This window comes from Myxine glutinosa, chromosome 5 (assembly GCF_964187855.1).
Source record: "Myxine glutinosa chromosome 5, kmMyxGlut1.1, whole genome shotgun sequence".
NCBI classification, from domain to species: domain Eukaryota; kingdom Metazoa; phylum Chordata; class Myxini; order Myxiniformes; family Myxinidae; genus Myxine; species Myxine glutinosa.
The window spans coordinates 79,535,646-79,607,734 of NC_136265.1; the positions used below are offsets into that span (position 1 = coordinate 79,535,646).

At 46.1% G+C, this 72,089-nt stretch overlaps 1 protein-coding gene and 1 long non-coding RNA gene across 2 annotated transcripts; both read right to left on the minus strand.

Annotated features, from left to right (window-relative positions):
• Positions 1–24,228: 24,228 nt before the first annotated feature.
• Positions 24,229–25,957, minus strand: LOC144892314 (uncharacterized). Its single transcript, XR_013623507.1, has 2 exons — positions 25,684–25,957; positions 24,229–25,246 (listed from the first exon to the last, which is right to left on the minus strand). It is a non-coding gene; the product is annotated as an uncharacterized LOC144892314 (long non-coding RNA).
• A 409-nt stretch (positions 25,958–26,366) lies between these two features.
• LOC137427878 (uncharacterized) lies at positions 26,367–39,523 on the minus strand. The gene is made up of 4 exons (XM_078777353.1): positions 39,422–39,523; positions 27,892–28,032; positions 27,292–27,762; positions 26,367–26,452 (listed from the first exon to the last, which is right to left on the minus strand). Exons 2-4 carry the CDS (start codon positions 27,923–27,925, stop codon positions 26,367–26,369), a joined length of 591 nt encoding a protein of 196 aa, XP_078633479.1. The 5' UTR covers positions 27,926–28,032; positions 39,422–39,523.
• Positions 39,524–72,089: the final 32,566 nt, after the last annotated feature.

The following is a 72,089-nucleotide window of genomic DNA, read 5'->3' on the forward strand; positions in this document are numbered from 1 at the left end:
ACATCCTCCACATTTTCATGATGAAAGAGTATCTCATTATAAAAAATATGAGAATACATTAAATACGAAAGATCTAAAGTTTCCGATGGCTTTAAATGATATTCCTAAATTTGAAAAGATAAATAATTTATCAGTTAATGTTTATGGTCTAACAGAAACAAACAGCATTCAGGTTTTAAAGCTTTCTGACAATTGTAAACAAACTCATATTAATCTTCTATATTTTAATTCAGAGGAAAATTCACATTATACATACATTAAAGATATTGCTAAATTAATAAAACCACAAGTATGTAAAAGAACAAATAAAATATATATTTGTTTGCGTTGTCTTAACTTCTTCCATACACAAGAAAGATTAGATAAACATTCAAATTATTGTGGTGAACATAAATCAACGGTAATCAATATGCCTAAAGAAGGCTCAAATATCACATTCAAAGATGAAAAGAAAAAGATCAAACATCCATTTGTTATATATGCTGATTTTGAAAGTATTCTAGAAAAAATAGATACTGCTTCTCCAGATCCAAAAGATTCATACACAAATAAATATCAAAAACATACTCCTTGCGGTTTTTGTTATTATATCAAATCATCCGTTGGTGATAAATATAACAAGTTAGAGGAGTATAGAGGCTCAAATACCCCAGATGAGTTTGTGAAACGACTAGAAAAAGACTGTGTCCGATTAACCAAGATAATGAGAGAAACTAATAAACCAATGTCCTTGACGAGTGAACAGAAAAGGGAATTTAGAAAAAACAATGTTTGTCATATTTGTGAGGAAAAAATTGGTGAAGGTCTAAAGGTTAGAGATCATTGTCATCTCACTGGTAAATATAGAGGTCCAGCTCATCAAAGTTGTAATATTAATTATCAACTCCCCTCTTTCATTCCTGTCTTTCTTCATAACAATGCTCATTATGATACGCATCTATTTATTAATGAACTTTCAAAGACATCTGGACACATTTCAGCAATTCCTAGCACAGATCAGAAATACATTTCATTCACAAAAACAATTCACACATCTCCTATTACTCATATCAGATTTCTTGATACATTTAAATTCATGGCAAGTCCATTGGCTAACTTGGTTCAAAATCTAAAAGAGTTTCCATGTCTTTCAGAGTATTTTTCAGATAAAGATTTTCTAACACAAAAGGGAATTTACCCCTATGACTATATGGACTCATTTGAGAGATTCAATGAAACACAACTTCCTTTAAAAGAAAATTTCGATAACAAATTAAACAACAGTCATATATCTGATAAAGATTATGTACACGCACAAAATGTTTGGGAAAAATATAACATCAAGAATCTTGGTGAGTATCACGATTTGTATCTCAAAACTGATGTGCTTTTATTGGCCGATGTATTTGAAGCCTTTAGATCTGTTTGTCGCACTGGATATGGATTGGATCCTGCTCACTACTACACAGCACCTGGATTGGCTTGGAGCGCGATGTTGAAAATGACAAAACAAGATTTGGATTTGATAACCGATGTCGATATGCTTTTGATGATTGAAAAGGCAAAAAGAGGTGGAATTTCACAAGTATGCTCGAGCAGATACGCAAAAGCAAATAACAAATATCTTCCAAATTATGATTCAACGAAAGAGAGTTCTTACTTGATGTACTATGACGCAAACAACTTGTATGGCTGGGCAATGTCTCAAGCTCTTCCTTATGGGAAACTAAGATGGGTAAAGGAAAAAGACTACACAAAGGTTTTACAAGATGTATGTATCTCTACACAAAAACAATTGGATGATTCAAAGGTTGGTTATTATTTTGAGGTCGATTTAAAATATCCTGAAGAACTTCATATCAAACATAAAGATCTTCCATTTGCTTGTGAGAAAGAAAGTCCAAAGAAAGAATGGTTGAGTGATTATCAACGATCGTTTGATATAGGTGAATCAACAGAAAAATTACTTACTACATTATATAACAAGAAAAATTATGTACTACACCAAAGAAATTTGCGACAATATTTATCAAAAGGTCTAAGAGTAGAGAAGATCCACAGGGTTCTAAAGTTCAATCAAAGTCATTGGTTAAAGGGGTACATTGATTTTAATACACAAAGAAGAACAGAGTCAAAAACAGATTTTGAGAAAGACTTTTATAAATTGATGAATAATGCGGTCTTTGGTAAGACCATGGAGAATGTGAGGAAAAGACAAAATATCAGACTAGCAACATCTTGGGAACAAGCATCAAAATTAATTAATAGACCGAGTTTTACTAGAGCTGAGGTCTTTACTGAGAACTTTTGTGCGATCCATTTGGTTAAAGAGAGTATTGAAATGGACAAACCTATTTACATTGGAACATCAATTCTTGACTTGTCAAAGTCATTAATGTATGATTACTTTTATATTAATCTAAAATCAAAGTATAAGGATAATGTGTCATTGTTGTATATGGATACTGATAGTTTTATTTTGAAAATTAATACTGATGATGTTTATTCAGACATGAAAAAGGACATTAATATCTATGATACAAGTAATTACAGTCCAGAGAGTGAGTTGTTCTCTTCTAAAAATAAAAAGGTGATTGGAAAGTTCAAGGATGAATTGGGAGGAAATGTTATGAGTGAATTTGTGGGATTGAGGTCGAAGGCTTATGCTTATAAATACATTGTGAATAACGTTGAAAAGACTGATAAGAAGTTAAAAGGTATAAAGAAAAATGTCATTAAAGAAACAATAAACTTTAAGGATTATTATAACTGTTTAACAACAAAGAAAGAAGAGTTTAGAAAGATTAATGGAATAAGAAGTTATAAACATCAATTATATTCAGAAGAGGTGAATAAGAAAGCATTGGGGGCTTTTGATGATAAGAGGTTTATTTTAGAAAATGGAATTGATAGTCTCCCTTATGGTTATATAAGTATATAAGTGATAAGATATATAAGTGATAAGATATATAAGTGATAAGATATAAGTGATAAGATATATGTGATAAGATATATAAGTGATAAGATATATATATAAGTGATAAGATATATATATATAAGTGATAAGTTAAAAAGGGGGGTTAGGGATTTTAACGGGCTACCGCCACCTTTTTTACTATTATATAAATGATAGAACCAAGTATCAACCAGACTAAAGAGTGGAGGTGTAATCAACCTTGGTATATAAATGGAAAACATAACGAATGTGAAAAATATCAGATTCAAGAGGTTGAGCGAATCACTGGTCAGAAGGTTCTCAAGACGGATAAACGTATTCATTTGTTAAGTGGGGTAATGGAGGGTGGGAAGAAAAATATATTAGAGTGGAGTGAGAACATTAATGGTTATCAATCGGATAATAAATATTATAATTTTAAAATGGTATGTGGGAGAGGTGGAGGTCAAACAAGAACCCTCCGTGAAACATACCACTTTATACTTTCACAACAAAAGGTTAAGGAACCTGTATACTTTATAAATATACTTGATGGGGATGAGTTCTATAGGAGAATGGAACTCTTAAAAAAGTTAGAAAGAGATAATATATTTATAGGCTCATTAGTAGAGTGGTCTAAGGAACTACATTAAGGGGCTAGTGGGGGGAATAGGGTAAAAATTACATGGAAGTGAGAATGATCATAGGTTCATAAGGCTAGAAGGATTATAGGTTCATAAAGGAAGAAAATCATAGGTTCATAAGGCGAGAAGGATCATAGGTTCATAAGGTGAGAAGGATTATAGGTTCATAGAGGGAGAAAGAGAGGTGTTTATGATTTTTGAAAAAGACAAGGGGTAAATGACATTAGATAGGGATTTCCCATGTTAAACGGAGGTGTCCCAGAAGCAACATTTATCATCTACTGGCATGGCTGCACGACACTGAGCTGGCCATCTGATGATGCACGAAAGAAGAAGAAGGGATCTCAGCAGTCAAAAGGATTGCAAGGTATATGCTAACAATAGGTAATTAATAGACCCCCCCCCCCACCCTCCTCACCTGGGTACTCCTGTTAGTAGGTTATAACAATCAAAATGTATTCCCATGCATAAAGAAAGAGGAAACAAAGAAAGAAGAAGAGAGGGAAAAACCAGATTAGGCCGGCACGAGAGGGAAGGAGTAGTCAGCCAGGGCTGGAGGGTGCTGCTCGTGCAAAGGACCGGGCGACCTGAGGGAACCCCTCGGAATCTGGTCATTCCCAAGGGAGGATCTACAGTCCGGTGGTCCTGAAGATGTCAGAAGAGGAGAGACCCAGATGATGAGGATGTGAGCGGTACTGTATCCTCCCGTATCAACTCAAGGCCAGGTCAGGGATCCAAACTGGAGGAGGTGCAGCGAGAGTTCTAATCAGCACGGCATTCAAGGCAGGCCCCACAATAGGGCCCCAGGCAGCCCCAGCGGTAGGCCCCAATGCAGGTCCAGTGGTAGGCCCCAATGCAGGCCCAGCTGTAGGCCGCAATGCAGGCCCAGTGGTAGGCCCCAATGCAAGCCCAGTGGTAGGCCCAATGCAGAGGTACGGCAGCAAGAGTTCGATCAAAATCAACCTTCAGGTCGAGGCGCCCGCAGAGGTTTAATCAGGCACAACCTTCAGGTGGAGAGATTGCAGATGGAAACTCTACAATACACGAAAAGGCACTCCGCCATGAGCCCATCTCCAAAATGGCCACTGTTCGAAAGTCTCTGATGTTATGCGTACGATATACGTGAACGTTTCCTGCTTTGCTTATGAATGTTTTCTTGCAATATGTTGATGCCATGTTGGTGTAGTGCGAGCCTGTAATTCTTACTTTTTTCCTCTTAATTTGCACCGGAAAGGGAGGAGACTTCCGGCTTCTTGCTGATGGCTCATGTGAGCGAGTTGATTGTCGCCATCTTTGCCTTGTTTTATTTAATGTTGTGCCGAAAGGGAGTTTAGTGTCTCGTCCTGTCCGAACCGTTTGATCACGGCCCTTTTCCTGGATCCACTGTTCTCTATTATCCTCCGTATTAGCTAGACTTTACCGTAGGATTCCCGAGCCGACTTTTCAGCCACTCTCCTCTGAATCAACGTCCTGGTGACCTGGTCCCTCCCTTCCCTTGCCCCACAGCCAATCATCAGCTTTATACCCGTGGGCCGAACCACTTGGTCTAACTCAGAGGCGGTGGGGGGGGGGGGTGGGTGGGGGGGGGGGGGTGGGTGGGGAGGGGGAAGAGGAAGAGGAAGAAGAAGAAGAAGAAAAGGCAGGTCACGGAAGAGGAAGAGGAAGAGGAAGCGGAAGAAGAAAAGACAGGTCGAGGAAGAGGAAGAGGAAGAGGAAGAAGAAAAGACAGGTCACGGACCGTTCCAGCTCTGTGCTTCAGATTCTGGAGATGGATGATTATTATAAAGTTCTTTTTTTATTATTATTCTGATTTGAATATCACAACATTTCCACAATCTGAAATCTTACCATAAATTTGTAGAGCAGAATGCATATACACGACTCACAATAAGTTAGGGATATTGTGGGAGTGTGGCGGACACGAAAGCTCACTGGCGTGAGGGAATCATTCCGCGCACCAAGTGGGCGGCGGCCACGCCCAAGGGGTAGGCGTGGCCGCGGGATATACACCGGGCGCGCAGCCCGGAGCGCTCCAGTGCTACAGTTGAGCTCTTATAATAAAGACTCTTGAACTTACCGCATTGTCCGCTTCCTCCTTGTTATACAAGTAGGCGTGCGTAGCACCGCGCTTCATTGGTGACCCTCCGACGTTCTGGTCAGCCGTCGCTGACCACCCTAACCCGCCACAGCAATGGCAACCAACGCGGTCCAAATCAAACTCCCCGAGTTCTGGGAGACGCAAACCGAAGTTTGGTTCCTGCAGGCAGAAGCCCAGTTCCGACTTCGAGGCATCACGGTGGACGAGACCAGGTACTGCCACGTGGTCGCCTCCCTCGGGCCCGGCACGGCCGCCCGCGTCGTGTCGGTCCTGAGGAACCCACCGGCCGAGGGCAGGTACGAGGCGATCAAGCGTCTCCTCCTCGCCACGTTCGGCCTCACGGTGGATGCACAGGCCAACCGCCTCCTGGACCTCCCCGAGCTCGGTGACACGCGACCGTCGGTCCGCATGGACCATATGCTGTCGTTGATGGGCGACGAAACCCCGAACGCTCTATTCCGGGCGTTATTTCGACGCCAGCTGCCGGCACGAGTCCGCCTCGCGTTGGCCGGTTCTGTGAGGACGAAACCCCGAGCTCTCGCTGCTGAGGCCGACAGGTTCTTCGCGGCTTTGGACGCGCAGGCGAGTTTTGGCGCGGCCGTCGCGCATCCCGAGGCTGATCCTGATGCTGATGCACCACACCTCGTGGATCCCGAGGCTGATGCACGCCACGTGGCCGCCGCCACGCCACACCCACCACCACCGCGAAAACCGCGGCCTCCGCCTTCGCCGCAAACCTGGTGCCATTACCACGCCAGGTTTGGCCACAAGGCGAGGAATTGTTGCCCGCCGTGCTCCTTCGGCAAGTCGGGAAACTACAAAGCCGGCGCTCGGTAGCGGCCCTGAGCGTCGGCCATTCCGGCAGCCTTCTTTTTATAATGGACACCTTGTCCAGGCACCGTTTCCTCTGCGACACGGGGGCACAGGTGAGCGTTATCCCTGCCTCTACGTCCGACAAGCACACCGCGGGCCGGGGCCCCGTGTTGCTTGCCGCGAACGGAACACCCATACGCACATTCGGGAAGCGCTGCCTCTCCCTGCGGTTCGGAAGGCAACGCTTCACGTGGACGTTCGTAACCGCTAGTGTCCCCATGGCACTGCTCGGTGCGGACTTCCTCTGTGCACACGGGTTGTTGGTAGATGTGAAGAACAGACGTCTCGTCCAGGCTGAAACGTTCAGCTCGCTTGCTTGCGCGCTGAGCAGCTCGTTGAGCGGCTCACTGAGCGGCTCATCGAGCGGCTCGCCAAGCGGCTTGCTGAGCGGTTCGGTCCCGGCGAGGTTAGTTTGTACGCTTCCGGCAGCGGACGAATTCACCCGCCTCCTCGCCAGCTTCCCGGCCGTTATGCGGCCCACCTTCTCGGCGGGGGCCGTCAAGCACGGGGTGGAACACCACATCCCCACCGCCGGGCCACCGGTCTACGCCCGGCCACGCCGCCTCGAGCCGACGAAGCTCACGGTAGCTAAAGCGGAGTTCGCTACGCTGGAGCGGCTCAGCATCGTGCGGTGCTCCGAGAGTGCTTGGGCGTCGCCGCTCCACATCGTGCCCAAGCCCGGCGGGGGATGGCGACCATGCGGGGACTACCGGCGCCTCAACGACGCCACCACCCACGACCGCTACCCCGTCCACCACATCCAGGACTTCTCCGCCCGGTTGGCGGGCATGTCCTTCTTTTCAAAGGTGGACCTCATACGCGGCTACCATCAGGTCCCCGTCAGGCCGGAGGACATCCTGAAGACGGCGGTCATCAAGCCATTCGGACTTTTCGAATTTCTTCGGATGCCTTTCGGTTTGAAAAATGCGGCTCAGGCGTTCCAGCGACTAATGGACAGCGTCTTGCGCGACTTGGATTTCGTCTACGTGTACCTGGACGACATCCTCGTCGCCAGCGCCTCCCGCGAAGAGCACCTACACCATCTCCGCACGCTCTTCGAATGTCTGGGCCAGCATGGCCTCATCGTGAACCCCGCCAAGTGCTGGTTCGGCGTCGCCGACATCGACTTTTTGGGGCACCGCGTCACCAGGCACGGGGCCGTCCCCCTACCGGCCAAGGTGGAGGCGGTGAAGGGGTTTCCGTGCCCCCGCATGATCAAGGGGCTCCAGGAGTTCCTGGGCATGGTAAACTTTTACCATCGGTTCCTGCCCCGCATCGCCCAGCTCCTGCGCCCCTTGCACAAGGGAAGCCGGGCAAAGGTGACGTTACCTGGACCGAGCAGATGGACGCGGCGTTCGCAGGCGCGAAGCTCGCCTTGGCTAACGCCACCATGCTCGCGCACCCGGCACCCGATGCACCGATCGCCCTCACCACCGACGCCTCAGACTACGCGGTGGGCGCGGTGCACGAGCAATGGGTGCGTGGTGCCTGGCAACCGCTCGCGTTCTTCAGCCGGCAGCTTCGCCCGCCCAAACGCCGTTATAGTACCTTCGACCGCGAGTTGCTCGGGCTTCACCTGGCGGTCAGGCACTTCCACCATCTGCTCGAGGGCCGTGCGTTCACGGCCTTCGTCGACCACAAGCCACTGGTCTTCGCGATGGGCAAGGTCGCCGAGCCGTGGTCGGCCCGGCAGCAGCGTCACCTCTCAGCCGTGTCCGAGTACACGACGGACATCCGGCACGTCGCGGGGAAGGACAACCCGGTGGCGGATTGCCTTTCCCGGTCCGTCGCCCACGCAGTCCACCTTGGCATCGACTATGCCCGGATGGCGGCGCACCAGGCCGCCGACCCCGGTGTCCAGGCCTTGCGGACCGCCATCACGGGCCTCCACGTCACCGAGGTGCCGTTCGACGGCACGGGCACGGCCCTCATGTGCGACGTCTCCCGCGGGCGGCCTCGCCCCATCGTGCCCGCGGGCTGGCAGCGCCAGGTTTTTGACGCCATCCACGGCCTGTCCCACCCGGGCAGGAAGGCCTCCCGGAGGTTGGTCGCCCACAAGTTTGTCTGGCATGGCCTCCGGAAGGCCGTCCGCGGCTGGCCCAGGATATGCCTCGCGTGCCAGCGCGCGAAGGTGCACTGGCACACCCAGGCCCCATTGGCCAAGTTCACGGTGCCGGAACGAAGGTTCGACCACGTACATACACGTGGACCTGGTGGGACCTCTGCCCCCCTCGCGGGGTTTCACCCTTGTCCTGACAATGGTGGACCGCACTACCCGGTGGCCAGAAGCCGTGCCTTTGGCGGCAACGATGGCGGCGGCGGACGTCGCACAGGCGTTCATCGCCACCTGGGTCGCCCGGTTCGGCGGCCCCTCGGACATCTCATCCGACCGCGGCCCCCAGTTTACCTCGGAGCTCTGGGGGGCGGTCGCGCGGGGGCTCGGGGTCCAGCTACACCGAACCACGGCCTACCACCCCCAGGCCAACGGCCTGTGCGAGCGGTTCCACCACTCGTTAAAGGCCGTGCTCCTGGCCACCCTCCGCGACGGCGGCTGGGTCGACAGGCTCCCCTGGGTCCTGCTGGGCCTCCGGACGGCGCCCAAGGACGACCTGCGTGCATCCGCGGTGGAGTTGGTCTTCGGACAACCGCTGCGGGTGCCGGGCAAGTTCCTCCCAGACCCCACGGCACCATGGTCCGCGGCGCAGGAGCGCTCCGCGCTGCAGGAGACAGCCCGGAGGTTCGCCCCGGTGCCGACGGCGCACCATGGGCACCCGCCTACGCACGTCGCCCCGGAGCTTCGCACCGCGGAGTACGTCTTCATCTGGCACGACGCCCACCGGACACCACTGCGGCCCCTGTACGACGGGCCTTTCCGCGTGCTGGAGACCGGGGTGAAACATTTCACCTTGGACATCGGCGGTACTCCCGACCGCGTCTCGGTGGATCGCCTCAAGCCGGCCCACCTCGACGTGGACCACCCACCGCCGGTGGCTCGGCCCCCGCGTCGGGGCCGCCCCCCTGCGGGCGGACCCCTGGCACCACCCAGGCCCGCCGGCAAGCCGCCCCCCGGTCCTGCACCCATCCCGGGTGCAGCCGGAGGCATCCCTGCACCCCGGCCGCCGCCGGTCGCCAGAGGGCGCTTCGGCCGGGTCATCCGTTTGCCCCGCAAACTGGCCCTCCAGGTGCGTGGGAATACTGGGGGGGCGCGTGTGGCAGACACGAAAGCTCACTGGCGTGAGGGCATCATTCCGCGCACCAAGTGGGCGGCGGCCACGCCCAAGGGGTAGGCGTGGCCGCGGGATATACACCGGGCGCGCAGCCCGGAGCGCTCCAGTGCTACAGTTGAGCTCTTATAATAAAGACTCTTGAACTTACCGCGTTGTCCGCTTCCTCCTTGTTATACAAGTAGGCGCGTGTAGCACGCGTAGCACGCACATAGGAGTGAGTTAATTTTTTTCATCGGGGTTAGGGTTGGGGTATTGAAATCAAGAATGCTGTGATTTTTCACACTCATTAATAACCATAGAATTCGGACCAACAACTTTTTTCAACATAATTAATACGCAAAACCAACCACACCGAAGAACCTGCCAATATTGATGTGCTGTCTTTCCCTCGTGGTCCCCATGTGCTGTCTTTCCCTCGCGGTCCCCATGTGCTGTCTTTCCCTCGCGGTCCCCATGTGCTGTCTTTCCCTCGCGGTCCCCATGTGCTGTCTTTCTCTCACGGTCCCCATGTGCTGTCTTTCCCTCGTGGTCCCCCAGTACTGTCTTTCCCTCGCGGTCCCCATGTGCTGTCTTTCCCTCGCGGTCCCCATGTGCTGTCTTTCCCTCGCGGTCCCCATGTACTGTCTTTCCCTCGCGGTCCCCATGTGCTATCTTTCCCTCGTGGTCCCCCTGTACTGTGTTTCCCTCGCGGTCCCCATGTGCTGTCTTTCCCTCGTGGTCCCCATGTGCTGTCTTTCCCTCGCGGTCCCCATGTACTGTCTTTCCCTCGCGGTCCCCATGTGCTGTCTTTCCCTCATGGTCCCCATGTGCTGTCTTTCCCTCGCGGTCCCCATGTGCTGTCTTTCCCTCGTGGTCCCCCTGTACTGTCTTTCCCTCGCGGTCCCCATGTGCTGTCTTTCCCTCGTGGTCCCCATGTGCTGTCTTTCTCTCGTGGTCCGCATGTGCTGTCTTTCCCTTGCGGTCCCCATGTGCTGTCTTTCCCTCGTGGGCCCCATGTGCTGTCTTTCCCTCGTGGTCCCCATGTGCTGTCTTTCCCTCATGGTCCCCATGTGCTGTCTTTCCCTCGCGGTCCCCATGTGCTGTCTTTCCCTCGCGGTCCTCATGGCTGTCTTTCTCTCGGGGTCCCCATGTGCTGTCTTTCCCTCATGGTCCCCATGTGCTGTCTTTCCCTCGCGGTCCCCATGTGCTGTCTTTCCCTCGCGGTCCCCATGTGCTGTCTTTCTCTCGCGGTCCCCATGTGCTGTCTTTCCCTCGTGGTCCCCCTGTACTGTCTTTCCCTCGCGGTCCCCATGTGCTGTCTTTCCCTCGTGGTCCCCATGTGCTGTCTTTCCCTCGCAGTCCCCATGTACTGTCTTTCCCTCGCGGTCCCATGTGCTGTCTTTCCCTCGTGGTCCCCATGTGCTGTCTTTCCCTCGCGGTCCCCATGTGCTGTCTTTCCCTCGTGGTCCCCCTGTACTGTCTTTCCCTCGTGGTCCCCATGTGCTGTCTTTCCCTCGTGGTCCCCATGTGCTGTCTTTCTCTCACGGTCCCCATGTGCTGTCTTTCCCTCGTGGTCCCCCTGTACTGTCTTTCCCTCGCGGTCCCCATGTGCTGTCTTTCCCTCGCGGTCCCCATGTGCTGTCTTTCCCTCGTGGTCCCCCTGTACTGTCTTTCCCTCGCGGTCTCCATGTGCTGTCTTTCTCTCGCGGTCCGCATGTGCTGTCTTTCCCTCGCGGTCCCCATGTACTGTCTTTCCCTTGCGGTCCCCATGTGCTGTCTTTCCCTCGTGGTTCCCATGTGCTCTCTTTCCCTCGTGGTCCCCATGTGCTGTCTTTCCCTCATGGTCCCCATGTGCTGTCTTTCCCTCGCGGTCCCCATGTGCTGTCTTTCCCTCGCGGTCCTCATGGCTGTCTTTCCCTCGGGGTCCCCATGTGCTGTCTTTCCCTCATGGTCCCCATGTGCTGTCTTTACCTCGCGGTCCCCATGTGCTGTCTTTCCCTCGCGGTCCTCATGTGCTGTCTTTCTCTCGCGGTCCCCATGTGCTGTCTTTCCCTCGTGGTCCCCATGTGCTGTCTTTCCCTCGTGGTCCCCCTGTACTGTCTTTCCCTCGCGGTCCCCATGTGCTGTCTTTCCCTCGTGGTCCCCCTGTACTGTCTTTCCCTCGCGGTCCCCATGTGCTGTCTTTCCCTCGTGGTCCCCATGTGCTGTCTTTCCCTCGCGGTCCCCATGTGCTGTCTTTCCCTCACGGTCCCCATGTGCTGTCTTTCCCTCGCGGTCCCCATGTGCTGTCTTTCCCTCGCGGTCCCCATGTGCTGTCTTTCCCTCGCGGTCCCCATGTGCTGTCTTTCCCTCGCGGTCCCCATGTACTGTCTTTCCCTCGCGGTCCCCATGTGCTGTCTTTCCCTCGTGGTCCCCCTGTACTGTCTTTCCCTCACGGTCCCCATGTGCTGTCTTTCCCTCGCGGTCCCCATGTGCTGTCTTTCCCTCGCGGTCCCCATGTGCTGTCTTTCCCTCGCTGTCCCCATGTACTGTCTTTCCCTCGTGGTCCCCATGTGCTGTCTTTCCCTTGCGGTCCCCATGTGCTGTCTTTCCCTTGTGGTCCCCCTGTACTGTCTTTCCCTCGCGGTCCCCATGTGCTGTCTTTCCCTCGTGGTCCCCCTGTGCTGTCTTTCCCTCGCGGTCCCCATGTGTTGTCTTTCCCTCGCGGTCCCCATGTGCTGTCTTTCCCTCGTGGTCCCCCTGTACTGTCTTTCCCTCGCGGTCCCCAGGTGCTGTCTTTCTCTTGCGGTCCCCATGTGCTGTCTTTCCCTCGTGGTCCCCCTGTACTGTCTTTCCCTCGTGGTCCCCATGTGCTGTCTTTCCCTCGCGGTCCCCATGTGCTGTCTTTCCCTCGTGGTCCCCCTGTACTGTCTTTCCCTCGTGGTCCCCATGTACTGTCTTTCCCTCGCTGTCCCCATGTGCTGTCTTTCCCTCGTGGTCCCCATGTGCTGTCTTTCCCTCGTGGTCCCCATGTGCTGTCTTTCCCTCGTGGTCCCCATGTGCTGTCTTTCCCTCGTGGTCCCCCTGTACTGTCTTTCCCTCGCGGTCCCCATGTGCTGTCTTTCTCTCACGGTCCCCATGTGCTGTCTTTCCCTCGTGGTCCCCCTGTACTGTCTTTCCCTCACGGTCCCCATGTGCTGTCTTTCCCTCGCGGTCCCCATGTGCTGTCTTTCCCTCGTGGTCCCCCTGAACTGTCTTTCCCTCGTGGTCCCCATGTGCTGTCTTTCTCTCGCGGTCCCCATGTGCTGTCTTTCCCTCGTGGTCCCCCTGTACTGTCTTTCCCTTGCGGTCCCCATGTGCTGTCTTTCCCTCGCGGTCCCCATGTGCTGTCTTTCCCTCGCGGTCCCCATGTACTGTCTGTCCCTCGTGGTCCCCCTGTGCTGTCTTTCCCTCGTGGTCCCCATGTGCTGTCTTTCCCTCGCGGTCCCCATGTGCTGTCTTTCCCTCGCGGTCCCCATGTGCTGTCTTTCCCTCGCGGTCCCCATGTGCTGTCTTTCCCTCGCGGCCCCCATGTGCTGTCTTTCCCTCGCGGTCCCCATGTGCTGTCTTTCCCTCGTGGTCCCCATGTGCTGTCTTTCCCTCGTGGTCCCCATGTGCTGTCTTTCCCTCGCGGTCCCCATGTGCTCTCTTTCCCTCGCGGTCCCCATGTGCTGTCTTTCTCTCACGGTCCCCATGTGCTGTCTTTCCCTCACGGTCCCCCTGTACTGTCTTTCCCTCGCGGTCCCCCTGTACTGTCTTTCCCTCGCGGTCCCCATGTGCTGTCTTTCCCTCGCGTTCCCCATGTGCTGTCTTTCCCTCGCGGTCCCCATGTACTGTCTTTCCCTCATGGTCCCCATGTGCTGTCTTTCCCTCGTGGTCCCCCTGTACTGTCTTTCCCTCATGGTCCCCATGTGCTGTCTTTCCCTCGTGGTCCCCCTGTACTGTCTTTCCCTTGCGGTCCCCATGTGCTGTCTTTCCCTCGCGGTCCCCATGTGCTGTCTTTCCCTCGCGGTCCCCATGTGCTGTCTTTCCCTCGCGGTCCCCATGTGCTGTCTTTCCCTCGCGGTCCCCATGTGCTGTCTTTCCCTCGCGGTCCCCATGTACTGTCTTTCCCTCGCGGTCCCCATGTGCTGTCTTTCCCTCGTGGTCCCCATGTGCTGTCTTTCCCTCGCGGTCCCCATGTGCTGTCTTTCCCTCGGGGTCCCCCTGTACTGTCTTTCCCTCGCGGTCCCCATGTGCTGTCTTTCTCTCGCGGTCCCCATGTGCTGTCTTTCCCTCGCGGTCCCCATGTACTGTCTTTCCCTCGTGGTCCCCATGTGCTGTCTTTCCCTCGTGGTCCCCATGTGCTGTCTTTCCCTCGCGGTTGTCAGCTCTTTCACGAGCCTCGATTCGGTATAGAGAAAAAAAAAAAAAAAAAAAAAATCCCTAACTTATTGTGAGTAGTGTAAATTAAATGACAATAGGTATGTCGGGCATTTTATTTTCCCATCAATACGTCGATTTAATACAGAAGAAGAAGAAACAAACCACTTTCAGCTATTTTTCCCCGCAGAGCAGGGGTTGGCCTTTTTGGGGCACCGTTGTCCCCTTTTTGAAGCAATGTTTTATGTCCGGATGCCCTTCCTGCCACCAACCCTGTTATTCACCTCTTGCAACACACAGGGAATTACCATTGAACTTGTTCAATTACCAATAGGGTAAAGGTTCGAAGAGGGTAAAAGTTCGAAGAGGGTAAAGGTTCGAACAGGGTAAAGGTTCGAACAGGGTAAAGGTTCGAAGAGGGTAAAGGTTCGAAGAGGGTAAAGGTTCGAACAGGGTAAAGGTTCGAACAGGGTAAAGGTTCGAACAGGGTAAAGGTTCGAACAGGGTAAAGGTTCGAACAGGGTAAAGGTTCGAAGAGGGTAAAGGTTCGAACAGGGTAAAGGTTCGAACAGGGTAAAGGTTCGAACATGGTAAAGGTTCGAAGAGGGTAAAGGTTCGAACAGGGTAAAGGTTCGAACAGGGTAAAGGTTCGAAGAGGGTAAAGGTTCGAACAGGGTAAAGGTTCGAAGAGGGTAAAGGTTCGAAGAGGGTAAAGGTTCGAAGGGGGTAAAGGTTCGAACGGGGTAAAGGTTCGAAGAGGGTAAAGGTTCGAACAGGATAAAGGTTCGAAGGGGGTAAAGGTTCGAAGAGGGTAAATGTTCGAAGAGGGTAAAGGTTCGAAGAGGGTAAAGGTTCGAAGAGGGTAAAGGTTCGAAGAGGGTAAAAGTTCGAATCGGATAAAGATTTGAAATGAGTGAATGAGTGAGTGCGAGTGAGTCAGTTAGTGAGTGAGTTTAAGTGAGTCGGTAAGTGAGTGAGTGAGAGTGAGTCAGCAAGTGAGTGCGAGTGAGTCAGCAAGTGAGTGAATGCGAGTGAGTCAGTAATTGAGTGAGTCAGCAAGTGAGTGAGTGTGAGTGAGTCAGTAAGTGAGTGAGTGAGTCAGTAAGTGAGCGAGTGAGAGTGAGTCGGTAAGTGAGTGAGAGTGAGTCAGTAAGTGAGTGAGTGCGAGTGAGTCAGCAAGTGAATGAGTGAGTCAGTAAGTGAGTGAGTCAGTAAGTGAGTGAGTGTGAGTTAGTCAGCAAGTGAGTGAGTGCGAGTTAGTCAGCAAGTGAGTGAGTGCGAGTGAGTCAGTGAGTGAGTGACCGCATCAAAATCTGCGCACATTGGGGGCGCCTGCTGGGGGGAGAGGGAGGATTCCCCCGACCCAAAACAGGTATTTACTTTCTGCTACGAAACTACACACTAAATTCCGATGAACAAACCTGACCACAACCTACATCTCCCGTGATGCACCAAAGTTTGATCATGGAATCGAAAAAAATCGGGCCCTGGGGGGTGGGGGGGGGGCACTGGCGTTTGGAGTGGGGGGGGGGGGACTGGCGTAGTGATTGGGGGAGGATGGGCACTGGCGTAGCATGGGGGGGGGGTGGGAGGGGGTGCAAGGGGCGGTCGCCCTGAGCGGCACTTTTGGGGGGCGGCAAATTTGTTATTGTCCCTGGTCGCACCGCGGAGCGAAAGGGGGACTGTGGTTTTTCCCTCCGTCCGTGTGTCCATCCGTCCGTGCGTGCGTGCGTACGTGCGTAAGCAAAGGACCGAATTCTAATTTGGTGTGTGGGTGCAACCCACGTCAAAATTCAAGATGGCCGCCGCCATGTATGTCTGACGCCATTTATGTCTGAACCTTGTGAGCGAAATATCTTGAAAAATAAGCGAAGTACCAACTTCTAATCTGGTGTGTGGGTGTATCTAGGCATAAGGAAGAACCCTATTGAAAATTGGGTCGCCACCTCAAAATCCAAGATGGCCACCGCCATGTATGTCTGAACCTTGTGAGCTGAATATCTTGAAAAACAAGCATTCTGAGTATTGCGCTGCAATACATGTCCCCTACCAAAGTTCAAAGTGCCATAACTTTGTCAAAAATGATCGAATATGCAAATTTATGCACGGTTGATGCTGGTTTTCAAACTTGACCTGCGTTATGCTGAGACACATGTGTGTACAAAATTTTGTTGAAATCAGCCAATGTTTGGTGGAGTTATCGCACGAACTGACTTTTTTGACTGACTTTTTTGTTCGTCATGGGTATGCGATTCTGCCTGCAAAGTTTGGCCTCGATCTGTTCAGCCGTTGCAGAGAAAAAGGGGTTTTCGTGTTTTCACGAAAAACAATATGGCGCCCGAACCACGTGACCTGTGACGTCGTAATTACCATTAAAATATTCTACAGACGGAGTCGATCCTATGGTGAAAATTTGATCTCAATCGGTCCTATTATTGCAGAGAAAATCTTTTTTAAAGGAAATTAAAACTTAAAATGGCACTGAGTTAAGGATCATCAGAATTATCAGAATTCCCAAAGTTCAAAGTGCCATAACTTTGTCAAAAATGATCGAAACGTCGTGAAGTTCGAACCTGATCTGTAACTTATCATGAGGAAACGATGTGCCAAGTTTGAAATCATTAGCATTAAGCGTTTAGAAAAAAGGTCCAGAAAACTGTTATTTGCGTGACGGACTGACGGACTGACGGACTGACAGACTGACGGACGGAGGGACGGCGTGCAAACCTATAGTCCCCTCCGGTGTACACCAGTAGGGGACTAACAAGCATTCTGAGTATTGCGCTGCTATACATGTCCCCTACCAAAGTTCAAAGTGCCACAACTTTGTCAAAAATGATCGAATATGCAAATTTATGCACGGTTGATGCTGGTTTTCAAACTTGATCTGAGGTATGCTGAGACATGTGTTTGTCACGCCTCGCCTCGTTGATAAGCCCGCAAGGTCGCTCATGGAGCGGCCTGCACGTATTGCACTGTGTGAATTATATAAATCATTACCAACTCACGGTCTGAGGTACTGGCGATTCAAGAGTTATCCTTTTTTTTAATTCTAAATATTTTCTTTTAATTAACGATATCTGCCAAACCACGTGCCCTATCGCAAATTCCAAAAGGACATTTTAGTGCTGAACAGATTTGTAAAGTTTCGCCCTCGATTGGATCAAAAATGAGGGAGGAGCTCGGTTTTAAAGGTTCAACTTAAAAACGTCATAACTCTGAAACCATGTGACGAATGACGTCATGCTCGCTGACTTTTTTGTTCGTCATGGGTATGCGATTCTGCCTGCAAAGTTTGGCCTCGATCTGTTCAGCCGTTGCAGAGAAAATGGGGTTTTCGTGTTTTCACGAAAAACAATATGGCGGCCGAACTACGTGACCCGTGACGTCATAATTACCATTAAAATATTCTGCAGACCGAGTCCCTCCTACGGTGAAAATTTTATCTCAATCGGTCCAATTATTGCAGAGAAATTGGTTTTTAAAGGAAATTAAAACTTAAAATGGCACTGAGTTAAGGATCATCAGAATTATCAGAATTCCCAAAGTTCAAAGTGCCATAACTTTGTCACAAATGATCGAAACGTCGTGAAGTTCGAACTTGATCTGTAACTTATCATGAGGAAACCATGTGCCAAGTTTGAAATCATTAGCATTAAGCGTTTCTAAAACAAGTCCGAAAAACTGTTATTTGCGTGACGGACTGACGGACTGACGGACGGCGTGCAAACCTATACTTCCCTCCGGTGTACACCGGTAGGGGACTAATAAGCGAAGTACCAACTTCTAATCTGGCGCATGGGACTGTGGGTGTATCTAGGCATAAGGAAGAGCCCTATTGAAAATTGGGTCACCACCTCAAAATCCAAGATGGCCGCCGCCATGTATGTCTGAACCTTGTGAGCGGAATATCTTGAAAAACAAGCATTCCGAGTATTGCGCTGCAATACATGTCCCCTACCGGCAGTCTGTCGTCCGGAAAACTGTTGGGGAAATTTCCAAGGGTTATTTATCCACAGGTTCTGAATCGTTCCCAATCGCTAATTACCTTAGGATGGGCTCACCTGTGATTCGCACTCGGGACTTCGATTTATACACCTTGCAGACAGGTCAGCAGAAGCACGAGAAAATAAGTTGTTGATAAAGAACCTTTCGAGTCGCTAAATATCAGTAATTTAGTTTATTTTCCGGTTCACGATCAATGATCGATGTGTATATATATGTTGCTCGGCTTGGCCCCGCCCCTCTGGAAAGCGTGCGCTGTGTCGCGCTGTTGACGTTTGCGAGACGAGGTTGAGGATGCGCAGTGCGGCTTGAGGAGAACTCGAGAATAAACAAGAGATATCCATTTCAAAAAATTTTTTTTTCGTTTAATTAACGATATCTGCCAAACCACGTGCCCTATCGCAAATTCCAAAAGGACATTTTAGTAGATTGACATGCTGAATAGATCTGTGAAGTTTCCCCTTGATTGGATCAAAAATGAGGGAGGAGCTCGGTTTTAAAGGTTCAACTTAAAAACGTCATAACTCTGAAACCATGTGACGAATGACGTCATGCTCGCTGACTTTTTTGTTCGTCATGGGTATGCGATTCTGCCTGCAAAGTTTGGCTTCGATCTGTTCAGCCGTTGCAGAGAAAAAGGGGTTTTCATGTTTTCACGAAAAACAATATGGCGGCCGAACCACGTGACCAGTGACGACATAATTACCATTAAAATATTCTACAGACCGAGTCCCTCATATGGTGAAAATTTGATCTCAATCGGTCCAATTATTGCAGAGAAAATCTTTTTAAAAGGAAATTAAAACTTAAAATGGCACTGAGGTAAGTAAGGATCATCAGAATTATCAGAATTCCCAAAGTTCAAAGTGCCATAACTTTGTCAAAAATGATCGAAACGTCGTGAAGTTCGAACTTGATCTTTACCTTATCATGCGGAAACGATGTACCAAGTTTGAAATCATTAGCATTAAGCGTTTAGAAAAAAAGTCCAGAAAACTGTTCTTTGCGTGACGGACTGACGGACTGACAGACTGACGGACGGAGGGACGGCCGGCAAACCTATAGTCTCCTCCGGTGTACACCGGTAGGGGACTAATAAGCGAAGTACCAACTTCTAATCTGGTGTGTGGGTGTATCAAGGCATAAGGAAGAACGCTATTGAAAATTGGGTCGCCACTTCAAAATCCAAGACGGCCACCACCATATATATATATATATGTCTGAACCTTGTGAACGAAATATCTTGAAAAATAAGCGAAGTACCAACTTCTAATCTGGTGTGTGGGTGTATCTCGGCATAAGGAAGAACCCTATTGAAAATTGGGTCGCCACGTCAAAATCCAAGATGGCCACCACCATATACATGTCTGAACCTTGTGAGCGAAATACAGTCGTCCCTCACTATATCGCGGTTCACTTTTCGCGGCTTCGGTACATCGCGGGTTTTTCTCGCTAGTATATGTAAAATTATATCGCGGATTTTTCGCTATATCGCGGGATTTTGCGGTATAAATGTATTTTTATATACTATTATTTTAAATATTTTTGTGGTAAAATAAGCATTTTCTAGCCTAAAAAATTTAAAAAACGTAAAAAAATAAGAAAAATACAGTGATTGAAACATATTACAAGAAATAAAATACTGTACATAGTGTACAGTAGAAGAGTAGACAAAGAGACAAAGAGTCGTGCGTATGGAAAACGCAGATGCGGCAGCTTCCACTTGCGCTAGTTACCCACATAATGGGTAACTGTAATGCTCTTTCTGGCTGTGCAGTACATTCATCATCATCATCATCATCACCTTCATCGTCATCAGTACTGCACAGCTAATTCATCATCATCTTCATCACGCAAGTTGTAGTATTGAAGAGCCGGGGCTCTTGCTTGATACGGACGAAATTACGGGCAAGACACAAACTCGTCCGAGAAGATATTTATTCTCAAAACCAACTCGGGAACACTGAAAAGCCCGTTTATCGGGCTGCATTATAAAGCACAACCAGAAACCGAAACCGAAAGCCACGCCTCTCAAGCGTGGCGTGCTTCGGTGGTCACGTGATCAACAGGTGTAGCTGATTATACCCGCACGCGCGGCACGCTTTGGTGGTCACGTGACCAGCCACTCTTGCGCCGCGGATCCCCGCCGGTGACGTCACCGGCTGGAGGAAGGAGATTCTGATGCTGGTCTTGCTTGGGGGACCCATGGGTCGCTACAGTATCTTCAATGGTGAGTACCCATTAGAATTTTATATGTTGTTAAAATTACGTATGTTTAAGAGTGTAAAAAGTGTTTAAGAGTATAGGAAGTGTTTATAAGAGTATGGGAAAGGTTAATAAGAGTGTGGGAAAGGTTAATAAGAGTGTGGGGAGGGTCATAAAGCTTTAAAATATACATAAATAATAAAATTAAAATATGGTCGCTACTTCGTGGATTTTCGTCTATCGCGGGGGGTTCTGGAACGTAACCCCCGCGATAAACGAGGGATCACTGTATCTTGAAAAATAAACGAACGACTAACTTCTAATCTGGTGTGTGGGTGTACCTACGCATAAGGAAGAATGCTATTGAAAATTGGTTCGCCACGTCAAAATCCAAGATGGCCGCCTCCATGTATGTCTGAACCTTGTGAGCGAAATATCATATCATAGCATGTTTTCTGCGTCTTCCACTTTGTCTACTCACATCACTTCCCCGACGGGGGACCTAGGCGTAACGCTTGTTTTACATTTATCATTATGGACACTTCGTACCATTTTGCCGCAACGCATAAAAGTGCAAGCGAAGGGAGGAGTTAAACTGTGCAAATGGCCCCGCCCTTAGTTTGCTGACCAATGGTTGTGGCCAATGATATCCCGGGGGGAGGAGGCTTGCAAAGGAGCGTGTGGCATGCCGGGAAACTAAGCAGACGAGGTCACGAGGCGTTCATGTTCATTTTTGTTCGCCGTTCACGCCTCATTCGTGTTCTCAGTTCATTTGTTCAGGTGAGAAAAGGATTCCAACAAAAAAGCAGAATTTATTCGCACGATTTTTGAAGGTTGAAAATTAATTAATTTTTTTTTTTAAAACATCCTGTCATAAAACACGATATCATCTATTTATTACGTAAGCAAAAATGGTAGAATTCCCCTTGAGAAGGTCGAGGGGTGGCGGGCTGATGCGACATGGCACTTCATGGAGGGGAGAAGCCACATGACCTCAGGGTCTTGCTGCTGATCGTCATCTCAGCAAAATCTTGAGAAGTCGTACTTGTAAAAGTGCTCTTCACCCCAGTGTCAGGATTATCTTGTGATCGATGTTATCATCATCGCGGAGCTCTCGTTCTCTCTGCTTCCATCTTTGCGGGTTGGCATGATGAGGTTTCTTCTGCAGACGTTTTTGTTCTCTTTTTAGCTCACCTGGAACGAAGTTCATGGGAGTTTATGTGATGGAGCATTGTCCGTCAGTCCATCAGTCAGTCCGTCAGTCCGTTCATTAGTCCGTCAGTCCATCAGTCAGTCGGTAAGTCCATCAGTCAGTCAGTCCATTAGTCCATCAGTCAGTCTGTTAGTCCATCAGTCAGTCAGTCCGTTCGTCCATCAGTCCATCAGTCAGTAAGTTCGTCCATCCTTTAGTCCACCAATCAGTCAGTCCGTTAGTCCATCAGTCAGTCCGTTAGTCCATCAGTCACTCCGTTAGTGCACCAGTCAGTCCATTGTTCCATCAGTCCGTCAGTCAGTCCGTCCCTAAAATAGGTATTTGCTTTCTTCTCAGAACTAACACACGCGGTTTTGATGAAATTTCACCACAACCTTCATCATCCATGATGTACCAATGTTTGTGTTCAAGGTATTGGAAAAATTGGGGTCTGAAGAAGTAGACGGGGACGAGGAGGGGGGCTGCCCCCCAAAATTGGATTTTGTTTGTTTGCTTAAAGTCTTATGATTATGTTGATATCATTCGACATGCTGCCCTTGTCTTCTCGCAACCATTCAAATTGGTTTAGAATACTATCGTGCGGACCCTTCGGTTAAGACCAGGGACCGCGGATGGAACAGAACGGATTTACTTGAGGCGACGACCAAACACGGATTCGGCGATAAAACGCGGGAGGAAGAAGGGAAATGGAAACTGCGGTAAAAATGCGTACCTGTGGAAGGCGAACCGACGGCAGCTTCGATCCTGCAGGGAAATTAATGAACTCACGAACGACAAATCAGAATGCACAAAAATAAAGACGTTTATTCCTGGCACCCGATAACAATGAAATGCGACGGTAATCAAATAAAGTCCTAATTTGGGATCCCACACACCGCACTTCAAATACGCCACACAGGAATGGATTACGAAAGGAAATGTCTCGTCGTGTAATGTTCTGTGGTGCGTTCTTATCTGTCTGTGGTCTGTCGTCCACACTTGTCTCCAAGCTCCGCTGCACCGCGAAGGTCCGAGCCAACGCCAACCCCAGGCTCCTCGTCAACCGCCCACGAGGTCCGTGGACAACTCTCAGCTCCACAACACTGAGCACCACTCCGAGCACCACGAAGATGGTGAGCCAACGACCACGAGAGATATCCCAAGACAAAGAAGGGAAGCGCAGAGAGCACAAGACAGCCAGAAAGCACAAGGGTTCGAGCTGGACGTGCAAGAGGGCCAGAGGGACGTGCTGTGCAAGAGCGCAAATGTCGTTCGGCGCGCCCTGATATAACCTTGCGGCGGTGACGTCAGCCTTGGCGTGCAACCCAATCAGTGCCCTCCACCCAATCAGTGCCCTCCACCAAACCTTCCAGCTTTGCGCCTCCCGCATTCGTTGGCTGGAGGTTCGCGCCCACCGTGCTGATCAATCACAGGCCTGTAGCGTGGTGATAGCTCGTGTCACTCCATGTTCCGAGGCCTGCCAGAGGTGTAGCTGGCTGCGGCCCATGCGGCGGTGACCCGAACTGGCCCCTTGCCTGTTTTCTTCCAAAGTCCTCGTCAGGGAAGGGAATTATTTAATGTTGCACTACAGGGCCTGTCTAAGTGTTTATGTTGGTGTGCATTGCCATAAGGGACAAAGGTTTGATTACCAGGTGTGACACACAGGGGTTTATCTTAATCCTTACACGATCTAACACTCGAACATCCTGGTATGTTCACAAGCAGACATCTTAACCCGACAAACCGGACTAACATAAAACTTATTAAAGGTAGATTCCCTATCGCAACAGTTGAAGCATGTTACCTATTCAGATCCTGACTCTAGATATTGCTTTACCCTACCGACATAACAATACCTTCAGTCAGTTCAGCATACTGTTTATTCTGCCAGCTGAGCAACAGGTGTATTGCACTTATGTTTTTCTTCTGCGAACGCGAGGACGTGGAAGTGACATTGTATGTATGCTTTTGGAATTCGTGGAATTTTGGAATTTGACAATTCCGATGAAACTTGACCATAACGTTCTGTTCATCACCCGTGATGTACCAACGATTGTTCCTGGCATTTAAAAAGTCGGGGTCTAAGGGGGTCCATGGGGGGTTGCCCCGCAGAATAAGTATTTGTTCTTTTCTCAGAAACGACACACAATTTTGATGAAACTTGATCACAACCTTCATCACCCGTGATACACCAAGGTTTGTTCAAGGCATTATAAAAATCGGGTAGGGTGGGGCATGGGAGAGGGGGTTGCCCCCCAAAATAGGTATATTGTTTTTGTTTGTTTGAAGTCTTATGATTGTCAGTGTGATTGTACAAACATGCTGCCCTGTCTTCGAGCAACAATTGAAATTGGGTCAAAATACCGTGATACTGTTTAAAATACGTTTACGTTCTGTGTTCAAAGGTATTCCCTCCATTAACAATGCTTTACCATTGATGTTGAGAAAAATGTGGGAGCAACTAGCTGTGTGGCTTTCCACGTTGGGACCTGTGAAACCGAGCTGCTCGGGATCAATGAGTGATGGGATGAAGTGCAGTCAAGCTATGATGGTAAATGCTATCTCTGCAAGGCTTTCACCTGGTTTGGTGAACAACTCTCGGTTTGATCAGGATTACTCATGGGGATGTGGACAACTCCAAACTCTCCACTGACTGACAATATAAATTGATCATGCACCCATTACATATTCACAATAACACAGACAGGGCATTTGTACTTTGAGGACCTCTCTTTATTGTGACACACTTCATAAATTCAAGTTTCATGAAAAACATGGGCAGGAGTCTTCTTCTGATAAACAATTTTACAACAAGGGTGTTCTCCCCATATCACACATGGCAATGAAACATGGACGACAGCAAAGATCGAGTTAAAATTGATGTCCAAACCACCATGGAAAGATTCCATCTGAGCACAACCAAAAGGGACCAGAAAAACAATTAAATCAGAGAGAAAACAAATTTTCGAGACACTGGTCACGATCAAAAAACTCAAATGGAACTTGGCTGGAAACATGGATAGGACAGAGACAAGAATTACAAATTGACAACCGAAGGAAGGCCCTGGAAGAAGAACAGTGAGAGATATAAGATGATGTTGAGAGATTCAGTTTTGTTACCATTTGAGATTTTGGCTTCAAATTTTCAACAATCCGCTGTGATGAGAATATGGAGAATCAAATTAATAAGTTTTACATTTTCTTAAAAATCTGTCATTTTCTTTAACTGCAGTTTGAGTTGAGTGGACGTGGATGGGCTTCGCATTTTGAGATTCTTGTTGTCTTTTGGCACCAGTGTGCAATCATTGTTGTGGACATTCTGGATACAGGTGATACTCTGAGTTGTGCTCACAAAGTAGGGGGGGGGGGGGGGGGGGACGACGAACAACCTCGTACAGGTAACGCCACGTGAATTTAACAAACCTTTTATCAGCAAATCCATTCCCACAGTCAGAGCACTTTTTTACGCGAGCACTCCAGGTGGGTTGCGCTCTGGAAGTTCAAGCTCCGTTTTGAAATAAAATCCTTATCACAAATAGAACATTTGTAAGGGACGCTCTCGTTGGTTGTTATCTCCACATGCGGGTTTTAGGAGGTGGGAGAAAGTTCTCCCAGAACTCAAAATCTCCACCTCCTTTTTCGGTGAAGGATCATTTTTCATGAACCAGTTTGTGAAACTTCATTCTCATGGTTTTGTTCCAAGGGCTCGTTTTAGAATCCTCACTGAACCTTTGACAGCCTCACCTGTGGCATGTTTGTCGTGATATTCCCCAGAATGCTTTGTTCCAAGGGCTCGTTTTAGAATCGTCACTGAACCTTTGACAGCCTCACCTGCAGCATGTTTGTCGTGATATTCCCCAGAATGCTTTGTTCCAAGGGCTCGTTTTAGAATCCTCACTGAACCTTTGACAGCCTCCACCTGCAGCATGTTTGTCGTGATATTCCCCAGAATGCTTTGTTCCAAGGGGTCGTTTTAGAATCCTCACTGAACCTTTGACAGCCTCACCTGCAGCATGTTTGTCGTGATATTCCCCAGAATGCTTTGTTCCAAGGGCTCGTTTTAGAATCCTCACTGAACCTTTGACAGCCTCCACCTGCAGCATGTTTGTCGTGATATTCCCCAGAATGCTTTGTTCCAAGGGCTCGTTTTAGAATCCTCACTGAACCTTTGACAGCCTCCACCTGTTGCATGTTTGTCGTGATATTCCCCAGAATGCTTTGTTCCAAGGGCTCGTTTTAGAATCCTCACTGAACCTTTGACAGCCTCCACCTGAAGCATGTTTGTCGTGATATTCCCCAGAATGCTTTGTTCCAAGGGCTCGTTTTAGAATCCTCACTGAACCTTTGACAGCCTCCACCTGCAGCATGTTTGTCGTGATATTCCCCAGAATGCTTTGTTCCAAGGGGTCGTTTTAGAATCCTCACTGAACCTTTGACAGCCTCACCTGTTGCATGTTTGTCGTGATATTCCCCAGAATGCTTTGTTCCAAGGGCTCGTTTTAGAATCCTCACTGAACCTTTGACAGCCTCCACCTGCAGCATGTTTGTCGTGATATTCCCCAGAATGCTTTGTTCCAAGGGGTCGTTTTAGAATCCTCACTGAACCTTTGACAGCCTCCACCTGTTGCATGTTTGTCGTGATATTCCCCAGAATGCTTTGTTCCAAGGGCTCGTTTTAGAATCCTCACTGAACTTTTGACAGCCTCCACCTGATGCATGTTTCTCGTGATATTACCCAGAATGCTTTTTAAGTGCTCAGTTGGGTTTTTCTTGAACATCCGGATTTCCTGTTGCTCCGACTATCACTGGTACAATTTCAGGTTTCTTCAATCTTCATATCCTCTTGACGTCATTTTTCAGATCTTGGTATTTCAGATTTCACCTCTGCTGTGTGGATCTTGATGTGACTTTTCAAATTGCTATTTTGAGAGAAACCTTTATCACATATCGAGCAAATGTAAGGTCGCTCTCCTGTATGGATCCTCATATGCTATTTCAAATCGCTGTTTTGAGAGAAACCTTTATCACATATCGAGCATTTGAAAGGTCGCTCTCCTGTATGGACCCTCATATGCAATTTCAAATCGCTGTTTTGAGAGAAACCTTATCACATATCGAACATTTGTAAGGTCGCTCTCCTGTATGGACCCTCATATGCAATTTCAAATGGCTGTTTTGAGAGAAACCTGTATCACATATCGAGCATTTGTAAGGTCGCTCTCCTGTATGGACCCTCATATGTAATTTCAAACTGCTGTTTTGAGAGAAACCTGTATCACATATCGAACATCTGTAAGGTCGCTCTCCTGTATGGACCCTCATATGTAATTTCAAATGGCTGTTTTGAGAGAAACCTGTATCACATATCGAGCATTTGTAAGGTCGCTCTCCTGTATGGACCCTCATATGTAATTTCAAATGGCTGTTTTGAGAGAAACCTGTATCACATATCGAGCATTTGTAAGGTCGCTCTCCTGTATGGACCCTCATATGTAATTTCAAATGGCTGTTTTGAGAGAAACCTGTATCACATATCGAACATCTGTAAGGTCGCTCTCCTGTATGGACCCTCATATGTAATTTCAAACTGCTGTTTACAGAGAAACCTTTATCACATATCGAACATTTGTGTGGTCGCTCTCCTGTATGGACCCTCATATGTAATTTCAAACTGCTGTTTTGAGAGAAACCTTTATCACATATCGAACATCTGTAAGGTCGCTCTCCTGTATGGACCCTCATATGTAATTTCAAATTGTTGTTTTGAGAGAAACCTTTGTCACATATCGAACATTTGTGTGGTCGCTCTCCTGTGTGGACCCTCATATGTAATTTCAAATTGTTGTTTTGAGAGAAACCTTTGTCACATATCGAACATTTGTGTGGTCGCTCTCCTGTGTGGACCCTCATATGTAATTTCAAATGGCTGTTTGCAGAGAAACCTTTATCACATACAGAGCATTTGTGAGGACGTTTTCCAGTGTGGATCCTCATGTGTATTTTGATTTTACTCGTTGAAGCAAAATCCTTTCTGCACACATTACACTGATAACATATTCGCTTTTCTTGAAACTTTCTGTGTTTGTTTAATTTCATATTAATCTTGGTGTTGCGAGGCCCAGACAAGTATTTGTATTTTACAGGAAGCGAGACTTGATCTCGTGATTGTTTCTTCAAAAAAGGCTTCTTCCTCACTGTCAAGCTGCCAATGGACCTTATTTGTCCCATATTACTTCTTGATTGTTCTACAGAAACAAAAAACAAGTTTTCTTTTTTGTCAAAATCAAAATGCAAAATATTTAACACTTTTCTGGAAATTTTTATATTTTCTCCATACAAAAGGCTTTATGTTCTTTTTTTATGTTTCCACTCACCAGTTGCAAAACAGGAAGCACTTCCGTTTGTCATGTCAATATCATCTGAACCTTCCTTTGTAGAAGCACATTTTGAATCTTCTGTGACAGATGAATCGTTGTCATGTTGTTTGCCTTCCACATTTACAGGACAGACATCACCTGTGTATAAATCAGTGTCAGTATTTTGCAGGGAAATGAGTGAGAACCATCTCGGGAGTTCATCGAACACGTTACGCCATGGAATGTATACTTCAATTTAAACATAGTAATGAAGTTAAAGATTGTGAAATCAAAATTCCGGATGTTAAGTCCAATTGAAGCAGTCTTCTGCATCACCCTTATACACCACCCTATTTAACATGTCCAAGTACTGCTAAACTGGAGATTATTGGAAATAAGAAGGCGATTTGTGTTCAAGTATTATACAGAAATACAAGTTTGTGTGGCAAGGGCGCCCAGAAGGCGTGCATGGTGTTAGTGTCCCGATTTCTGAGGAATTTGTCAACAGTGTGGTGAGTGTGACGAGAGTGAGTGAAAGGAAAATGATTGGAAAGCTCTTGGTGAACGTCATCTCGGGATATGCTCCACAGGTCGGTCAGAGTGATGAAGAAAAGTGGACATCTCTCTGACCATTCTCAGAGAGCCTCCTCAGCGTCGACGAGTCTGGCATTTCACTCAGGCCAACTGGCACGGTCTTCAAGCAGCCATCAATCATCTGGACTGGTCTCCCATCTCTACCGCCTCTGACATCAACTCATCCTGGGAATTCTTTCAAAGCAAACTGCTCTCTCTCATGCAGAGATTTATCCCATCTCGTCTTCAGTTGTCATACCCTTCCTCCCGTCCATGGTACACGGAATCTTGTGGTGAGGCTGTTGCCCTGAAACAACTTGCTTTCGTCTCCTGGAAAGCAAATCCAACGGAAGGAAATCTCATTTCCTTTCACAAAGCCCGAAACAAGTGTGTGTCCACCCTCAGGAGAGCCAGGAAACAATATCTCACCGTTCTCAAGAACAAACTCTCTTATCTGTCTCCCTCTTCCAAATCCTGGTGGCATCTGGTCAAATCTGTTTCTGGTGTTTGTTCCCCCTCCATCCCCTCCCTCACCTCAAACGGCTTAACGGCTGACTCCGCACGTGAAAAAGCTGAATGCCTCAACTCTGTGTTTGCCTCTAAATCTTGTGTCCCAAACCCATCCCTCTCTGTACCCACCATACCCAGTCGTACCCAGCTGCTCCTGGACTCTGTGTCCTTTCCTCCTGACAAGGTGGAAAAGTTTCTGTCAACCCTCGACTCTGATTCTGCAACTGGTCCTGACGACATCAGCCCACGGGTCCTAAAATCATGTGCTTCCGCTCTTTCACTCCCTCTTTCTGTTCTCTTCACCCTCTCTTTTGCTCAAGGTCATCTGCTATCTGCTTGGAAATCAGCCAACATCACCGCTTTGCACAAAAAAGGTGCAAAAACAGATCCCAGCAACTACAGACCAATCAGCCAAGTCATGGAATCCATCATTGCTTCAGATATGAAATCTTTCCTCTTCTCCAATGGCTTGATCTCTGATCATCAATTTGGTTTCAGACCTGGTCACTCTACTCTGGACATGCTGCTTCTGCTTTCTCAACAATGGATGGAGGTCCTCAATGCCAAACAGGAAATTAGAGCCGTCTCCCTTGACATTTCACGTGCCTTCGATACAGTCTGGCACCCTGCTCTGCTCACCAAACTCTCCTCCTTTGGTATCCATGGAAATCTCCACGCATGGCTGACGGACTTCCTCTCTGGTCGTAGTCAACGTGTGGCCCTGAATGGGTTTCTCTCATCTCCTCTTCCTGTTCAGGCTGGAGTTCCCCAAGGTAGTGTTCTGGGCCCGGTGCTTTTTCTGGTCTTCATCAATGATCTCTCTGACTCTCTTGAAAATCCTCTCTATCTCTTTGCTGACAACTCTACTCTCTGTCGCTCCATTCCTCATCCCCCAGATCAGCAGTCTGCAGCCTCCTCACTCTCTGCAGACCTGGACAAAATCACAGAGTGGGCAAACAAATGGAACATGTCTTTCAATCCTGATAAATCTCACACTCTTACGATGTCTCTCCGAAAAGACTGACTGGAAAACCCTCCCATCCACTTTCTGAATAATCCTCTCCAAGAAGTTCTGGCACTCAAGCTTTTGGGTCTCACTATTTGCCATGATCTTTCCTGGGAAAACCACATTTCAAATCTGGCCTCCAACACCAGTCGCCGACTGGGCATCCTCCGTCGTGCGAAGTCCTTCCTTGGCACACCTGAGCTCCTCACCACATACAAGGCTTTCATCCGCAGCTCTATGGAATACTGCTCTCCCCTCTGGTGTGGTGCTCCTGCCTCACACCTAGCCCGTCTTCACGCTGTTGAAACCAAAGCGTTCAGAATCATTGGAATCTCCCGCGATGAAGCTAACTCCAAGGGCCTTTCACTCACTCACTGCAGGCAGGTTGGTGGTCTTTCTGTCTTCTACCGACTCCTCTCTGGCCTTGCCCCCCCAGCCCTCTCTGGGCTCTGTCCCCCAAATATTCCTACAGGTCGCACAAGATCTGCCTGCAACCCTCTTATGGTTAAACTGCCAAAATCAAGACTTTCTACTCACCATCACTCCTTCATTCCTCTTTTCTCCCGCCTCTGGAACAAACTCCCTCACTCTCTTCAATCCCACTCCACCCTCCAGGTCTTTAAAACAGCTGTTCACCACCATCTCTTATCCTCCCCCATCCAAAACCTTGATCTTTTCTACCCCTGCTAATTTCGGTCCCCTTGTGTTTTATACTTCTACCACCCCCCCCCCCTTCCCACGCCTCCTGCCCCCAAGCCCTCTCCCTCCCACACTTCTCCCTGCTCTCAAATGTTGTGGTTGTGTGCTTCCCCTTCTCTCCCCATCTTGTCTTCCGCTCCCTCTTTTTGTATATTTTGTTTGTCTGGTTGATTTGTTTGTGAAATAAATGTTAGCTCTTTCACGAGCCTCGATTCAGTATACAAAAAAAAAAGAAGATCTTGTCACATGATAGGGGGACAACAAATCCTCCACTCAGCTGATCCAAGCTCATTTATGCCATTGTTAACATTCCTAGACTATCCGTGTGGTTTTTTTCTGGTGTGCAATGGAGAAGCTGATGGAAAACGTGAAAGATGAGGAAGTTGTTGTGGTCGGAGGAGACCTAAATGGACATGTGGGAAGGAGTATAGACGGTTTTGAGGGTTTTTTGTTTTTTTTTTGCATACAAGATCGAGGCTCGCGAAAAAACTAACATTAATCACACGAAAAGTCAAACCGACACATAAAACACAAAATAAGGGGAGCGGTAGACAAGATGGGGACAGAGGGGGAAGGGCACAAACACAACATTTGAGAGCAGGTACATCGAGAGAAGTGTGGGAGGGAGAGGGTTTGGGGGGAGATGGGAGAGGTATAAAACATATGGACCCTGCAAGGACTTCCAGGAAAGAAGTTGGAATTTCATAAAAGTGTATCTGGGGTGAATTAGTGGGGGTAGAAAAGATCAAGGTTTTGGATGAGGGAAGATAAGAGATGGTGGTGAACAGCTGTTTTAAAGACCTGGAGGGAGGCATGGGATTGAAGGGAGTGGGGGAGTTTGTTCCAGAGGCAGGAGAAAAGAGGAGTGAAGGTGAGCATAGAGCCTAGATTTTGGCAGTTTAACCAAAAGAGTGTTGCTGGCAGATCTTGTGCGACCTGTGGGAATATTTGGGGGACAGAGCACAGAGAAAGCTGGGGGAGCAAGGCGGGAGAGGAGTCGGTAGAAAACAGAAAGAACACCAACCTGCCTGCGGTGAGTGAGTGAAAGGCCCTCGGAGTTAGCTTCATCGCAGGATATTCCAATGATTCTGAAAGCTTTGGTTTCAACCAACCGAGAATAAAGGTGTGGAGGTTGAAAGAGGTGACAGTGAGGGAGGCATTAAAAGAGACGCCGAGTGTGGCAGAGGATGATGTGGTTGAGCTTGAAAGTGGTTGGATGTCAATGAAAGATTGTCTGTTGGGAGCCGTTGGTGAGGTATGTGGATGGACAAAAGGACCACCGAGGCACTCGGAAACATGGTGGTGGGAAGATGAAGTTGGAAAGAGGAGTGACGAGAAGAGGAAGAAGTTCAAGGAGTGGCAGAAGGTGAAGGGTACGGGGGCAGAGCCTGAAAGTTATAAGGCAGCCAAGAAGGCTGCAAAGAAAGAGGCAGCAAAGGCACAGGAGGCATCAAGGGAAATGTTTGGAGAACGCTTGGATTCGGAAGAGGGTCAGAGAGAGGTATTCAGGATTGCGAAGCAGATAGCAAAAGAGAGGTGTGATGTGATTGGGGTGAGTTGCTTGAAGGATGAAGTGGGACAAATTGTTGTGGACCCAGGTGGAATTAAAGGAAGATGGAAGAGATATATGGAAATGCTGTTGAACAGCAAGTAAAGAACAGCACGCCACTCAGTTCCCGAAACTTCTTCCATGCACATCTCACTCTCGCAACCGTTGCCGAGTCTGATCCACCGTCTCCATTCAGCATGTCTCCGAGGTAACAAAATGTTTTCACACCTTCCAGCTTCACGCCATCTCCAAGATCCAACTCAACATTTCCTCCGTCTGCAGCTCCCTCTGTGCACACCTTACACTTGAATGTAGCTGCCACACTGGTTAATGACCATCTCAAACAACTACATTTTTGATGAACCCACTCAGCACACATTGTACATTGAATGGAATTCACTCCGACACCCTTCCTGCACACAGGACACGGCCACTCCCCAGTTCTTTCCACCTCACCACATGCTTTGCCACTTGCCATCGCCTTCGTTTTTCCGATACTGACCTTCAGACCTTTTGTCTCCATACATTCCTTCCACTTGTTCATCTTCTCCTTCAGTCCATCCATACTTTCTGCAATCAACACCAGATCATCTGCATACAACAACTCCCACAGTAAACCCTCCTTTACGTTCCGAGCCAGCACCTCCATCACAGCTACAAATAGTAGTGGACTTTGTTCAGACCCCTGATGCACTCCCACCTTCACCTCAAACTCACCACTGTTCCCGTCCTTCATCCTTGCAGCTGTGTGCGCTTTTGTACATTGACATCACTACTCTGGTCAACCATTCCTCCACTCCTAACTTCCTCAATGCCCCTGTCACTACTTCACGTAGAACCCCATCGAATGCTTTCTCCAGATCAACAAACCTAAGAAACAACTTCTTCCTCTTCTCCATGTACTTCTCCTGCAACTGCCTCACAATAAAAAGCACGTCTGTCGTTCCTCTTCTTGGCATGAATCCAAACTGCATTTCATCAATCTCATTTCTTTCTTCTCCTCCTCTCCAACACCTTCATTCCATGCTCCAATAACTTTATCGCTCGATACGAGCCACACTCCAGAGGGTCACCTTTCCCCTTGTATAGAGGGACGAGGGTACTCCGTTCCCAATCCACTGGAATGTGGCCTTCTTTCACCACCAGATTGCAGATCTCTGCCATTCTCTTCACACCCCAACTTCCCGCTGCCTTCATCATATCTCCCACAACTCCCGTCGGCCCTCCCGCCTTTCTTCTCTTCATTGCTTTTATCGCTTCCTCAACTTCCTTCTCGTTTATCTTCTCTGCTGGTCCTAAAACTGGGTTACTCTCTATGTTGCCATCCCATTGATTCTCTGCATTCAACAGCATTTCCATATATCTCTTCCATCTTCCTTTAATTCCATCTGGGTCCACAACGAGTTGTCCCATTTCATCCTTCAAGCAACTCACCCCCATCACAACACACCTCTCTTTCGCTATCTGCTTTGCAATCCTGAATACCACTCTCTGACCCTCTTCCAAATCCAAGCGTTCTCCGAACATTTTCTTACATGCCTCCTTCCTGCACCTTTGCTACCTCTTTCTTTGCAGCCTTCTTGGCTGCCTTATAACTTTCATGCTCTGCCATTTCTGCCCCCATACCCAGAGCCTTCTGCCACTCCTTGAAATTCTTCCTCTTCTCGTCAATCTTCTTTCTAACTTCATCATCCCACCACCATGTTTCCGAGTGCCTCCGTGGTCCTTTTGTCCATCCACATACATCACCAACGGCTACCAACAGACAATCTTTCATTGACATCCAACCACTTTCAAGCTCCACCACATCATCCTCTACCATACTCAGCCTCTCTATTAATGCCTGCCTCACTGTCACCTCTTTCAACCTCTACACCTTCATTCTCGGTTGGTACTTCACCCGCCGAGCTCTCCTCGCACCTTTCACCCTTATGTCGCAAACAACCAAGTGGTGCTGTGAAACAGCCTCCTCCCTCGGAATCACCTTTGTGTCCCCGTAGGTGCCCACTATCTCACCTATGCACCAGCAGGTAGTCAACGGTTGTCGTCGACCCACCTGATGTGTATGCAACAAGCTTTTTATCCTCTTTCTGGAACTGAATATTAAAAATCAACAAATCAGATGCATCAGCAAACTCCAAAATCCTTTCACCTTGTCCATTTCTCACACCATATCCGTAACCCCCATTAACTCCCTCAAAACCATCCATACTCCTTCCCACATGTCGATTTAGGTCTCCTCCTACCACAACAACTTCCTCATCTTTCACGTTTTCAATCAGCTTCTCTATTGCACACCAGAACGTGTCCTTCTCTTCATCGCTCCGTCCAACCTGCAGAGCATATCCCGAGATGACGTTCACCAAGAGCTTTCCAATCATCATTTTCACCATCATCAACCTTTCACTCACTCTAGTCACACTCACCACACTGTCTGCAAACTCCTCAGAAAACAGGATACCAACACCATTCACACCTTCTGGGCACCCTTGCCACACAAACTTGTATTTCTGTCCCTGCCTACCCTCCGCCATTCTCACACCACTTCCCTTCCATCTCGTCTCTTGCACACAACATATGTCCACTCTTCTTCTGACCAATACTTCCACCACTTCTCCTGATCTCCCTGTCATTGTCCCTACATTCCATGTCCCAAACCTCAGAAACCGATCTCCACGTCGGGCATCAGACGTTTCGTCGTCATAAAAGGAGTGATTTCCACCCTTGCTTCGATCGGGTTCCCCACCTTGAGTTTTGACGAGAGAGATTGGGGTCCCCCACGGGGGTACTTCGGGCTGTACCCTGCCCACATGTAGTTGTCATTGGCATGGTTCTCTTCTTGAAGCAATGTTTTTGTGGCCGGATGCCCTTCCTGACGCCAACCCTTTTAGTCGCCTCTTACGACACGCAGGGATACGGTGTACCTATTCTAAACCCGGGGTACACACCGGGGACACACACCGAGTGTATGCGCATGCGCTATTCAAAAAGGCACAACAACAACAACGCGGTCCTCCCACAGAGCTGCTCGTCGCAGCTAAAAAGGCACCACAACAACAACAACAACAGCAACAACGCGGTGCTCTCATCGAGCTGCTCGTCGCAGCTAAAAACGTGTTTCCTTTTGGTGCCACACGGTTTGGCAGTGCCAACTGAGGTACGTACCCTCAATGCACACCCACGTATATTTTTTTAAATGAGATATCGCCTGCAACAAAGCATTCAAGGCCACTCGAGGTGAGGCCTACACAAAGGAAAGTAGAGATATTACACATGAGACAGAAAGGAGGAATCTTTTGACATTCCTCTTGAATTGCGGGAGGTTGGGATGGAGGGGAAAGCAGGATGCAGGCAACGTGTTCCAGAGTGATGCTGTTCAGGGGGGAAAAAACCAGAAGAATACCTTATACGTTATAGTCTTACTCTTTGGGACAGTTATTGTGTATGGATGGGAATTGTATAGTGTATGAACTGCATGAACTGCCAAATTATAGTGAACGAACTGCCAAACATGTTGAGCAACTGAACGTGTGCTCAGGTGGAACAACCTGATAGACCCTCAGAGCACATTCCGTTGTAATATCTGTAGAAAGGGCTCAAGGAAGCAATAGAGCGGCAGATTGAGAGAGGTTCCAGGGATGATGTCAATCCCTGTCCCACCAAATTGGCAGCACGTCGCTGGATTCTGTCAAGAAGAGATAGGTAACAGGCTGGAGCACCAGCCCAAATATGGCAATGATACTCCATGACAGGACATATAGTGGCCTTGTGTAGATGGAGCATAGCAGCTTGAGAAAGGTATCACTGAGCACGAAATAAGCTTCAAGGTGCTGGGAGGTGCTTTTAGCTCAACAAGAGATGCACATTTCCCAGCTGAGGTTTGAGCTGATATCCAATCCAAACAGACGGATAACAGGGAGTTCCTGCAAAGGTGAAGAATCCAGAGACAGGGTCGGAAAACAAGTTGATGTTGAACGAGACACAGATACCTTCCATATGTGTTATGGACAGGTGATTACTTGCTGTCCCTCATGTACCACAGAGCTTTGACAATTTGCAAGGAAGTCAGAGATTGTACCAAGCAATTTTCCAGAAATGCCATATAATTTAGCCTTGGAGATGTCAAGAGCAACAACCCTGGTTTCTCCATGACGATCCAAAGCCCGATTCACATTTCCAGTCATTGAATGCTGGGAATTGAATTTACATGTTCAGCCAACCAGTCGACCTTTAATGTCTAAAGCCATGCTGAACATCATTTTGGATGTTGCGGGTTTCCAGATGAGTCATGAGTTGTCGATTTATCAAGGATTCAAACACTTTGCTGATAATGGGTAGAAGGCTAACAGGCCGATAGTTAGTCGGAAAGATCTGATTACTCACCTGAGCCGTTAAAGACAGGGACGACAGAAGCCTGATTTCAGCTAAGTGGAAACACAAACTGACATGCAAAAGCAATCCAGTTTTGAGAGAACAGAAGACGGATCAAGTGAACACATCTTCGAAGCAATTGCAGGGATTCTATCTGGTGCAGTCGATTTTGAAATGTCAAGCCTTTGAATAATCTTAGCAACTTTCCTGGGTGTGCTGATGACAGTGGAAAGCCTGGTGTCAAGATGGGAAAGACAAAGAGGCAATGCTTGTCTGTGGTCTTCAAGTGTGGAATTTGCAGCAAAATGCTTAACAAAGAGGTCGACTTTATCAAAAGAAGAAAGCACTTCAGAGCAATTGAAGAGGACAGGAATCGATGATTGATTATGGTTGAGAATGCTATGAGCAATTCTCCAAAAATCTCGAGAACCGAGATGTTTATTTGAGATAGAATGACAAACAGATTCTGCATACTGTCGCTTGGCATTCTCTCATACACGTTTGGAGTGGTTGTTCGCAAGGTGAAACAAATGATGTGCCTCACTCGAACCAACACAATCATTCTGTTCGAAAAAGTGATTGCGATGACAAGCCGGAGTGAACCACGGCTGTGATCGTGCAGGCATTTTGTATTTAAGACCTCACACTAATTGCAACAAAAACTCGCTCACTTGTTTTGTGTCCCTGAATATATCCTTTGACCCCAAAAAAGTCTTCAGAGATCCTCTGGGGGGAAGTTCTCAAATCGGCAAAATCCAATATGGCCACTATCCGTCTAATTGACAATTGTTATTACAAAAATCAAAAGCAAAACAATCATGAGTAAGACCACTTTTTATGGGTTTTTGAGGTCGAGGAATCAAATTCTGATCTTATTTTGGTGATATAAGGTCACAGAAACTCTATGAGGTCACCATCAAGGTCATTGTGGGACAACAAGATAAGAATAATGCATAATGCATCTACAGTATGTATTTTTTTTTTTTAGCAGTGGGGAATCTGCTTCTGATCTTATTTTGATGATTAGAGGTCATGCTCATTCTTTATTTGAGTCAAAAAGGATATTCTTGTGTATCTTCTGAACAGATTTCGTTTTAAGTAAAACAAAAATTTGTAAAACAAGTAGTGTTAAGTTCCTAGTAAGAAAGCGTGCAGTAGCAGTAAGAGCAATATTTTTCCATGTTATATATTTTTTGCAATGGGCATCTTTCAGTTGTGATAATATGAAGGGTTTGCTAAGTTAGTGTAGATAGTGGTTTCTGTTTTCAGCCATGGAGGTATCTGAAGTGTGTGCCATCTGCAAAAAATCTATAGACGAGAGAGGGTCAGCGGCATCAACTCTTGGAGAAAAGGGAAGTTCTGCCATCAACCAGGCCAGCAACGCAAGAAAAGACAGCATTCACACTGTGCCTGGAGAAAAGGTACACAAAGACTGTCGCCGCACATACTGTCACCCACAACAGATAGCCAAGGACACCAAGCAAGAAGAGTCAAAGCCAAGCACAAGCAATGACAGACAAGTACTTCGGTCATCTGAGGAGAGGTTCTCTTTCCAGACTGATTGCCTTTTTTGTGGTAGACCAGCAACGTTTGGAAGAAAGAGGAAGAAGCAGCAAGTTCTTCAAGTCAAGACCATTGAATTCAAAGAAACGCTCCTGGCAACATGTCGCGAACGAGCAGATGATTGGCCAGGTACTGTCAAGGCGCGAATTCTGCATGTTCATGACCTGCATGATGCAGATGCAGTGTACCATCAGACTTGCAGCGTCAATTTCCACACAAAGAAGCAGATACCCATGGCTCAGCAGATGAACACGGAAATCTCCAAGAGAGCAAAGCTTGGAAGGCCTAAAGCTGATGAGAAGTCTGAAGACCAGCAGAGGGCTCACACGTGGTCGAGGAATGACGGAGCAACAACGCCTGCTGTGGCTGCTTTCGATGCCTGCCTGTGCAGAAGTAAACCAGGCAATGCAGGAGCTCACAGGGGTGAACTACAACACCGGCGAACAAAACAAGGCCATGACCACAGCAAGACAAGCCCGTGACTGGAAGGACACTCTGTCAGTTCTCGAGTATCTACAAGAGCGAAATCCATTCAGCAATGACTCAAGTCTGCGGAGCTTGCCACTGGAGTCCATGCCCACCCAACTGTTAACGTCGATTCAGCTCAGTCGGTTGGGGAATCGATATTAAGGTCAATGGATGAAAGAACAACAGCTGAGTACACCTTCAAGAAGAAAGACCAAGCAGTCACATTCGGCATGAAGTCGTCTGTCAAGATTGATAGTGATCAAGTCCAGGTTGACCCACAGCTTCTCTTCCAGAGACTAATTACAGTTGCGCAAAAAGCTGATGAACTAGAGTCAGCCTTCAAGCATGAACTATGCAGCTATCCACCAGCGCTCTTTGATTCCTCTCTTTTTCTCAGAGAAGCACACAAGCCAGCCCTTGCTGGTGCCATCAGGGATCTCCTCGGATCTGATGTTCCTGCAATTATCCCCGATGATGACACCCAGTATGTCTTGGATGGAGGAGCACTTCTTCAACGCATCCCATGGTCTCGCAGAGCAACATACAAAGACATCTGTCACCAGTACACGGAATATGTGACGAAGAGGTATGGAAATGCCATTGTCGTGTTCGATGATTATGAGAGCACCAACACAAAGGACATGGCACACCAGAGACGATCGAAAGGAAATGCTGGCGCAACTGTGACGTTTGCAGCTGACATGCCTCTTACAATGAAGAAGGAGCAGTTCCTTGCAAACAAACATAATAAGCAGCGATTCATTTTCATGCTGAGTGAAGAGCTGCAGAAAAAAAACTGTGAGACGCACCATGCTTCAGGGGATGCTGACCTCCTGATTGTGCAGAAGGCCGTGCAGTCTGCTGCTGCCACCAACACTGAGCTAGTTGGTGATGACACAGACCTCATCCCCCTCATCTACCATGCAAGTCTGGAATCCCATGACATCTTCTTTTGTCCTGAGCCAAAAAATAACAGAAAGAAGCCTCACATTTGGAACATCAAAGCTACAAAACAACGACTTGGTCCAGACATATGCAAGCACGTGCTCTTTATACATGCAGTTCTTGGATGCGACACAACATCTCGCCTCCATGGAATAGGAAAGGGAGCGTCTCTCAAGCGATTCAAAGCAAGCAGCGCATTCCGTGACCAGGCCAAGGTGTTTGACACACCTTTTGCTTCCAAGCTGGATGTCGCAGATGCAGGAGCAAAAGCATTGGTGATCCTCTACAATGGAAAACCCACTGACATCTTGGACTTCCTCCGTCATCAGCGCTTCTGTGAGAAGGTGGCTTCAAGCCCATCTCCCGTCAAACCACAGATGTTGCCACCAACAGCAGGAGCAGCAATGTACCACAACCTGCGTGTGTACCTGCAAGTTCAAGAATGGAAGGGATCGGCAGATGGACTTCGTCCGACTGAGTGGGGGTGGCAGGAGTGCGACGAGGGGCTTGTGCCATTCCAGACAGCCCTAGCTCCTGCTCCTGATAAGCTGCTGCAGGTGATCAGGTGCAACTGTCAGGTTGACTGCAGCACCCTGAGATGCACATGCAAGAAAAATAACATTGAGTGTACTCCAGCTTGTGGAAACTGCAGGGGATCTGGCTGCACGAACTCGCTACAGATGCCATATGATGATGATGATGATGATGATGATGATGCCATATGATGATGATGCCATATGATGATGATGATGATGATGATGATGTCATATGATGATGATGATGATGCCATATGATGCTGATGATGCCATATGATGATGATGCCATATGATTATGATGATGCCATATGATGATGATGATGATGATGCCATATGATGATGATGCCATATGATGATGATGATGATGATGCCATATGATGATGATGCCATATGATGCTGATGCCATATGATGATGATGATGCCATATGATGATGAGGATGATGATGATGCTGCCATATGATGATGATGCCGCCATATGATGATGATGCCATATGATGATGATGATGATGATGCTGCCATATGATGATGATGCCATATGATGATGATGATGATGCCATATGATGATGCCATATGATGATGATGATGCCATATAATGATGATGATGCCATATGATGATGCTGATGATGCCATATGGTGATGATGCCATATGATGATGATGATGATGATGATGCCATATGATGGTGATGATGATGCCATATGATGATGATGATGATGCCATATGATGATGATGCCATATGATGATGATGATGATGCCATATGATGATGATGATGCCATATGATGATGATGCCATATGATGATGATGCCATATGATGATGATGCCATATGATGATGATGCCATATGATGATGATGCCGCCATATGATGATGATGATGCCGCCATATGATGATGATGATGCCATATGATGATGATGATGCCATATGATGATGATGATGCCACGTTCTGAATTTCTTTATAAACTTGAATTCTTCATCGATTTAAATCCTCTTCACCACACATTAAGCATGGCATATACTCATAAGTCATTTGAACAACCATGCAAGAACACTGATTTGTGGCCAAAAAAAAATCAGTTTTTGGTAGGGTTAAACATTGATGATTTTCATAATTTCCCCCCCAGACGATTCCTTCAGACTTTTTTCATGTGATAGAAGACATATACAGGAATCAAAATTCGTTGTTTGTTTTTTTGCAATTTGTGTGAGGTTGCACAGCTATTTTTCGTAAAATGCCTGCACTAAGTGTGGTTTCACTTGGTAGGTCCGAGAAGGGAGAAAGAGCTCCGCACCAACAAGGATCCAGTCAGTGACTTCCTTGGCAGTTTCAGATGGGTTGTGACAAAGGAATGAGTTCCAGTGAACATGGGCTAGCAAAGAACGCAAAGCATCCCAGTCAGACTTGCTATGTTGGAAGACAGTTCAATTGACAGGATGAACAACAGTTGATGGTGAAGAAGAAGATACCTGAACTTAGATGTTGACATAATGAAAGCTTTGTATGTGGTGAGGAGCTCAGAGGTGCCAAGGAAGGACTTCGCACGCTGGAGGATGCCCAGTCGGTGCCTGGCTTTGGAGGCCAGCTTGGAAATGTGGTTTTCCCAGGAAAGATCATGGCAGATTGTGAGACCCAAAAGCTCGATTGACAGAACCTCTTCAGGAGGATTGTTGAGGAAGCAGAGGTTTTAGTTGAGAAAGTAGATGGTTTTCCAGACTGTATTTATGGAGAGACTTTGTGAGGGTGTGCGATTTGTCAGGATTGAAAGACATGTTCCACTTGTTTAACCAGTTTGTGATTTTATCCAGGTCTGCAGACAGTGAAGAGGCTGCTGCCTGCCTATCTGAGGGTTGAGATATGGAGCGGGAGAGGGTGGAGTCATCAGCATAAAGATAGAGAGGATTTTCCAGTCAGAGAGATTTATTGATGAAGACCAGAAATCGCACAGGGCTCAGAACAATGCCTTGAGGAACTCAAGCCTCGACAGGAAGGGGAGATGAGAGAATTCCATTCAGAGCCACACGTTTACTCCGACCGGAGAGGAAGTCTGCAAGCCATGCGTGGATATTTCCATGGATACTGCAAGAGGAGAGTTTGGTGAGCAGGGCGGGGTGCCAGACTGGTCAAACAAGTGGAACATGTCTTTCAATCCTGGCAAATCTCACACTCTTACTATGTCTCTCCGAAAAGACCGACTGGACAACCCTCCCATCCACTTTCTGAATAATCCTCTCCAAGAAGTTCTGTCACTCAAGCTTTTGGGTCTCACTATCTGCCATGATCTTTCCTGGCAAAACCACATTTCAAATCTGGCCTCCAAAGCCAGCCGCCGACTGGGCATCCTCCGTCGTGCGAAGTCCTTCCTTGGCACACCTGAGCTCCTCACCACATACAAGGCTTTCATCCACAGCACAATGGAATACTGCTCTCCCCTCTGGGCTGGTGCTCCTGCCTCACATCAAGCTCGTCTTCACGCTGTTGAAACCAAAGCGTTCAGAATCATTGGAATCTCCCGCGATGAAGCTACTTCTGAGGGCCTTTCATTTACTCACTGCAGGCAGGTTGGTGGTCTTTCTGTCTTCTACCGACTCCTCTCCGGCCTTGCTCCCCCAGCTCTCTCTGGGCTCTGTCCCCCAAATAGTCCTACAGGTCGCACAAGGTCTGCCTGCAACCCTATTATGGTTAAACTGCCAAAATCAAGACTCTCTGCTCACCTTCACTCCTTCATTCCTATTTTGTCCTGCCTCTGGAACAAACTTCCTCACTCTCTTCAATCCCACTCCTCCCTCCAGGTCTTTGAAACAGCTGTTCACCACCATCTCTTGTCTTCCCCCATCCAAAACCTTGATCTTTTCTGCCCCCGCTAATTTCACCCCAAATCCACTTTTTTGAAATACCAACTTCTTTGCTGGAAGTCCTTGGTGTCCTGGTGTTTATACTTCTCCCACCCCTCCCCCCTTCCCACGCCGCCTCCCCCCAAGCCCTCTCCCACCCACACATTCCCGATGTCCCTGATCTCAAATGTTGTGTTTATGTGCTTCCCCTTCTCTCCCCATCTTGTCTACCGCTCCCCTTTTTACATACTTTGCTTGTTTGTCTGTTTGGTTTGTTTGTGTGATAAATGTTAGCTCTTTCACGAGCCTCGATTGTGTGCAAAAAAAAAAAAAAAAAAAAAAAAAAAAAAATTGGTGGCTGGTGAAAACCACGCCAGTCGGCCTGTGTGAAATGCTAGACATCAGTGATGAGGAGGCTCTCTGAAAATGGCCCAGAGATGTCCACTTTAACAGCCATATGATCATATGAACTGATTGGAGAAGAAGAACAGCAGACATTTGCAGAGAAGTTAGTCATAACCAAGTCAAGAAGAGATGATGTACCGTTAACTGAGATCCGGGTCGGGAAATTGACAGATGCCAGCCCAAATGAGTCACGGGATTTTCTGCCATTCTTCTCTGCAGATCCTCTCAAGCTCTGTCACGTTGGATGGGGACCGTTGGTGGACAGCCATTTTCAGGTCTCTCCAGAGATGTTCGATTGGGTTCAAGTCAAGGCTCTGGCTGGGCCACTCAATGACCTTCACAGAGTTGTCCCGAAGCCACTTCTGCGTTGTCTTGGCTGTGTGCTTCGGGTCATTGCCCTGTTGGAAGGTGAACCTTCGGCCCAGTCTGAGGTCCTGAGCGCTCTGTTTCAGGTTTTCATTGAGGATATCTCTGTACTTTGCTCCGTTCATTGTTCCCTCAACCCTGACCAGTCCCCCAGTCCCTGCTGCTGAAAAACACCCCCACAGCATGATGCTGCCACCACCATGCTTCACCGTTGGGATGGTATTGGGCAGGTGATGAGCGGTGCCTGGTTCCTCCAGACATGATGCTTAGCATTGAGGCCAAACAGTTCAATCTTGGTTTCATCAGACCACAGAATCTTGTTTCTCACAGTTTGAGAGTCCTTTCGGTGCTTTTTTGCAAATTCCAAGCAGGCTTTCATGTCTTTCACTGAGGAGAGGCTTCCGTCTGGCCACTATGCCATAAAGCCCAGATCGGTGGAGTGTTGCAGTGATGGTTGTCCTTCTGAAAATTTCTCCCATCTCCACACAGGATCTCTGGAGCTCAGCCAGAGTGACCATCGGGTTCTTGGTCACCTCTCTTACCAAGGCCCTTCTCCCCTGATTGCTCAGTTTGGCCGGGCGGCCAGCTCGAGGAAGAGTCCTTGTTGTTCCAAACTTTTTCCATTTAAGAATTATGGAGACCACTGTGCTCTTAGGAACCTTTAATGCAGCAGAATTTTTTTTGTAGGCTTCCCCAGATCTGTGCCTCGACACAATCCTGTCGCTGAGCTCTGCAGGCAGTTCCTTCGACCTCATGGCTTGGTTTTTGCTCTGATATGCATTGTCAGCTATGAGACCTTATATAGACAGGTGTGTGCCTTTCCAAATCATGTCCAATCAATTGAATTTACCACAGGTGGACTCCAATCAAGGTGTAGAAACATCTCAAAGATGATCAAGAGAAATGGGAGGCACCTGAGCTAAATTTCAAGTGTCATCGCAAAGGATCTGAATACTTATGTCAATATGATATTTCAGTTTTTCTTTTTAATAAATTTGCAAAACTTTCTAAAATCCTGTTTTCTCTTTGTCATTATGAGGTATTGAGTGTCGATTGAGGAGGGAAAAAAATGAATTTAAACGATTTCAGCATAAGGCTGCAACATAACAAAATGTGAAAAAGTGAAGGGGTCTGAATACTTTCTGAATGCATTGCACGTCCGCCAGGCTGAACAGTTTATGTTTTGTGTCCCACTGATAGGCTGGATCTGGATTCGGACATGAACGAAAATCCAATCGGTTTGTTCTCGTCGCCAAAACAACTCATCCCCCAAGTTTTGCCATGACTCATCCACAACTTTTTAAAATATCATGTTTAAAATATTTTCAAATATCGCTTTTCACCTGATCTCTCAAGAGTGAAGAATCACTTAAAAAGAATATATTTCTCTTATCCGAAACCATATTCAGATCTTCACCCAAATCGAATCGATTCGTCCTTGTCACACACCCAACCTGTCCACCAAGTTTCGTCCAAATCCGTCCATAACATTTTGAGATATCGTGCTGTATATCGGTTTTGGCCCCATCTTCAAATGGTGAAGAATCACTTTTAAAATTCTACAAGCTGGATCCGGATTCGGATCTCCCAAAAATCTAATCATTTCATCCTTGTCACATACGCTACCTCTCTGTCAAATGTCGTCCAAATCCGTCCACAATTTTTTCAGATATCTTGTTCACAGAGAAACAAACAATCACTCGCAGAGTGAAAAATGAGTCATATGAGCGAAAAATCCCTCACAGAGCGACACTTGGCAAAATATAACAAAGTATCCGGCTATCTACTCTCAAGACTGAACTCTCAAACCTGTCGCCTTCCTCCAAATCCTGCAGGCGTCTGGTCAAATCTGTTTCTGGTGTTTGTTCCCCTTCTATTCCTCAAGGCAGTGTTCTGGGCCCTGTGCTTTTTCTGATCTTAATTAATGATCTTTCCGATGCTCTGGGAAAATCCTCTCACATGTCGTTCAATCATGACAAATGTCACACCCTCACCATGTCTCTCCGAAAGCACCATCTGGAAAACCCTCAATATACTTTCTCAAGAATCCTCTCCACAACAAAAACAACTGTTGGAGAAGATTGTCATGGGGCCCGAAAGGCTAACCCCTGCTACAGCAGGGAAAATGGCCTTAAAATGCCTGTTGTGTGTGCATGTCTCTAATAATACAATATAATAAAATGGAATGGCATTCAGTGGAGTATCTTTTTGACCTCAAAAATAATTGGTGGTTGAATTCAGTGACCTGATATGTGAATCGACTTCAAATTTTACGTTAAATCGGATGAAAATTGAAAATTTTAGAAATCTGGCCTATTTTGACATTTTGACCTACACTGATCTCAAAAATAGTTGGTGGTTGAATTCAGCAAGCTGACATGAAAATGCCATGCAAATTCAAGTAAATCAGATGAAAATTGAAGATTTTAGAGGTTTGTAAAGGTTGTTGACCTTTGCCTGATGTTGACCTTGAAAATAGATGGAGGTTGAATTCAGTCAGCTGATGTGCATATCCCATTCAAATTTCAAGTCAATCAGATGACAATTGAGGACTTTAGAAATTTGAAAAAAAGTGGTTGATCTTTGGCCTTTGTTGACTTTTGACCTCAAAAATAAATCGGTTTCTGTCAGACCACCAACTCTACCATTTGGTGAAGTTTCGTGAAGAACGATTCAAAATTGTGACCCGTCGGCAAGTATACGTGAGCGGACAGGCAAACACACAAACCGGAGTTATCAATATACTTGTCAAAAAATGTTTTTTTGACAAGAAACAGAGAGACAGGGGTGAAAACATAACCTCCGTACACCTTTGGTGGCAGAGGTAAAAATAATAATAATAATCAGAACACAAGTCAGGAGACGACGATGGTTCACGAGCGAGCGGTATTCTTTGGTTTGATTTCGAAAATTCGGTTTGATTCCGACAACTTTGAAAATTTGACCTTTGTGACCTTCAAATGTCTAAACGAAGGTCACTGACATTGAAATGAGATAGAAAACAAGCATTCTGAGTATTGCGCTGCAATACACGTCCCCTACCGGCAGTCTGTCGTCCAGAAAACTGTTGGGGAAATTACCAAGGGTTATTTACCCACAGGTTCTGAATCGTTCCCAATCGCTAATTACCTCAGGACGGGCTCATCTGTGATTCGCACTTGGGACTTCGATTTATACACCTTGCAGACAGGTCAGCAGAAGCATGAGAAAATACGTTGTTGATAAAGAACCTTTCGAGTCGCTAAATTTAAGTCGTTTATTATATTTTCCGGTTCACGATCAATGATCGATGTGCATACAGTCACTTGAAAAAGTAAGTACACCCCATGTAAAGTTTTGAATTTTTCAACATATTTCAACATACAGCTATTTGATCTTAATTTCAACACTATTGATAGATAAAGGTGATATAATATAACAAATATCATGAAACATTTACATTTTGTAGTCCATTGTATAATTTAAATAAACATAAATGCAAATTTCACATGTGGAAAAAGTAAGTACACCCCGACATTTATCACTCCTTCAAATACTTAAAATTAGAATCAGGTGCACCAGCTCAAGTGCAAATGATTAGAACATCGTCAGAGAGGATCTTGGAGTAACCTGTCTTATTTAAACCTCAGACATTTAGTTTGGTTTGCTCTTTGTTGTTGAAGTGTGCGGCGTCAGTAGATGATAAATGTTGTTACTGGGACACTCCAAAATCTCCATTCACTTACATGTAAATTTTCCTCTCACCCTCACTTTTCTTCATTTTCCCGAAACACCCCTATTCCTACCCCCCCTTAATGTAGTCCCTTAGACCACTCTACTAATGAGCCTATAAATATATTATATCTTTCTAACTTTTAAAAATCCCCCATTCTCCTTTGGAACTCATCTCCATCTAGGATATTTATAAATTGAACATCATCTTTATTTTTTATCTGAGCAAGAATAAAATGGTATGTTTCACGGAGGGCTCTCGTTTGTCCTCCTCCGGGTCCACATACCATCTTAAAGTTGTAATATATACCAGGCTGGTATCCATCAAAGTTCTCACTCCACTCTAATATATTTTTCTTCCCGCCCTCCATTACCCCACTTAACAAATGAATACGTTTATCAGTCTTGTGAACTTTTTCACCAGTTATTTCTTCAATAAGACTTATTTGATATTTCTCACACTCATTATGTTTACCGTTTAAATACCAAGGTTGTTGTTTTCTCCACTCTTTAGTTTGGTTGATACTTGGTTCTATCATTTATATAGTAGTAAAAAAGGCGGCGGTAGCCCGTTAAAATCCCTAACCCCCCCCTTTTTCTTAAGCCCCGTCCACTTTCCCACTAAGCCCCGCCCACTTTTTCTTACGCCCGCCCACTTTTTCCCTAAGCCCCGCCCACTTTTTGTTAAACCCCACCCATTTTGTTAAGTCCCGTCCACTTGAAAAACTCTGTGCCATTGTATCATTTTCAGTTAAGACATTACATCATTTTCTGTTGAAACATTACATCATTTTCTGTTGAAACATTACATCATTTTCTGTTGAAACATTACATCATTTTCTGTTGAAACATTACATCATTTTCTGTTGAAACATTACATCATTTTCTGTTGAAACATTTCATCATTTTCAGTTTGACATGCCCAGACTTACCAAGGGAATTTCCACAGGAAATGACACCCAATCCTTCTTATAAAAGGCACCGATCACACAGGCTTTTTCAAACACGCTTTCTGCTTCACTTGAGAATGGACAACAGTGCTGACATGAAATGGGATAATTTTGGTATCCCTTGGAGTCCTACTACCTGTGTAGAACTCAACCTCCAGATTGATGAACTGGACTCAAACCTCTTATCAATGGAGGGAAGTTTGTTTATTTATTTATTTAATTATTTTCTTTTTTCTTTTTTTAGATAAGACTCATGTAAGAGTTAACAAAGTTTCTTTTAATATTCACAGAGCTTGATTTATATACAACACAACAACAACATGCATTTTAAGGCCATTTTCCCTGCTAGAGCGGGGGTTAGCCTTGCGGTCCCCATGACAATCTTCTCCATTTTGCCCTATTTTCTGCATCTCTCCTTGTTAACCCCCTTGCCCGCATTTCTTCTTCCACCATCTTTAGCCAAGTCTTTCTCGGTCTTCCCCATCCTCTACTTCCTTCTACATCAATTTCCATCGCTCTTCTCAACCAGTCACTTTCATCCTTCCTCAACACATGACCAAACAATCTCAGCCTGTTCCTCTTCACAGCATCAATCACAGGCAATATTTCCATCATCTTTTGCAATTCATCATTTGTCTTCCTCTCTCTCAACGATACTCCGCACATCCATCGATCATTCGCATTTCCACCCTTTCCAGCCTTCGTTGCTGCTCTACGTTCATTACCCATGTCTCGCTCCCATAAATCATAACACTTCTCACACATGCAGCATACACCTTTCCCTTCAGCTTCAGCGACACTCTCCTCCTCATCAGCACGCCACTCAGTTCCCGAAACTTCTTCCATGCACATCTCACTCGAGCAACCGTTGCCGAGTCTGATCCACCTTCTCAATTCAGCACGTCTCCGAGGTAGCAAAATGTTTTCACACCTTCCAGCTTCACGCCGTCTCCAAGATCCAACTCAACATTTCCTCCATCTGCAGCTCCCTCTGTGCACACCTTACATTTGAATGTAGCTGCCACACTGGTAAATGACCCTCTCAGACCACTACATTTTTGATGAACCCACTCAGCGCACATTGTACATTGAATGGAGTTCACTCCGACACCCTTCCTGCACACAGCACACGGCCACTTCCCAGTTCTTTCCACCTCACCACATGCTTTACCACTTGCCATCACCTTCGTCTTTCCGATATTCACCTTCAGACCTTTTATCTCCATACATTCCTTCCACTTGTTCATCTTTTCCTTCAGTCCATCCATACTTTCCGCAATCAACACCAGATAATCTGCATACAACAACTCCCACGGTAAACCCTCCTTTACGTTCTGAGCCAGCACCTCCATCACAGCTACAAATAGTAGTGGACTTAGTACCGACCCCTGATGCACTCCCACCTTCACCTCAAACTCACCAGTTCCCGTCCTTCGTCCTTACAGCTGTGCGCGCTCTTTTGTATATTGCCATCACTACTCTGATCAACCATTCCTCCACTCCTAACTTCCTCAATGCCCATGTCAATACTTTGTGTGGAACCCTATCGAATGCTTTCTCCAGATCAACAAACCCAAAAAACAACTTCTTCCTCTTCTCCATGTACTTCTCCTGCAACTGCCTCACAATGAAAAGCGCATCTGTCGTTCCTCTTCCTGGCATAAATCCAAACTGCATTTCGTCGATCTTCACTTTCTTCCTTATCCTCCTCTCCAACACCCTTTCCAATACCTTCATTCCATGCTCCAATAACTTTATCGCTCGGTACGAGCCACACTCCAGAAGGTCACCTTTCCCCTTGTATAGAGGGACGAGGGTACTCAGTTCCCAATCCACTGGAATGCGGCCTTCTTTCACCACCAGATTGCAGATCTCTGTCATTCTCTTCACACCCCAACTTCCTGCTGCCTTCAACACATCTCCCACAACTCCCGTCGGCCCTCCCGCTTTTCCACTCTTCATTGCTTTTATCGCTTCCAGAGCTAACAGAGCTTGATTTATATAAATAATAATATTACATTAAATTAATACATTGTTATTTTCTCTCACAGGAAATTGTATCTGAGATACAAAATGAAAATACTGCTTTCAACACAACTTGGAATGAAGTTATTTTTTTGTTTGAAGAGATTTTGAACAACCAAGACCCACAGAATGAGTTCTACCTTGATGACCCAGCCAAAGAGTTATACCTTGGAGACTCACTAAATTTGGGAAAAACAAATTATGAGGTCTGCCTAGATGGTTCTAACTGTGGAACCTACCTTGGAGACTCACTAAATTTGGGAAAAACATATTATGAGGTCTGCCTAGATGGTTCTAACTGTGGAACCTACCTTGGAGACTCACTAAATTTGGGAAAATTAGGAAAAGAGTTTTACCATGGAGACTTTGAAAACTGGTTTCATTTTGGAGACTCTACCTGTGTGAGGCTCAACCTTCAGATTGATGAACTGGACTCGAATCTCTCATCAATGAAGGTAATATTTTATTTAAATATATGTATATAATAATTGTGTATTAAATGTAAACAATAATTAATTAATATGTTGTTAATTTTCTCCCACAGGAAATTGTATCTGAGATACGAAATGAAAATACTGCTTTCAACACAACTTGGAATGAAGTTATTTTTTTGTTTGAAGAGATTTTGAACAACCATGACCAAGCGAAAGAGTTCTACCTTGATAATTCAACGAAAGAGTTTTACCTTGGAAGCCTTGAAAGACAGAATTGGGAGAAGCGGAAAAAAATATTAAAATATGTATTTTAAAAAAAGATTATATTGGGGTTGGGGTTAGGGATGGGGGTTGGGTTAGGGATGGGTTGGGTAAGGGATGGGGTTGGGTTAGGGATGTGAGGTGAATTTTTGAATTAATGTCAAACCTCACAGACTCATTTATCTTATATTATATCATTGAATTTACGTTCTGAGCGTAAATTCCTTGAATTGAATTCATTGAATTTACGTTCGGTGTATGAACTTATAGTGTCCCCCTTGGAAGTTTCTCGGTGTTTATCTTTCATAAATTAATCGTTTGTTTGCCGCGTCGCGAGCAAGGCCTTGCAGCCTCAGGCTTCCCCCGTCGAAGGTTGTTCCTTCCTTCGCTGTTTTGCTAGCTTTTTTGATTTCCCCTTCTCCACCAAGCTTCACCAAACATCTACTATTTGTCTAACGTTGTAACCCCCACACCCCCCCCAAAAACAAACAAAAAAACTTTTATTTCCCTTTCTCCTCGTGTGCTTTTGCCTCTGCCCACGTGCGCTGTCTCGCCCCACTCCCATTTTCCCCTTGCCTTCCACCTTTTGCCCTGTTCAAGTGACTCGTGGTCGTCGCTCTAGGCTTCCTCTCCCCATTGGTATTTTTGTGAATATAAGATTGTTCTTCACAGTTCTGTTTAAATATGTTTCAACTATCCCCTTCAGTGTTTTATTCAGTGATTTATTACAACACGCTGTTTTTCTTCTTATTTAAAAGGCTCCTTTCAATTTCCTATTCAACTCATTCCATTTCAAAAAAATATTCAATCTCTTATGATTCCAAATCACTCCATGCTCTAAATTCTCATTCATTCCATCCCTCCTCCATCGTTCTTAAACGAATCGCTAACTTGAAAATCACAACAAACCCAATTTGTTATATATGTTCATCTTTCATTAATCATCCACTTTCTAAACTCCCCCCTTGCACCTCCCCTTCAAATCTCCCCCCCAACCATCCCTCCCAAATTCTCCCTCCTCCCACCTCCTTCTCAAAGCTGTGTCCTCCCCACTTCCTCTCCCTCCTATGTCATACCTCCACCTCCCCCAACCTTCTACTTTCCTCTGCCCCCCCTCAAACAAACTCTCACTGTGCCTCATTCCATCACCATCAAACCTTTCGTCCTCCTCATCCTTCCCTTTCTTGTAACTCTTCTGTAATCTCTGACACACTATCAACTGCTCTTCCTACATCCCCCTCTCACCCTTCATCTGACCCTACCCCTCCCCTCCTCTGTCCTGCACCCGATGCTCCCCCTCTCTCCTCACTAACGGTATGGACCTCAAACATCCGGGGCCTTCGCTCAAACCTGATTGATCTCTCCATTCAGGTTGCTTCTGAAAATCCAGACTTGATCTGCTTAACAGAAACTTTCCTCCTTCAAGATGTCTCTGATTCCTTAATATCTCTCCCTGGTTACTCCCTCCTCCGGTACGATAGACCTGATCCTCGTCCTGGTGGTGGGGTGGCTATCTTTATCAAAAACTCTCTTCCTCACTCTCCCTGCACTGCCCTCTCTCCACCCCACCCACAGGAGTACCTCTGGCTACAGCTTCCTCTCCGCTCCCACCTTTTGTTCATATGTGTTCTGTACCGTCCTCCAAACAGTGATGACTCCATTTACATTTCTCTGTCGGACAACATGGACCAACTTCTATCAACTCATCCAAACTCTCTCTTCTTCATATGTGGCGACTTCAACCGTCATCATGCCAGCTGGCTGGGTGTGGGTTCATCTCTCACCAGCCATGGCACCTCAGCAAAGGACTTCTACGACTCATTGGGACTGACACAATCTGTCAATTTCCCGACCCGGATCTCAGTCAATGGAGTATCTTCTCTTCTGGACTTGGTTATGACTAACTTCCCTGCAAATGTCTGCTGCTCTTCTTCTGCTCCAATCGGTTCTTCTGATCATGTGCTTGTTAAAGTGGACATCTCACTGGCCATTCTCAGAGAGCCTCCTCAGCGCCAACGAGTCTGGCATTTCACTCAGGCCGACTGGCACGGTCTGCAAGCAGCCATCAATAAACTGGACTGGTCTCCCATCTCTAATGCCTCTGACATCAATTCTTCCTGGGAATTCTTCCAAAGCAAATTGCTCTCTCTCATGCACACATTTATCCCATCTTGTCTTCAGTTGTCTTACCCTTCTTCCCGTCCATGGTGCACTGAATCTTGTGGTGAGGCAGTTGCCCTGAAACAACTTGCCTTTGCATCTTGGAAGGCAAATCCAACTGAAAGCAATCTCAGTTCCTTCCACCAAGCTCGAAACAAGTGTGTTTCTACCCTCAGGAGTGCCAGGAAGCACTATCTCTCCACACTCAAGATTGAACTCTCAAACCTGTCTCCTTCCTCCAAATCCTGGTGGCGTCTGGTTAAATCCGTTTCTGGTGTTTGTTCCCCCTCCATCCCCTCCCTTACCTCAAATGGCTACACAGTTGACACCAAACGTGACAAAGCCGAATGCCTCAACTCTGTGTTTGCCTCAAAATCTTGTGTCCCAAACCCATCTCTCTCTGTTCCCACCTTTCCCAGTCGAACCCAACTGCTCCTGGACTCTGTGTCCTTCTCTCCTGACAAGGTGGAGAAGTTTTTATCAAACCTCGACTCTGATTCTGCAACTGGACCAGATGGCATCAGCCCTCGGGTCCTAAAATCCTGCTCTGCCGCTCTATCTCACCCTCTCTCTGTTCTTTTCACTCTCTCTTTTGCTCAAGGTCATCTGCCAGCATCTTAGAAATCAGCAAACATCACCGCTTTACACAAAAAAGGTGCAAAAACAGATCCTTGCAACCACAGACCAATCAGCCTGCTCCCAATTATCAGCAAAGTCATGGAATCCATCATTGCTTCAGATATCAAATCCTTCCTCTTCTCCAATGGCTTGATCTCTGATCATCAATTTGGATTCAGACCAGGTCATTCTACTCTGGACATGTTGCTTCTGCTGTCTCAACAATGGATGGAGGTCCTCAATGCCAAACAGGAAATCAGAGCTGTCTCACTTGACATATCACGTGCCTTCGATACGGTCTGGCACCCAGCTCTGCTCACCAAACTCACCTCCTATGGTATTCAGGGAAATCTCCACTCATGGCTTGCGGATTTCCTCTCTGGTCGTAGGCAACGTGTGGCCCTGAATGGATTTCTCTCATCTTCCCTTCCTGTTCTGGCTGGAGTTCCCCAAGGTAGTGTTCTGGGCCCTGTGCTATTTCTGGTCTTCATCAATGACCTCTCCGACTCTCTGAAAAATCCTCTCTATCTCTTTGCTGATGACTCCACTATCTGCCGCTCCATTCCTCATCCCTCAGATCGGCAGTCTGCAGCCTCTTCACTCTCTGCAGACCTGGACAAAATCACAGACTGGTCAAACAAGTGGAACATGTCTTTCAATCCTGACAAATCTGACACTCTTACAATGTCTCTCCGAAAGGACCGACTGGACAACCCTCCCATCTACTTTCTCAACAATCCTCTCCAAGAAATTCTGTCGCTCAAGCTTTTGGGTCTCACTATTTGCCATGATCTTTCCTGGGAAAACCACATTTCAAATCTGGCCTCCAAAGCCAGTCGCCGACTGGGCATCCTCCGTCGTGCTAAGTCCTTCCTTGGCACACCTGAGCTCCTCACCACATACAAGGCTTTCATCCGCAGCTCAATGGAATACTGTTCTCCCCTCTGGGCTGGTGCTCCTGCCTCACACCTTGCTCGGCTTCATGCTGTTGAGGCCAAAGCTTTCAGAATCATTGGAATCTCCTGCGATGTAGTCAACTCCGAGGGCCTTTCACTCACTCACCGCAGGCAGGTTGGTGGTCTTTCTGTCTTCTACCGACTCCTCTCCGGCCTTGCTCCCCCAGCTCTCTCTGTGCTCTGTCCCCCCAATATTCCTTCAGGTCGCACAAGATCTGCCTGCAACCCTCTTATGGTTAAACTGCCGAAGTCTAGGCTCTCTGCTCACCTTCACTCTTTCATTCCCCTTTTCTCCCGCCTCTGGAACAAACTCCCCCACTCCCTTCAATCCCACTCCTCCCTCCAGGTCTTTAAAACAGCTGTTCACCACCATCTCTTATCTTCCCCCATCGAAAACCTTGATCTTTTCTACCCCCGGTAATTCACCCCAGAGTCCTTGCAGTGTTCATATGTTTTATTCCTCTCCCACCTCCCCCCCAAGTCCTCCCGATGTCCCTGCTCTCAAATGTTGTGTTTGTGTCCTTCCCCCTCTCTCCCCATCTTGTCTGCCGCTCCCCTTGTTTTTTGTGTTTTGTGTGTCGGTTTGTCTTTTTGTGTGATTAATGTTAGCTCTTTCACGAGCCTCGATCTTGTATACAAAAAAAAGATAAAAAAATAATGTTTTAAAAAAGTTGGGAAAAGAGAAATAGAATTGGAAGGTCATACAAAGAGATGGAGTTAAGAACTTTTTTTAATGGTTGATGTAATGGATTCAGTTGTTTTGACTAACAAATTTGGTGTTTTAATGTGGGGGTTGGGTTAGGGTTTGTACATTATTATGATCCACTCACACACACACAAAAGTTAAGCCCCAACTAAAAAGTTGTGGGATTCTGTGTTTGGGGTTCACAGATTTAAAAACGTATCCCCATTGTACACACACAAAAGTTAAGCCCCAACTAAAAAGTTGTGGGATTCTGTGTTTGGGGTTCACAGATTTAAAAATGTATCCCCATTACATTTTATTTATTTATTTATTATTTTCAAAGGTATTAGCTGCTTACTTGTGTTTCTTGCAATTCTTGCGAGTAAAATGAACCCAAGATTTCTTCTCCATTTAAATCATATAATTTGTAGGTCCAAGGGACTGTATCCATTACATCAATGATTTTAAATAATTCACGAGTCCATTTTTGTGTATAACCTTTCTCAAAATGACTTTTCCATTTGTATATTCTTACAATATCACCAACTTTGAACTTGGGTTTTCTCAAATTAATCTCCTTTTCATATTTTAATTTTGTAAATGTTTCCGATGGTTTTGATTTTGTTGATGAATGAACTGCATTATTGTAATTATCTACAATATCCTCGATTAAATATACCCATTTTTGAGAACCAAGTTGTGTGAATTTTTTGTATAATTTCTCTTTCAAAGTGTGATTAAAACGCTCAATAACAACTGCGTTTCCTTCATTAAAGGTGCTGTATAATTTAATACCCTCCCCCTTAAGAAATTTCATAAATATTTTGTTATAGAACTCTGTTCCCTCATCGGTCCATAACTTCTTTGGTTTCCTTTTATCCCTATCAAATATTAGCTTAAAGGCTAACATTAAAGTATCACCCCTTTTGTTTTTCAAAGGAACAACCCAAGCAAATCTACTCCTCAAATCAATAACGGTTAAAGCATACCTGTATCCCTTATCATTATTTAGTTCAATTAAATCAGCGGACCATATGTGGTCAGTGTATTTAGAATAAACTTTCCTTCTTTTAAACTTTGTGATTATAGGTTTGTGTAATTCATTAGCCAAAAGCTCCTCAGTCTTGATAACATCATTGGAGCCTAATAGTTTTTTGAGGGTGAATAAACAAGACCAAGTTTCAATTTAGCACTTATCATTTTTTTTACAATAAACCTATCAACTTTCTCTCTCAATGTAGGATTTCGTATCAAAGACAAATTATACAACATTTCTCTGTCTGCTTCATGTTTTTCATCCAATGTCGTGGTATTCCCATAATCAATATCATGCTTCATACACACTTCATCAACCCTATTTATAGGCTTAGACCAAGGTTTAGGATTGTCAGCCTCATCTAATCTTTTATCCAAGTTTGTTCCGGGACCACAGAAAGAATATCCAGGAAGATGTAGTTCCCCAGGAATTCCAGTTGTTGTAAATTTACTTCCTGACAGAAACTTTTGTATGTCTCATCCACTTTTAGGAGAGATGAATTGGCACTTTTTAGAGCCACACACTTGACATATTCCTTTTTGATAAACTCTATTATTTTTAGCTTTAACATAAGAGATATTTTTAGATTTAGTTTTCTTTTTACATTTGAGACAATAACTCATATTTATTTATCAGAAGAAATCCTACATAGTATCAAAACCTTTTTGGTTTTTAACATATACATTTCTATTTTAATTTTTAAAACGTAAAGAATCCTTAGGAATGCCTTCACTCTCTCCTCCATTTATTTACAAATAAAACGAACTAAAGTCAATAACACCAAGATCATCAACTATATGACCTTTCTCTTCTTCATGTATATCTTACCCCGAACTCATCTCAACCATTTTTAAAATCATTATCTTAGTAAGAGTCGTTAATTCTTTATTTTCCTCTTCGGTGCGTTGAGATTGATTTATTTGCTGTAATACACTCAATCTTTTACGAATCTCACTGATTTCCATCTTTTTATATTTTTCCTCCCTCTCTCTTTGCTCCCTTTCCTCCCTCTCCTCCTTCTCCTTTTTCTCCCCCTCCTCCTTCTCCTTTTTCTCTCTTTCCTCCTTCTCCTTTTTCTCCCTCTCCTCCTTCTCCTTTTCCTCCCTCTCCTCCTTGTCCTTTTTCTCCCTCCCCTCCTTCTCCCTTTCCTCCTTCTCTCTTTCCTCCTCTTCTTCAACTCCTTCCTCATCCCTTGCTACCCTTGAGCTTGAGTCCCAAAGTATATTTTCCATATATTCATCTGGATTTTGAGATATTCTTGTATCTATAATTATTTTTCTCATAATAGGATACCAATAAGATTTGTTGATGATTTCTAAAAGAGTTTTATATTTCATAACTTTGAGAAGTTCATTTTTATTTAATATTTTAAACAAGTCTCTATTTGTGGGTTTAACAATATCAGTATAAGGCCAGTTTTTAATGACAAAATTTCCATGTATATGCTCCACATCATAAGGTATGTAATACCGAGCACCCTTTTCTTGTAGGTATCCCTGAATACAAAAATTATAATTCTCTTGTCTTTTTCCTGCCATTTATGTATCAGAAATATATGTGAGATTAATATTATGACAGGTAATACCACCCCATCTTCCCACGACTAAATCGGTTTGTATTCCTCGGCTTTCTAACCTTATCTCATTACCTTCCTTCTTTGTTATGCTTAGGAATGAAAAGGCTTTCTATCCTTAGGCTTAGGAAGAAAAAAGACCAAAACCATCGCTATACTATCATATATTTTTCTTTTCTTAAAATCATGTATTTGTTGTTTACTAATTGTACTTCCACATAAATCCTTATCCTCGCCAAGCGGATAATATTCTTCTTTACGAGACTGATTAAAATCATGTAGGTCTTCTAAGTTTATTGAAAAAGACCAATTATACCCTCAATCAGGCATATCATACCCCCATTTATTAATTCGCATATTAACTATATGTCCTTCTTTATAAAATTCAATTGTAAGCAGATAGTTAAATTGAATGAGGAAAGGTGTATGGTCAGTATAACCGGGTGTTGTGGTTGTAAATTTTACTTGTTTAACAAAACGTGCTGTTTTATTTAAAGATATATATTGTGATAAATCACTGAATCTATTTAAGTCATTCGCATCTGTAGGGTTTGGATAATTGATTAATTTATAAGTAGTCTTCATATTAATATTTTTACTTATACTATATTTTTGTCGTTCAGCCTGTGCCTTTGTATAATAATTTGATAAATCAATATCCTGAGAGGATTCTCCAAAGATAGAGCCATCTTTTCCAACATAAGTCATTTATATTAGATTTAAAATGACATCATAAAAATTTTTATTATTGTTGAGTTGAAATAATACATACAAACATAATTGACCACAACATTTAGAATTAATTTCTTGAACTTGAAATGTTTGATAAACATCATTCTGTAAGAATTGTATTACTTCAACAGGTGGTGGCATACCATAACGATCAAAATAATATTTATCCTGACTATTATGAATACAAACCCAATGAGAACCATTCTGTGTGTCTAAATTCATAATAATATTCTTGGTATTCTTGGACAACTTTGTTAATTCATCTCTCATACAGATTACCACATTATCAATTTTTTGTTTTTACAATACTTAGCAAGTTCTATATTTGACGTTGTATTCTTTCCAAATTGTTTAAACCATTTATCCATTTATTTATGAGAAAGATATAACCCATTACCCCTTTTAGTTAGTTTGACACCCGCTTGAGCGAAAGAGGAAAGCATATCTCCAACTAACAATATAGCTTTATCAGGTAGACTTTCAAGTTTTTGAGCAAAATCTACAATTACACCACTTCCACTAATTTGTTTCTCCAACTCCTTGTTATGTCTTTCCAATTCTTTTTGAGCTTTTAGTTGTGCCTTCCTTTCGTTAGCAGTTTTTACCGCTGCTGAAATACCACCAGTCAATGCTCCTGCCGCACTTTAACCAGCAAATAAAGGAATTAGAAACGGGAGAAATCCTCCACTCGTTTCCCTTGTTGAATATTTCTTTAACATAGGTTTTGTCATTTTAATTTTAAGTGAACCAGCATCATTGTGTTTTTACCTGCTCTCTTGTGAGTAAAATATCAATTCTTACTGCTCCTTTTCTTTGAATTGTATTAACATTAATAATGCAAGTCTTTTGATTTTAATACAAGATGTTAATTTATCAAGATTGATTTGGTTAACATATACCGGTTCTTTCCTACTCATTTATTTATGAGAAAAAACCTATGTGATATTAATCATAACACCATTATCTGTATTAATCTGTAATTCTGTTTCCTCCAAAAGCAAACAATAACCATCAACTTCTTCATTCTCTCCTCTTTCAATGTATAGAGAAGTATCCACTCTATTAGACTTTATAGTTTCCTTTTGAGAACTCAGGTCAATTGCGTAGATTGTATAAAGTTTTTGAAACGCAACCATATCCAAAATAGGATTATTATTACCATTGCTTTCACACACCTTTTGGTAAGACTTGTAGGCTTCCGCATAATCATTTTTTTCCCAATCAATTTCCAATCTATCTCGTGGATAAAATGTGCCATCAAGAGAAACCCGAAGTTGTTTCACCTTAGCATTATCACTCAGCGCATTATTCTTATCAGTACCCTCCTCTCCATCTGGTTTTAAAAAAATGAGCCAGAGGTATCGTGGTTTTCCTTGAAGAACACCCAAATTCCAAGTGTAGGTAGTATGTTCCAGTTTAACGTGTTGACATCTTCTTTTAAGGTATATACATTTCGCGGTTTCTTTGAGTTAAGTCTTCTATTTAACATCTCTTCCGTTTTAAGATTAGGAGTATAAAAAAACCTAAAAAAAACCACCTTTAGAGGCCATTTTTCCCCGCAAGCGGGGGTTGGCCTTTTTCGGGAACTGTGGTTGTTGTTGTTTTTCGGTCCCCTTTTTGAAGTAATGTTTTACGGCCGGATGCCCTTCCTGACGCCAACCCTTTTTGCCCCCTTTAACGACAAGCAGGGAATTACCAGTGAACTGGTACTCAATTTGCCGACCTCGGAAGGATGACAGGCTGAGTCAACCCCCCTGGCGTTAATTCAGCGATTGACCGGGATTCGAACCCAGGATCCTAGGATCCTAAGCCGGCACCCTAGCCGCTAGCCCAACACCAGGGATTAGGAGTGTATTCACTGATATACCAACACAAATCATTAATAACAAATTTATTATTTTCTCCAAAAGCATTTTCAACCCCAAAAAGCAATCTATACTGAAACGCAAAAGAAACTTACCACCTTTGAAACCTTTAAATATCAACAATAACACTGCGTGTAGTAAATGTGTGAACTTATTTGTGGACAATAGTGTCCTCACTGTCAGACAAAACGGTCACGGATGGTCACTTGAACCTTCAATGGTCACTTCATAGCACAGCTGTTGAACAGCCGTTTTGACTGTCAGTGATTAGCCAAGGGGTACGGGATGATTTTAATGAGCTGCACGTGATGTCTTGATATTGGCTTTAAAAAGGCCAGTGCAAAATGGGCATTTCAATCAACATGCCACGATTGTCAAGGGATCGACGGCAGCGTGCCCTGGGCATGCTGCAAGGCGGACTGAGCTACCGTGAGGTGGCACATCGCCTTGGCTGTTCACACCAGACGATATCGGCCCGGGTGGACAGAGACACCCTCCACAACTCTGCAGATGACAGACCTCGATCAGGGAGGCCAAGAGTCACCACTGCAAGGCAGGACAGGCAGATGGTCCGGTCACCTGCGGGATCGATTCCGTCCAGCATCCCGCACTGCGGCAGAAACTCCGGGGCGTGCAAACCCACGGATCTCCAATGATACTGCACAAAGACGACTGCATGACTATGGTCTGACTGCCAGAAGACCATACAGAGGCCCCGTGATGACGGCTGCCCATCGCCGCAACCGACAGAGATGGTGCTAGCAGCATCAGCGGTGGACCTTGGCGCAGTGGAACGAGGTCGCTTCCAGCGATGAGTCAAGGTTCTGTGTGGACAGTCCTGATGGGCGTGAGCGTGTCTGGAGAAGAACTGGCGAGCGATATGCCGATTGTTGCGTGCATCAAGCCAACAGGTGGGGTGGCCCAAGTGTGATGGTGTGGGCCGCCATATCAGGCCGGTACAGGACGCCACTGGTGGTTGTGGATGAGAATCTTAACGCCCAGCGGTATGTGGATAACATCCTGCGACCTCATCTGCTGCCATTCCTGCTAGACCACCCAGAACTGAGAACCTTTCAGCATGACAATGCTCGTCCCCATGCTGCTCGCTTTACCACTGCATTTCTCCAAGGCGAGAACATCAACACCATGCAGTGGCCTGCGCTCTCCCCTGACCTGAATCCCATAGAGCACCTGTGGGATGAGCTTGGGAGACGCGTCGTTGGCAGGGCCAGGACACGGGCAGAGCTGCTTCAGACATTGAGGACTGAGTGGGACAGAATCCAGCAGCAATCCATCCAAAGACTGGTAGGCAGTATACGCCGACGATGCACTGCCTGTATCCAAAACAATGGTGGCCACACACGCTATTGAAAGGGGACTGACATTGCACCCTGTGCTCTTCTGTACTGTACTGTAGAACAAACTGATGAGATGGTGTATCTTGGTCAAAAACTTGACATGTCATCAATAAAATGCCAATGTTTCAATTAGCAATTGTTGGTTTGTTTTATTTTGAACTGTTACAATTTTATTACATTTCAAACAAGTGGTAAGTTTCTTTTGCATTTCAGTATATTTACATTATCATTCCTTTGTAGTTGAAATCTAATTTTAAGACCATACAAAACTTTATCATTATCACAAAATCCAAATATACCTTTCAGAGGTACTGCTACGGTAAAACTATTCTCTGCTTTTGTTTCATCATTATACATTGACTTCCTTTGACTATAACCGGGGTCAGCATTTGTTCCCGTTGACATATCAGGAATAAAACCTTCAACAGCTCCCTTACCCATTCTATCACTAAACGAATATAGTGTAAATTTCATCATTTCAGATGTAGCAGAGACATAATCAACCGCTTCAACCTCTTGTGTTCCAATATACAGGCGAACACTATCAAACATTTTCCAGAAGAAATCATTTACGAGTGTAGCATGAGTATTATTCGCAGCCTTAGTGAATTTAAATTTACACAGCAAGAAACTATCAGCTAGATTCAAGTAAGTTTGTTGATTATTTATTTCAAAACTTTTTGTTCCATTTGAATTCCAGTCTGTTCCTGTTATAGCATTTACCTTAAAATAGTCTTCCTTTTTAGTGGAGTTTGAAATGATAATCGTATCATCCAAATCATAGATACTATCAATCGCTTCCATACTTGTATTTATATAGCATTACAATTGTTGAAACCCTGACCCAAGTATTTTAATGATTTTTTGTCGTTCTTGTGAAGATAGTCGAGTTTTACCTTTTGTTATTTCTTTGATTGCTTGTAATTTATGAGACTCCTTTTGAGCATCTTTTATACTCTTTATAGCACCCGCAACTGAGACCACGGCAGAAGCAGTTGAACCAATTATGTCTTTATGTTTAAGGATGGTTGAACCAATACCCATTAGAGTATCAATTATCCCATCTCCTTTATTTCTAAATTGATGTCCCACACCCCGTTGTCTCTTTGGTTTATAGTATCCTCTCCCAAGAAACATACCTTCACCCTTATAGTATGGTGAAAGGAATATCCCATCCCCTGTAATTACTTTATATTTTCCCAACTCGTGTTTTCTCACAATAACCATTATTTATTTATCAAAAAAACTTCATGAAGGTGAATTCTGATGGATATAATTTCATCATTAAAGGATATCATACAATTATCTTGGTCGGTTATCCTAAAATTTACTCTGTATATGGTTTTTCCTGACACAGGTAAATAGACAAGATTTTTTGGTTCCATATTAAATTTATAACCAATTGGGGTTGAGTATGCGCTGAATGAAAATATTGTATTTGTTCTTATTCCATCATTATAAGCACCATCAATCAAATCACAATGAATTAATACTGAATTTATACCGGAGGATATTTGAATAACATTATCACTGTAAAACGTCCCGTTAGTTTCAATCTTTTTTGAAGGGAAACCCAATAGCTCTCTAATCGATTTTTCAATCGTGAAATCAACTTTATAATTATTTTTAAAGTTTAATAGTTGATTTTGAAGTGTGTTTTTGAATATCTATTACCATATTTTTTGGTTCATCACCTTTTTCTTTCATAAGGCGAGAGACTTCAGAAGATATTTGAGAAATCTCGTAAGCTCCAGATGAAACGGTTATAGTTTTATATCCACTTCCTGAATTATAACTAAACTTGTTGTTTTTCTCTGTGATATTAAACAAGGTATTATAAGTTTCCATCGACAATAAAGATGCCTCAAATTCTTTTGTGGGGTCAAGTTGTAGTGGGTAAGGGAATGATGCTGTGTAATCACTCGTTGTGAAATTAAAACTAATTGTGCTTCTCATCTTATTTAATATCTAATAAAATATTGTTGCGAATATGGAATTTGGCCTCCATATCCGCTTGTAAATATTCCCCTATTTTCTCCAATACTCCCCAACTTTCCCCAATCCCCCATTCCCTAGTCCCATTGCATGTAAATAACAATCAGTAGAGCCGACCTTCCCCTTATTCCCCCATTAAATGTCGTGCCCAGGTCCACCGCACCACACGTAGACAACTTTCGGACATCTTCCTAGTTATTCTTAATCTATGTCAGTTAAGGCCTCGTTTCCATTAATTATGACTCTTCGTTGCACCAGAATGTGATTATATGGCACCAGTAGTGAGTTTAGGACCTTTCCCATACCTCCTTCCATCTTCTTCCCCAACAATTACAACAACAACAGAGGAGATGGCGGCGGAGCGGGGGAGGATGCGTCCTCACACCGGCTCGATTAGCTCCAGACCATGCGCTCCACGGGGTTACCCCGAAGGGGCTGGCTGTCAGCTCCTCGTCAGGGGCGGAGCCAGTAACCCCCCCCGCACGCACCCAATGAGAAGCAACGTGCCGATTCCACGAGGCGGAGCTAACGAGCCGAGGGCGTGTCACTCCCCGCCGGATATACGCAGCCGCTTGCCGGACGTGACGTCAGATGCGCCCCCAGCTTGAGACGACAAGACGCCACCTCGAGCGCTGAGAGACCTCCTGCATCTGTTGGGCCGCGCCATCCTGTCCCTGAGCACAAGGTGCACCTTGTGCTGGCCATCGAATACCCGCTTTCCTAGCCATCAATCCCCGTGTGAGTCAGTTTTTGTCCTGTTTCTCTGTGGTCTGTCGGGAATAATATAAGGTTGTGTCTAAGTGCCCACCTTCCTATGTTTCCCTCTTGTCCCTGTAATCTAACCTTCCGCCTTAATATAACCTCCTCCGGAGGTCTTGAGAACTGAACCCCTGGTGTCGTATTGTGTCATTATAACCCAGCCGGGTGTCTTCTTTTTCCTTCATTGGTCTAGCATAGCGCGATTAGTCAACCCCGGGTGCAATCGGGGTAACTTGTACGGATACGGCGGCCATCCCGCTCGGCCCACCATACCATCAAAGTCGTATCTGTAACAATTGGTGTCGGGAGTGAGATTCGAGGCCCGACCAAATTTTGAAAAAAAAAACGAATAGAGGAAAAAAAAAAATTTGGTCAAAATTTGGAGCGGCCGAAATTTGTATTTGTTTTACGAAACTCGAATTTTGCAAGTCGCGCTATGGCGGATCAAGACAGCTGGGGTCCGGTAGGGGAGAGTGAAGCAGGGTCGATCCAGGACCAAAATGAGGGACAGGAGGAGAGCGAAGCAGTGAGGGCGGCAGGTTCGCAAAATAGCGCCGTCACGCACGAAGAAGCGGGCGCGCAAAATGGCGCCTCGCTGATCACCGCGCCAGCGACCGTGGCAGCGCCCCCGGTGGATTGGAATTTGTTTTTTATGCAAATGAAGGCCCTTATGGACAAGAATAATGAAGAAATGGAAAGCAGAATAATGATGGGAATGAGGGCTGATAGGGAACAAATGGGGAACCGGATGGATGCTCAGAGTGAGCAATTGGGGGTAATGAGGGACGAAGCGAGGGCTCAGAGTGAGCAAATGGGGGTAATGAGGGACGAAGCGAGGGGTACCAGTGAGGGGTTAGACAATAATTTTGAGGAGTTAGACAAGAAATTTGGGAAGATAGACAATAATTTTGAGGGGTTAGACAACGGGATAAAAGAAGTGAAAAATGGGTTAATGGGGGTAGAAAATAGAATGGCTGCCCAGGAGAATCAGATAGAGGGAGTAAAAAATGGGTTAGAGGGGTTAGAAAACAGTATGGAAGGCAAATTGAGGGACATGAGGGACCAAGCGGAAAGGGAAGTTAAACAAATGGAGCAGCAGATAGAGGGGGTCAGAATGGGGGTAGAAACCAAACTGGATGCTCACAGGGAGGAAATGGAGCAGATGAGGGTGGCATCTGGGCAGGAGATGCAAGTGATGGGAGAGGAGATCAGAAGAGGAGTGAGTGAGGAGGTCGGAGGAGTGCGCGAGGAGGTGAGGCACTGTGAGGAGCACATGGAAAAGGAGGTGAGAAAGGCGACTGTAAAGTTACAAGGGGGCATAGAGGACCTGACGCAAGAGGTGGAGCAGCTGACGGTGGGACAGACGGAGTTAGTGGAGCAGGTTCAAAGGAACACTGCGGTATTAGGAGGTTTAAAGGCGACACAGAAAGAACTCAAAGATGACTTGGTAGCGACGAAGAGGGAATGTCAGATGGTACGTGAGGGACTGACAACGAGGTTGGACGAGGTGATAGAGGTAATGGAGACGAAGGACCGGCAGGTGAGGACGCACCTGGAAACGGTCAAGGTAGCCTTAGAGGATGAGCATGAGGAGACGTACCGGGGAATAAAAGAGGTGAAGCACAAATTAGAAGAAGTGGAAGAAGGGATGAGCGAAATTAAGAAGCGACGGAGAGGGGATAAGAAAGAGATAAAAGAGGAGATAAAAGAATTGGTCCAAAGTCTGTGTTTGGATCGTGATGATGTGCTCATTAACCGGATGAGGGATTCGCAGGTGATGGAGGAGAAGCGAAGAGGAAGAGGACCCGGTGTAAGTGGTGACCAATATGGTCGCGCGTATGATGCGCCAGGGGATTTAAGGAGCTTGGGGGTCGAGATGGACCCGGGTGTTCGTGAGAGGCCGTTGGTGAAGTGTGCGACAGGTCTGGTGTGCGAAAGAGGAGGTGTGCGAGAAAGTCCGACTCTGGGGTGTGTGAGGAAAAAGTGCGTGCCAAGGAGTAGTGAGGGTGCTGGCGAGAGTGAGTCGGTCGTAGCGCGTGTGCGAGGGAGCACATGGAAGCGCGGTGTGGTAAGTGTTACAGAGGGTGTGACGGGAGAGTGTGCGCAGGAGTGTGCGCGAGAAAGGTGTGTGACGGACAGGTGCATGAGGAAGGAGTGCGCTGTCAGAAGTAAGGAAGAGTGTCCACCTGTGGTGAGTGTTACAGAGGGTGTAACGGGAGAGTGTGCGCGAGAAAGGGGTGTGACCGACAGGTGCATGAGGAAAGAGTGCGCTGTCAGAAGTAAGGAAGAGTGTCCACCTGTGGTGAGTGTTACAGAGGGTGTAACGGGAGAGTGTGCGCGAGAAAGGGGTGTGACCGACAGGTGCATGAGGAAAGAGTGCGCTGTCAGAAGTAAGGAAGAGTGTCCACCTGTGGTGAGTGTTACAGAGGGTGTAACGGGAGAGTGTGCGCGAGAAAGGTGTGTGACGGACAGGTGCATGGGGAAAGAGTGTGCTGTCAAGAGTAAGGGTGAGTGCGTTGTCACGAGTGGAGGTGAAAGTAGTGAGAGTGACATGGAGCGTGAGTTAGTTGTGACAGGTGAGCGAGGATGTACACCTGGGATGGAAGGATGCACACCTGGAATGGTAGAGCGTGAGTGGGAATGCACGCTGGAGTTGGTGGTGAGGCACGTGGTTGGGTGTGCGAATGAGAGCACACCTGTGATTGTCACAGAGGAGGTGACCGAGGAGGGGGCGCGAAGAGGTGTATTGGTGAGGTGTGCGAGCAACGAATGTGTGCCAAAGTGTTCGGTGGTCAGGTGTGTGTCCAAGGCTGTGAGTGGAATGGGTGTACCTGGGTGTGTAAGGAAGGGTACGAGGAGCATGGGCACAGCTGGATGTGTGAGCAAGGAACGGGCTGCGGGGTGTAAGCGTCCAGGTGAAGCATCGACGTTAGACAGGGTAGAGTGTAGAACGACTTATAGCCGAATCGGGCCCTCGGTGCGTGCCGGGCCTCGCTTTGAACGGCCGCGTCCGTGCTCCACTAGGCGGAGCGGGCGGCTGGATAGGAAGGGTCGTCATGGCGACCACGTTTTGTTGAGACGTGCCGGCAGGTCGAGATCGGGACATTGGATGGCTCCACGCCGAGGTGATGCGTGGGATCTCGGCCCGGGTAAGCCCCCGTCCCTGCACCGAGTGCCGGACGCATCCAGCCGCTGGCACAAAACAACCAGCATCCATTGCTTGGCTTTACGAAGCCGGGCTTTGGACAGGGATTGGCGCACCGAGAGGTAGTAGTGAGTAGACTGGGTGATGAGGTTAGTGTTTTGGACCCAAAATTAGAGAAAAACAAAATTTGATGATTGGCCAAGGATTGGCAGTAGTGATTGGCAGATGATGGGCAGTGATTGGCCAAATTTTTGATTTGTTGAAATTTGATGTGCAAAATTGGTAGTGAGAGACCCCCGATGTGGTGGGATGGCAAATCCACCATCCTTCCCATAGTGGGGCAAAGGAGCAATAGCTTATGGGGTGTATGGCAGTGAAAACTAGCCCGGGTGGGTTAGGATATTGTGTGTAGGGATCTAGACGATGACATTAGGTAACGTTAAGATTAGTTAGTGACTGATACCTGTAGTGGGGACGCAGGTAGATTAGTATGGATGATAATGACGAGGGAGCGCAATAGTTTAAAGGGACGACTGGGAAGCGCAAGTTTCAGAAGGGAGTAGTTAGCTGAGATGATGCCGTGTTTGTGAGAATTGAACAGGTGTGATTGCACAGGTGTGCAACTGGACAGGTGTGTGGAGCAGTGTATGAGTAGTGAGTGTGTGGATCAGCGCGAATGCGCTTGGGGAGAGAAGGGTGCAGGTGGCACCAGGTGTGAGAGCACAGGTGTGCAGGTACAGGTGTGTGGAGAGAGTTGGAGTGAGTGGTACGGAGTGGTGTGCATGGTGCGAAGGTGTGGATGGGGGAAGAGTGGACCCCTTTCACGAGCACCCGGGGCGGGTAGTGTAAGTGTTAGGTAGAGGGTGCAGGTAAATTGTGGTTGGATATTGGCATTTGTGGTGCGGTTGCAGAATGGTGTTGTGAATGGGTGCATTAGTGTTGTGGAAATGGCTGGGCGTGTAGCCTGTTAGTGTGTGTAGTTGGTTGGGCACTCCACCACTGTGAGGATGTCGGCCAGGTGAGGCCGCAGGTGGGCTCTGGGAGCCGGTAGTTGTGAGTGGGTGCCTGAGGATCCCGGGTGTGGATCGGGCAGCCCAGTGCCAGAGAGGGCACGGAGTGGGGAGAGAGCCAGAGGGCCTTCCCCTGGTAGTTAGGTTAGGGTAAGGAGCAGGTAAGCTCGGAGGCAACTGCAGTGGTGGAGGTGTGCAGGTGGGTAGACCCACTGGGAGAGGTACACGTCGCAGCCCAGAAATTGTACGAGGGCACCGGGAGATGAATCGGGGGAGTGAGACCCCAAATTGAAAAGCACCACAGGTTGGCCAATGGGAATTGGTTTTTAGAACCCATAGTGTAAGAGGGCCAATGGTTTGGCCGGAGAAAGACCCCGGGTAGTGTAAAGTTGTTAAAGTCATTTAGGAGATAGTTAGGATTGATGAACCTGTCGCACCATACGCAGCCACTTACCTGTGGTGATGATGATGACTCCACACCTGTGTTTTCTTTGTTTGTGTCGCAGAAATGAGAATTGCTGTGAGGATTGGTGAGACGCATCACGACGTGGATGAGACATTGGGGTGATTCCATCTCTCCCTCCCTAGGAGGGACTGATGATGAATTGGTAATGGCAAATTTTGATGTGCAGTTGGAGATGGCAAATTTTGATGAGAGTTGAAAATGGCAAATTTGATTGGTTAGGAGGGAGAGAAGACGAATTTGGTTTATGGGAGGAACGGGGAAGACAGTAGGGATGTTTGTTGATTTGTAAAGTAGATGTTTATGAGTAGGGTTGTGTTTTGTGGATGCAGTAAGGGGTAAGGGAGGGGCCATGTAGGTTACCTGGTGGGGGGGGCGTACGATAGGGACGTACCTGTCTCACCTGGTTCCCATGTGCCCCCAGTGTGCATCACCTTACATTGCGTGCACTTTTGCGCCCTTACCACCTTACTCACTTGTTTCTTCTTTTGTCTCCCACCTCCGAGGATCTGGCTTTGGGGTAGAGAGAGAGGAGAGAGAGGTGCTGGCTGCGCAGTTGTGGGCCTGCACTTTCGCTGTTTGCTGCCGGGATCGATACACCATATGGACCGCAATGTTTGTGGCCACCCACAATGGACCGCAGTTCGTTTGCGGCCAAGCACCACCCGGGGATGGACCTATGGGTCAACGTGGCACCTATGCCATACAGGTGAACCACTTTTAGTTACCACCAAGTGCACCACAAGAAGAGCAAGAGACACCTGCAGGGTTAGGGGTTGTCGAATTTATTTTTATTCCAATGAACAATGGTGACTGCACCGATTGGTGGTGGGGTGGTGCTGTTGATGCTCGGGAAGGGTGCTCTGCACGTTATTAAAGGCCGTCGGCCACAGAGCACTCGTGGGTTGGTGTATCGATGTTGGCAAGCGCGCTCTCTCTATGCATAACATCTGCATGTGTTCCTCCAAAAACAGGTCCTGGATCGTAGTGTAAATAGCAGCGTAGTCTTGTAAATAATGCTCCCTACCGGCTGTATGTTTAGTTTGAGAATTCTTTCCGGATTCGGTTATCCTGTGGGTGTGTTTCTGTGAGGAGAAGGGTGCAACGTCGCAGGGGGACATATTTACTCATTTGTGAATATCTGTAAAACTGTCGCACTCAGGGTAGAGTTAATAGTAGAGGGAACTACATTGCGTGCCACACTAAAGTAGGTAAAAATTTATCGGGTCGGGACGCCCCGAGGGTAGAGAAGGGTGCAATGTTGCGAATATGGAATTTGGCCTCCATATCCGCTTGTAAATATTCCCCTATTTTCTCCAATACTCCCCAACTTTCCCCAATCCCCCATTCCCTAGTCCCATTGCATGTAAATAACAATCAGTAGAGCCGACCTTCCCCTTATTCCCCCATTAAATGTCGTGCCCAGGTCCACCGCACCACACGTAGACAACTTTCGGACATCTTCCTAGTTATTCTTAATCTATGTCAGTTAAGGCCTCGTTTCCATTAATTATGACTCTTCGTTGCACCAGAATGTGATTATATGGCACCAGTAGTGAGTTTAGGACCTTTCCCATACCTCCTTCCATCTTCTTCCCCAACAATTACAACAACAACAGAGGAGATGGCGGCGGAGCGGGGGAGGATGCGTCCTCACACCGGCTCGATTAGCTCCAGACCATGCGCTCCACGGGGTTACCCCGAAGGGGCTGGCTGTCAGCTCCTCGTCAGGGGCGGAGCCAGTAACCCCCCCCGCACGCACCCAATGAGAAGCAACGTGCCGATTCCACGAGGCGGAGCTAACGAGCCGAGGGCGTGTCACTCCCCGCCGGATATACGCAGCCGCTTGCCGGACGTGACGTCAGATGCGCCCCCAGCTTGAGACGACAAGACGCCACCTCGAGCGCTGAGAGACCTCCTGCATCTGTTGGGCCGCGCCATCCTGTCCCTGAGCACAAGGTGCACCTTGTGCTGGCCATCGAATACCCGCTTTCCTAGCCATCAATCCCCGTGTGAGTCAGTTTTTGTCCTGTTTCTCTGTGGTCTGTCGGGAATAATATAAGGTTGTGTCTAAGTGCCCACCTTCCTATGTTTCCCTCTTGTCCCTGTAATCTAACCTTCCGCCTTAATATAACCTCCTCCGGAGGTCTTGAGAACTGAACCCCTGGTGTCGTATTGTGTCATTATAACCCAGCCGGGTGTCTTCTTTTTCCTTCATTGGTCTAGCATAGCGCGATTAGTCAACCCCGGGTGCAATCGGGGTAACTTGTACGGATACGGCGGCCATCCCGCTCGGCCCACCATACCATCAAAGTCGTATCTGTAACAATATCTTTGTATTGATATTTATTAATTATTTTCATATTCATCAACTGGTCTAAAATGGCGGATGTTTCATTGAAACAATTGTTGTTTCCAGCCTTCTTACGACCTAACAACAATAATAGTTTATTAACTAATTGTGATGGGTCATTTGGAAGAAAACTAACACCTGAACCAAGCTTACTTAAAGCATCAATAATATGTTTCTCCTTCTCATTCTTTTTCTTTTTACCAGCAACAGAAACTCCATAATCAAGTGAGTTTAGTAAATCAATATATTCCCTATCTTCCGCATTTTTCATATCAAGCGGTTTCTCAAAATAAGGCGAATCACCTCTCAT

Excerpts from the sequence above, each read along its gene's own strand:
- LOC137427878 (XM_078777353.1), bottom strand. The coding sequence starts at position 27,925 with ATGACAAACGGAAGTGCTTCCTGTTTTGCAACTG. Across the intron at positions 27,763-27,891 it reads TGCTTCCTGTTTTGCAACTG|AACAATCAAGAAGTAATATG; the intron begins GTGAGTGGAAAC and ends TTGTTTCTGTAG. Across the intron at positions 26,453-27,291 it reads ATGTTCGATATGTGACAAAG|GTTTCTCTCAAAATAGCAAT; the intron begins GTTTCTCTCAAA and ends TATGTGATAAAG.